Source organism: Argopecten irradians, chromosome 13 (genome assembly GCF_041381155.1).
Source record: "Argopecten irradians isolate NY chromosome 13, Ai_NY, whole genome shotgun sequence".
In the NCBI taxonomy this organism is placed as follows: domain Eukaryota; kingdom Metazoa; phylum Mollusca; class Bivalvia; order Pectinida; family Pectinidae; genus Argopecten; species Argopecten irradians.
Genome location: NC_091146.1, coordinates 27,328,549 through 27,400,637, shown reverse-complemented (window position 1 = coordinate 27,400,637; position 72,089 = coordinate 27,328,549). Strand labels below are relative to the sequence as shown.

General features: G+C 36.5%; 3 protein-coding genes and 1 long non-coding RNA gene across 4 annotated transcripts; 2 read left to right on the top strand and 2 right to left on the bottom strand.

Annotated features, from left to right (window-relative positions):
• Positions 1 to 3,603: 3,603 nt before the first annotated feature.
• LOC138305438 (zinc finger protein 235-like) lies at positions 3,604 to 9,722 on the bottom strand. Its single transcript, XM_069245663.1, is given in 3 exon segments — positions 3,604 to 4,548; positions 4,550 to 5,725; positions 9,666 to 9,722. Coding segments are annotated over 2 exon segments (1,005 nt in total). The 5' UTR covers positions 5,482 to 5,725; positions 9,666 to 9,722; the 3' UTR covers positions 3,604 to 4,475.
• LOC138305768 (zinc finger protein 888-like) lies at positions 6,229 to 24,713 on the bottom strand. Its single transcript, XM_069246038.1, has 4 exons — positions 24,487 to 24,713; positions 22,328 to 22,593; positions 19,647 to 21,566; positions 6,229 to 7,605 (listed from the first exon to the last, which is right to left on the bottom strand). The coding sequence occupies exons 1-4, from the start codon at positions 24,711 to 24,713 to the stop codon at positions 6,557 to 6,559; spliced, it is 3,462 nt and encodes a 1,153-aa protein (XP_069102139.1). The 3' UTR covers positions 6,229 to 6,556.
• LOC138305439 (uncharacterized) lies at positions 12,502 to 19,000 on the top strand. Its single transcript, XR_011205701.1, has 2 exons — positions 12,502 to 12,604; positions 16,221 to 19,000. It is a non-coding gene; the product is annotated as an uncharacterized lncRNA (long non-coding RNA).
• Positions 24,714 to 34,982: 10,269 nt separating the features above from the next.
• LOC138305766 (zinc finger protein 91-like) lies at positions 34,983 to 56,174 on the top strand. The gene is made up of 7 exons (XM_069246037.1): positions 34,983 to 35,014; positions 35,564 to 35,826; positions 37,326 to 37,606; positions 38,807 to 39,109; positions 40,371 to 40,481; positions 45,321 to 47,411; positions 53,058 to 56,174. The coding sequence occupies exons 1-7, from the start codon at positions 35,012 to 35,014 to the stop codon at positions 55,517 to 55,519; spliced, it is 5,514 nt and encodes a 1,837-aa protein (XP_069102138.1). The 5' UTR covers positions 34,983 to 35,011; the 3' UTR covers positions 55,520 to 56,174.
• Positions 56,175 to 72,089: the final 15,915 nt, after the last annotated feature.

The following is a 72,089-nucleotide window of genomic DNA, read 5'->3' as shown; positions in this document are numbered from 1 at the left end:
TGGAGAGTATCCGCTGAATAACCTTGGCCAGCAGGGAGAGTATCCTCTGAACAACCTTGGCCAGCAGGGAGGGTATCTACTGAATACTCTTGGCCAGCAGGGAGAGTATCCTCTAAATACTCTTGGCTATCAGGGAGAGTATCCTCTGAATACTCTTGGCAAGCAGGGAAGATATCATCTGAATACTTTTGACTAACATGGAGAGTATCCGCTGAATAACCTTGGCCAGCAGGGAGAGTATCTGAATACTCTCGGCCAGCAGGGAGGGTATCCTCTGAATACCCTTTGTCAGCATTTAGAGTATCCTCTGAATACTCATGGCTATCAAGAAGAGCATCCTCTGAATACTCTTGGACAGCAGGGAGAATATCTATTGAATACTCTTGGCTATCAGGGAAAGTATCCTCTGAAAACTCTTGGCTATCACGGAGAGTATCCTTTGAATACTCTTGGCCAGCAGGGAGTGTATCCTCTGAATACTTTTGACCAGCAGGGAGAGTATCCTCTGAATAACCTTGGCCAGCAGGGAGAGTATCTGAATACTCTTGGCCAGCGAGATGGTATCCTCTGAATACCCGTGGCCAGCATTTAGAGTATCCTCTGAATACTCCTGGCTAGCCGGGAGGGTATCCTCTAAATATAATTGACAAACATGGAAATTAACTTCTGAATATCCTTGGCCAGCAGGGAGAAAGTATCCCCTTAATACCCTTGGCCAGCAGGGAGGGTATCCTCTGAGTAACCTTGGAAAGCATGGAGAGTATCCTCTGAATACTCTTGGCCAACAGGAGAGTATCCTCTGCCAACAGGGAGAATATCCTCTGAATACCCTTGGCCAGCAGGGAGAGTATCCTCTGAATACTCTTGGCCAACAGGGAGAGTATCCTCTAAATATCCTTGGCCAACAGGGAAAGAGTATCCTCTGAATACCCTTGGACAGCAGGGAGAGTATCCTACCCTTGGCCAGCAGGGAGGGTATCCTCTGAATACTTTTGACTAGCAGGGAGAGTATCTACTGAATACTCATGGCCAGCAGGGAGAGTATCCTCTGAATACCCTTGGCAAGCAGGGAGAGTATCCTCTGAATACCCTTGGCAAGCAGGGAGAGTATCCTCTGAATATCCTTGGCCAGCAGGGAGAGAGTATCCTCTGAATACCCTTGGCCAGCAGGGAGAGTATCCTCTGAATACTCTTGGCCAGCAGGGAGAGTATCCTCTGAATACCCTTGGCCAAGAGGGAGAGTATCCTCTGTATATCCTTGGCCAGCAGGAAGAGTATCATCTAAATACCCTTGGCCAGCATGGAGAGTATCCTCTGAATACACTCGGCCAGCAGGGAGGGTATCCTCTAAATATTCTTGGCCAGCAGGGAGAGTATCCTCTGAATTCTCTTGGCTATCAAGGAGAATATCCTCTGAATACTCTTGGCTATCAGGGAGATTATCCTCTGAAAACTCTTGGCCAATAGGGAGAGTATCTACTGAATACTCTTGGCTATCAGGAAGAGTATCCTCTGGATACTTTTGACAAACATGGAGAGTATCCATTGAATAACCTTGGCCAGCAGGGAGAGTATCTGAATACTCTTGGCCAGCAGGGAGGGTATCCTCTGAATACCCTTTGCCAGCATTTAGAGTATCCTCTGAATACTCTTGGCTAGCAGGGATGGTATATATAGAATATACTTGACTAGCATGGAAATTAACTTCTGAATACTCTTGGCCAGCAGAGAGAGTATCCTCTGAATATCCTTGGCCAACAGGGAGAGAGTATCCTCTGAATATCCTTGGCCAACAGGGAGAGAGTATCCTCTGAATACTCTTGGCCAGCAGGGAGAGTATCCTCTGAATACCCTTGGCCAGCAGGGAGAGTATCCTCTGAATACCCTTGGCCAGCAGGGAGAGTATCCTCTGAATACCCTCGGCCAGCAGGGAGGGTATCCTCTGAATACCCTTGGCCAGCAGGGAGAGTATCCTCTGAATACCCTTGGCCATCAGGGAGAGTATCCTCTGAATACTCTTGGCTGTCAGGGAGAGTATCCAGAGTATCCTCTGAATACCCTTGGCCAGCAGTGAGAGTATCCTCTGAATACTCTTGGTTAGCAGGGAGGGTATCATCTAAATACTCTTGGCTATCAGGGAGAGTATCCTCTGAATACTATTGGCCAGCAGGGAGGGTATCCTCTGAATACTTTTGATTAACATGGAGACTATTCTCTGAATAACCTTGCCCAGCAGGGAGAGTATCTGAATACTCTTGGCCAGCAGGGAGGGTATTCTCTGAATACCCTTAGCCAGCATTTAGAGTATCCTCAGAATATGCATGGCTATCCCGAAGAGCATCCTCTGAATACTCTTGGACAGCAGGGAGAGTATCTATTGAATACTCTTGACCAGCAGGGAGAGTATCTTCTGAATACTCTTGGCCAGCAGGGAGGGTATTCTCTGAATACTCTTGGCCAGCAGGGAGAGTATCTTCTGAATACTCTTGGCCAGCAGGGAGGGTATTCTCTGAATACTCTTGGCTATCATGGAGGGTATCCTTTGAATACTCTTGGCCAGCAGGGTTAGTATCTACTGAGTACCCTTGGCTAGCAGGGAGAGTATCCTCTAGATACTTTTGGCTAGCATAGAGACTATACTCGGCATACCCTTAACGTTCGTGGAGATGATCCTCTGAATACCCTTGGCTAACATGGAGAATATATATCTACTGAATATTCTTGGCTTTCAGGGAGAGTATCCTCTGAATATCCTTTGCTAGCAGGGAGAGAGTATCCTCTGAATATCATTGGCTAGCGAAGTCGCAGTCTTGGGGTACCAGATATTTTGTCAGAAAAAATACTGTTATTGGACGGAAGCTTAATAATAATAGTGATTTGGTTTGTTTAGTTTTACATTCTATTTACAGCCAGGGTCATGGTAAAATGGCCTCTTTACAAAACATCCTAATGATCCTGGCTGTTAATAGGACGTTAATCTATTAACCAAAGTTAAATCTTAGACTGGATTACCTGCCTTAGTACCAATTCTCTCCGCTAGGCTGCGCTCATAAATACTAATTTACTATTTTCGAAGCGAAGCCTAGCGGAGAGTAGAAAAACTACGACAGGCAATCCAGTCTAACTTAAATCTTCGCTGTGTGACGTCATAATTCAAATATCCAAAACAGAAATTTTAAGAAATATTAGGGAAACAAGATGTAAATGAATGATATGATTAAAGTATGTCTGTAACAATTAGGATCATAATTATAATTTAAATAATTGTGTTTGGTTTGATTAGTTTAACGTCCTATTAACAGGCAGTATCATTTAAGGACGTGCCAGGTTTGATGGTGGAGGAAAGCCGGAGTACCCGGAGAAAAACCACCGACCAGCGGTCAGTACCTGGCAACTGCCCCACATAGGATTCGAACTCGCGACCCAGAGGTGGAGGGCATGTGGTAATATGTCGGTACATCTTAACCACTCGGCCACCGCGGCCCCTTAAACAATAAATAATTGTGACATAATATGTAAACAACAACAACAAAAACAAAGAAGATAACTGAAGAATTAGAACAAAAACAACAACAAAAATGTGATACATTTTAAGTCAAAACAGACAGATAAAATATTTTATTTGGTTGTTGGCTAGCTGATAACTAATAATGTGGTTTATTGATATGTAATTTAAATGATCAACAATTATTAATAACACTTGTTTTCACAATCGATTTTTGTTCGTTTCGTTGTAATGTTGTACGAGATACTCCACGCTTTACTTTATCACACAGGGACCTGGCACGATTTTTTTAGCCAACAGTATACATATATATATATATATCGTATAATACTGTTAGTTGAAAAAATCATGCCAAGTCCCTGTGACTTGAAGATCCTCATTCCCGGGAATGTAAAAGGGTCCTTAGTGGTAAAATCATCTTCATTATTAATTGTGTCTATATTTCTATTGTTAGCTCATCACTGACATTCTGGCGAGTTTCTGGATATTTTGACAAACACGTGTTTTCTCACATTCAGTCACATGTACTTCTGATTTCGTACGTAAGACGTTAACAGTTATTTCATCCGTTAATTGATAACGACATTTGCCACGTAACTGTTGCACACTGATTCCGTGTGTTCTGATTAATTCGTTATTACAATATGACATCCTGTATGTGTACCGAGGTGTCTGTATTAGTCCGCTAAACCCACAGGGACCTGGCACGAAATTTTTTAACCAATAGTATACATATATATACTTTTAGTTTAAAAAATCGTGCCAGGTCCCTGTGGCTAAACCTGCCTATATTAATATTATTTGGCTTTTTTCCTAATCAATTATAGACTTTATATTAGGGAAAAAAGTCTTATAATATAGGCAGGTTTAGCGGACTATGGATGTATCCCGATTGACTTCCTGCACGTGTCTGTAGGCTTCCCGACTGAATTCTTTATGCGTCCCGATCGCGTGATGTGTTCTTTTTAGGTTATATAACGAAAATGTGAGGTTTCTCTCCTGTATGTGTCCTGAGGTGTGTCTGTAGTCGCTGTGCCATACTAGATATCACATTTGTAAGGTTTCTCTCCTGTATGTGTCCTGAGGTGTCTCTGTAGGTCACCTGACTGACTAAACCCCTTACCACAAACATCACATATGTAAGGTTTCTCTCCTGTATGTGTCCTGAGGTGTATCTGTAGGTGGTGTGCCACCTTAAACCCCTTACTACAGACGTCACATTTGTAGGGCCTCTCTCCTGTATGTGTCCTAAGGTGTGTCTGTAGGTGTAGTGTCTGATTAAACCCCTTACCACAGACATCACATTTGTAAGGTTTCTCTCCTGTATGTATCCTGAGGTGATTCCGTAGATTACTTGCCCGACTAAACCCGTTACCACAGACATCGCATTTGTAAGGTTTCTCTCCTGTATGTATCCTGAGGTGATTCTGTATATTACCTGCCCGACTAAATCCCTTACCACAGACATCACATTTGTAAGGCTTCTCTCCTGTATGTTTCCTGAGGTGATTCTGTAGATTACCTGCCCGACTAAACCCTTTACCACAGACATCACATTTGCAAGGTTTCTCTCCTGTATGTGTCCTGAGGTGTTTCTGTAGATTACCTGCCTGACTAAACCCCTTACCACAGACATCACATTTGTAAGGTTTCTCTCCTGTATGTGTCCTGAGGTGTTTCTGTAGATTACCTGTCTGACTAAAACCCTTACCACAGATATCACATTTGTAAGGTTTCTCTCCTGTATGTGTCCTGAGGTGATTTTGTAGATTACCTGCCTGACTAAACCCCTTACCACAGATATCACATTTGTATCGTTTCTCTCCGGTATGTAACACGATGTGTTTTTGTAGTTCCTGAGACTGGTTGAACCGTTTACCACAAACATCGCATATGTATGGCTTCTCTCCACTTTCGTCAAAATTCTTTGATTTATCTTCCATTGTCCTGCCTGATAGATCACCTTGGAAAGACATCTCCGTTTCTTTTTGTGTTCCTGGCCGTGATTATTTTTTAGTCGTTGTAGACACAGTCAAAATATCTATAAATACAATCCAATAGACAGAGGGAAATGGTCTTTATAGCCAGGTGGTCTTTATAAACAGGTTAATTATGTACACCTTGGTTGTATGGGATATAGAAAAGTTGCTGTATTAAGCAGGTGGTCTTTATAGAGGTGGTAAATAAGACAGAGTTTTCTGTAATTCTGATTTCATGTTTCTGAAATAAAAAAAAATAAGATATATCTTATAATAAGATGAAAGTAGACTAATTTCGTTTATTAGATAAGGGTTCATGCAACATGGTCTGTATTATTCAAGGATTGGTAAAGGAAAACCAAGTAACATTGCACGTGAGTGCATTTACATTTACAAATGTTATCTTAGACTAGAAATGGTCACCATGGGTATCTAAGATAATATAAAAAAAACAGTAACATGTGGCTTGATATTTTTTTTTCTCTGTGACATGTCTGATTCAAACATTTAATTTTGAAATGATCCGTTTTCTGATTTTTATTAAGTTATAACACGTAATATGAAATGACCAGTTGTCTTACCTTAGTATATAGTTATAACATTTGTAATGAAATAACCCCATTCCAAAGGTTTTACATTCACAATGTAATTCTACTGACAATTTAGCATACATTATGTACATACGTATCTATACATACAAGTAAATGTTTAGACATTGATATTACACCTCGACCAGTTAAAAAACCTATTAAATGATCCCCCTCGCAAATTTGATTTTCGAAGAGGTGAGTACACAGGGACCTGGCACGAAATTTTTTAACCAATAGTATACATATACATACTTTTAGTTTAAAAAATCGTGCCAGGTCCCTGTGGCTAAACCTGCCTATATTAATATTATTTGGCTTTTTTCCTAATCAATTATAGACTTTATATTAGGGAAAAAAGTCTTATAATATATAGGCAGGTTTAGCGGACTATGGATGTATCCCGATTGACTTCCTGCACGTGTCTGTAGGCTTCCCGACTGAATTCTTTATGCGTCCCGATCGCGCGATATGTTCTTTTTAGGTTATATAACGAAAATGTGAGGTTTCTCTCCTGTATGTGTCCTGAGGTGTGTCTGTAGTCGCTGTGCCATACTAAACCCTTTACGACAGATATCACATTTGTAAGGTTTCTCTCCTGTATGTGTCCTGAGGTGTCTATGTAGGTCACCTGACTGACTAAACCCCTTACCACAGACATCACATATGTAAGGTTTCTCTCCTGTATGTGTCCTGAGGTGTATCTGTAGGTGGTGTGCCACCTTAAACCCCTTACTACAGACGTCACATTTGTAGGGCCTCTCTCCTGTATGTGTCCTAAGGTGTGTCTGTAGGTGTAGTGTCTGATTAAACCCCTTACCACAGACATCACATTTGTAAGGTTTCTCTCCTGTATGTATCCTGAGGTGATTCCGTAGATTACTTGCCCGACTAAACCCGTTACCACAGACATCGCATTTGTAAGGTTTCTCTCCTGTATGTATCCTGAGGTGATTCTGTGTATTACCTGCCCGACTAAATCCCTTACCACAGACATCACATTTGTAAGGCTTCTCTCCTGTATGTATCCCGAGGTGTTTCCGTAGGTCACCTGCCTGACTAAACCCTTTACCACAGACATCACATTTGCAAGGTTTCTCTCCTGTATGTGTCCTGAGGTGTTTCTGTAGATGACCTGCCTGACTAAACCCCTTACCACAGACATCACATTTGTAAGGTTTCTCTCCTGTATGTGTCCTGAGGTGTCTCTGTAGATTACCTGTCTGACTAAAACCTTTACCACAGATATCACATTTGTAAGGTTTCTCTCCTGTATGTGTCCTGAGGTGATTTTGTAGATTACATGCCTGACTAAACCCCTTACCACAGATATCACATTTGTATCGTTTCTCTCCGGTATGTAACACGATGTGTTTTTGTAGTTCCTGAGACTGGTTGAACCGTTTACCACAAACATCGTAGATGTATGGCTTCTCTCCACTTTCGTCAAAATTCTTTGATTTATCTTCCATTGTCCTGCCTGATAGATCACCTTGGAAAGACATCTCCGTTTCTTTTTGTGTTCCTGGCCGTGATTATTTTAAGTCGTTGTAGACACAGTCAAAATATCTATAAATACCATCCAATAGACAGAGGGAAATGGTCTGTATAACCAGATGGTCTTTATAAACAGGTTAATTATGTACACCTTGGTCATATGGGATGTAGAAAAGTTGCTGTATTAAGCAGGTGGTCTTTATACAGAGGTGATCGATAAGACAGAGTTTTCTGTAATTCTGATTTTATGTTTCTGAAATAAAAAAAAATAAGATATATCTTATAATAAGATGAAAGTAGACTAATTTCGTTTATTAGATAAGGGTTCATGCAACATGGTCTGTATCGTTCAAGGATTGGTAAAGGAAAACCAAGTAACATTGCACGTGAGTGCATTTACATTTACAAATGTTATCTTAGACTAGAAATGGTCACCAGTATCTAAGATATATAATAAAACCAGTAACATGTGGCTTGATATTTTTTTTTCTCTGTGACATGTCTGATTCAAACATTTAATTTTGAAATGATCCGTTTTCTGATTTTTATTAAGTTATAACACATAATATGAAATGACCAGTTGTCTTACCTAATAATACACACTGTAGCTATAACATTTGTAATGAAATAACCCCATTCCAAAGATTTCACATTCACAATGTAATTCTATTGACAATTTAGCATACATTATGTACATACGTATCTATACATACAAGTAAATGTTTAGAAATTGATATTACACCTCGACCAGTTAAAAAACCTATCAAATTTGATCCCCCTCGCAAATTTGATGTTCGAAGAGGTGAGTACACAGGGACCTGGCACGAAAATTTTTAACCAACAGTATACATATATGTATTATAGTATCTATAATATATATACATGTTTGTACATGTATACTGTTGGTTAAGGTTCATGTAATGGCTTTAACCAGTGATATTTTGCAAGCCTAAAACGCATTACTGTGCTGCTATTGAACAGAACTAATTTCATTAATTGTTGGTATATACCCTGGCTAACTGTCAGTCTTACTGTTGATAAGTAATTTGTGAAGCTGCTTGTAAATTTCAGTAAAATAAGAGAAAAATGTATATTTCTGGAGAAGACATAGAACTCGTGTGAATTGCATTGATGGCACCAAATAAACATGCTATCGTGTTCAGTAGTGACTATGCCAGGTACTCCAACAGTTTGTTTGGCAAAATCGGACCAGCGAATAGCGCAGGAGCCTATTGTTGTAAATGCAAATGGCTGCTTTAAATGGCGGATCACAAATATAGCATATAAGAAGACATTTTAATTGATACAAGTGCTCTTATATACACTATAAGATACTCTGAACATGACAAGAAGAATATTTACGAAAAAAATAGTTAAAATGTGGACTTTGAGGCTCTTTCCGGAAATTTGCATTTTTCGCCCCAAACAGATTGTTTGAACTATTTTTTTCGTGAAGAGTCTTCTTGTTATGTTCAGAGTACCTTATGGTGTCTATAAAAACATTTGTATCAATTGAGATGGCTTCTTATATGCGATATTTTTGATCCGCCATTTATAGCAGCCATTTGCATTTACTACACTATAGGCTCCTGCGCTATTTGCTGGTCCGATTTTGCCAAACAAACTGTTGGAGTACCTGGCATATTCACAACTGAACACGATGGCATGATTATTTGGTTCCATCAATGCAATTCACACGAGTTCTATGTCTTCTCCAGAAATATACATTTTTCTCATATTTTACTGTATTTTACACGCAGCTTCACAAATTACATATCAACAGTAAGACTGACAGTTAGCCAGGGTATATACCAACAATTAATGAAATTAGTTCTGTTCAATTGCAGCACAGTAATGAGTTTTAGGCTTGCAAAATATCACTGTTTAAAGCCATTACATGAACCTTCAAATTTTTCGTGCCAGGTCCCTGTGGGTGAGTAAAAATCGATGTAAACATGTACGTCGAGAAAGTCATTACATACAATGACGTCACCAAGCAGGATAAGAAAAGTTCCACATTACACCTCTTCAAAGCATTAAGTAAGTCATGATTAACATTTTTGATAGTCAATAGGCCTACCGGTCACAGCTACATACCAATAATTCCGAAGATAATTTCAAACAATACCGTCACGTCGAAACCGGAACCGGAAGTCAAATTAAATATGAAATTATCCGTTGTCTAGCCGTCCTAAAGTCATAGCATTTATTATGAAATATTATGAAATGGCTCATTGTTTTGTGAATTTACTAACATTTGCGAAGTTATGACATTTAATATAAAACTAATAGTTCTCGTACATTTGCGAAGTTATATGCCATTTCATACTGTATAAAACTACATGTATGTACATGTACTACAGAATGTAGTTTTCTTACCTTTGTGTAGTAAAACTAAAATCAGAGAGTTGTCTGATCGATGCATTTATCTGTACATTGTACATTTGAGTATATAAATTATTATGTATATTGTACGTCATTATTAAACTACTTGTTAATTCAAACTGATTATGGCATTATACTGCATCATTATATTATACTTATATCACAGTCCAGTATATGACACCAGGTCTTCACTCTATAATTAGATTTGACAGAACGGAGAATGAATTTACTAAACAATTTTCTGGTTATGTTTACTCAGTGTCACGGTCGATTTTAAAGTTGTTTTAAGTACAAATATACCCTATAATTTGTCATTGTTTGTGTAATTTCTTTGTTTGTATAGGATGTACCGTCCGTTTAATTTCGCTTTGAATCATAGTTTACTAATTAGTTTATAATTACATGTACATAATTGGTCTTATCAGGTATGATACTAGAATGAATAATCATTTCAATTTCAATTTCTTTATTAGTTTAAGGTTTACAACTTATTACTGGTATATAAAAACACAATTCAGTTATCATATTATGTAATAGTGTAACATGTAAACGCTCATACACTAATACTACATTGCACATTCACACACACATACACACACCCATTTTAACACATACGGACGTACGCACGCACACACTGACCCTCACACACACGCACGCACGCACACACGCGCACCCTTACACGCCTTCTCATACATATACAGTCTCACACTCTCTCACTCATCCATATACAGCATCATGGCTTACTCTCTCTAGTTTCTAATTCTTAATTAATAATTATCAATGTACATGTCTGAATGAATTGTCTACTACGAAAATCATTTAATTGGTAGGAGAGTGAAAAGGACTGTTCACTTAAACAATTATAACAGCAATGGCCAATTAAAATGACAAACTTTAAAGGGCCACTACCTTTCCGGAGCAAAATTTAAAGGTTTCTTAAAAACATTAATAACAAAAGAAAATATATATCGATGGCTTAAGATGAGGTTACAACACCAAACATATGCAAGATTTCCTGTCTAATGTACGATAAAAGTGGAGATGCATTTCGCTGTTTTGCCGTCTGGCGCAGTGATAGTCAACTACCGCGCGGCATTTAGGACGACGGCAGGAAACATAAAACGACCCGCGTTATGAAAATTAACATTTTATTTATTCTAATTAAACAGTTCTGAAGGTGATGATAAGTGTGCTAGTAAACGTATAGTTAATAACTTCTGCGACTCTACAAAATTATTGATCTCGTTTTACATTCCTATTTTAAAAATTAAAAACCGTTTCGGAAAGGTAGTGGCCCTTTAAGATAGTATTTAATCTAACTATAAATATTGTAATACTCACAAGTTCATAAAACCCGGCGCTTAAATGCTAAGTGTAAATATTTGCCAAGATTATGAAGTTCTTTGACATTATTCACGGATAATAATTGAACAAGTTTAAAAACACTAGATTTACGCAAGTAGTATGGTTTAATATATTTTTTCCGAATATCTGAATAAAATGGACATCTTAATATAAAATGAAACTCGTCTTCCACTTCGTTTTTGTTACAAAAAGTACATGTTCTATTTTCTCTCGGAGTGTTGATATATCTTCCGCTTTCATTTTTTAGATTATGTGATGACATTCTTATTCTAGAAATACACTTCTTATATCGTTGTTCAATAGGTTTCTTAAGATAATACTGTAGATCAAAATTATCTACTAAATGCTGATATAAAAAGCCCCTAGAGGAATTACTGATATCACTTGTCAGGTCTTGAAAATATATAAGATAAAATTTGTTTTCAATCGTCTTGTATATTGTTTTCCCATCTAAATAACTATTATAGAGGTATCCTAAGCCTAACATATCTAATTCTGATTTTATATTTACAATCCAATTGTCGTTGCTAGACTGTCTATTTTCTTACAGGCTTTCAGAATGCAGTTTTCAGTGTTTTTGACTTTAACCCAATATTTCAAAATTTTTAATTTTCTTTTATTTTGTAATGATAATCTTCCTAGTTCACAATACACCATATCATGACAAGTCTTTTTACCTACCCCTAAAATATTTTTGCACTCCGTTCCCGACAGAGTATGAATTCCGACAGAGAATTCCACCCCGTTGCATCGGGCACTTTGAGACAGATAAAAATATATTTTTCGGATAATATCTTTATGTAACTGTCTTGTTCTGACAACTAATTTATTTTAATTAAAAATCGTCAGAAGTTGATGATGAGTGCAGTATTAACGGTATGCTAATAACTTTTGCGACTCTTCAAAATAATCAACCTCGTTTTACATTTCCATTTTAAAAATTAAAAGCCGGTGGGCTTTAAAACAACGACTAGAAAGAAAATCTGGACATAATCACAGGCGTCTGCTTCTGGTTTGATAAAAAGATAATAACCTACCCCTACTATATGAACTGTAAAAACAATATAAAATCACCAGGTCCGTCTTTAATTCATAAACGAACAACTAGGTCCAACCAGTCAAAATGCATAATCGAAAACGGCCTTATAAATGATTGTTCCGGATACCTTGTAACAGTCCGTTGGTTCTGGCAGCTAGTAGACTACATGAACTTCCGGTCAACTGTTTAGTACTAAAGGCCTGATGATGTTTTATTGATAGTAAATAAAGCCTGACGATTATCATACGTAAGTACTGTACAACTTTTAATATAATTAGCAAGCTACAAATTTTACCTAAGTACCAGTTCTTCGACTGGGTTCTATGTGGTCATTAATATGTTTGTACTTAGGTAGCCCGAGATACTCTAGATCTGGCCCTGACATACTCAAACAATGTTAGACAGGTCAGAGAAATCACTATATTTGGAAATAAACACGCAATCACGTGATCACTAGTTACCCATAATACAACTTCATATTTCGACCAATGGCATGAATGAGGTATAAGCACGTGACTCGTTTTACTACGTTTTTACTACAAAAAACCACGTGTTTTGTACCATTTGGGGGAATATCCCCCGCGGATCGTGGTTTCATTTCCAAAGTTGGGAAACAGATTGAATTTCATAAATATATATTTGCATTTATCTTTTCACCGAAGCGTTTTGTATATAAAGGCATAACGAATTTTTCATTACGGTTTAAATGGCCGTGTACTATTAATATTGGTTCAATCTTTAGGATGAAAATCCTCCCGGGACGTGGTTTTACCTCCAAAGTCGGGAACCACATTGAATTTCATAAATATATATTTGCATTTATCTTTTCACCGAAGCGTTTTGTATATAAAGGCATAACGAATTTTTCATTACGGTTTAAATGGCCGTGTACTATAAATTGGTTCAATCTTTAGGATGAAAATCCTCCCGGACGTGGTTTTACCTCCAAAGTCGGGAACCACATTGAATTTCATAAATATATATTTGCATTTATCTTTTCACCGAAGCGTTTGTTATATAAAGGCCCAACGAATTTGTAATTACGGCTTTCATGTATACACATACATGTACATGTATATGAATAACAGTTACACGTGTTAATCAAGTTTGAGAAAACTACCCTCGATAGTTTTTGTTCTGAAACTGTAACAAAACTATATATTACCATATTTATTCATATGGATTTTGTAATTATCTATTATGACTGTTTAAAAAGTAAGACTTTAAAAAATTGGCACGTAACATGTGGATGATATAACTTTCATAACTGATATTGTCGATACTAAATGTTTTTATACAATTTTAAATTATATTCACGATATGTATCCCTAATAATTCAACTTTTACTGCACATGTGTTGACAAATGAACACGTACACATGTTCCTGGATTACGTTATAACACGTGTACATAATCAGAAGTCATGTTAAAACATGAAAATCGAGGTCTCACGATATCTTACGTCGCACGCGCACCAAACCTACGTGAGAAAGGTGAGTGGATTTACAGAATGAAAAGAGAGAATGTAAGGAAGGCAACGACACCACTACTCTTGTTCTTTCTTGCCGAGGTACGCGAGTATACATGTGCATACATTTACATGTAAATGTATCAAAATTTGATGATTCTAAATAAAAAGGCAATAAATGAAGGTACATATATATATGTTGATTCTTTTGTTAATGCAAAATCAAAGCAATTCTGATATCCTTCAAAGAAATAATTTACTCCGTTGATTGCTATTTAAATACAAAATCATGCTAAAAAATGGATGTGTACCCACAGAAATCCTCGATGCTAAAAAACACGTGCACTTTGAACTGTGCATGTACATTTGGTATATGTACATAATACATGAAAGCCGTAATTACAAATTCGTTAGGCCATTGCATAAAAAACGCCTCGGTGAAAAGATAGATGCAAATACAATATTTATGAAATTCAATGTGGTTCCCGACTTTCGAGATATACACGTTCTCGGGAGGATTTTCACCCAAAGATTGAAACCAATATTAATAGTACACGGCCATTTAAAACCGTAATGAAAAATCTCGTTATGTGCATCTTCAATATACAAAACGCTTTCGGTGAAAAGATAAATGCAAATATATCTTTATGAAATTCAATCTGTTTCCCAACTTTGGAAATGAAACACGATCCGCGGGGGATAAACCTCCAAATTGAACAAAACACGTGGGTTAAGGTGTTGTAGTAAAAACACGTAGTAAAACGAGTCACGTGCTTATACCTCATTCATTGCCATTGGCCGAAATATGAAGTTGTATTATGGGTAACTAGTGATCACGTGATTGCGTGTTTATTTCCAAATATAGTGATTTCACTCTGACCTGTTAGAGGTATAGCACGACGTAGACACTTTTGATCATTACGTCGTGACCTAACGAATTCACGTATTGCACATCAGAAGTTTCTCAACATCGAGATCAAATATTGTTTGGATTACCCTGACACCAGACTTTGACAGGTTGGGTACACTCCCGTATATGCAGGATAGTCCTGCAGTTGAGTAATAGTCCTGTATTTGAGGGATAAATTTGTTTCTCAAATGCAGGATTAACGTTATGTGAAATGAAAATGGATACAGTGTTTAAAAATTTGTATAAAAAGGGGCGTCATAATTGTCAGATAGCCATATAACTAATTGAAAACTTTATGTATTTTGTTTATGAACTATTGAATTCTGGTCACTGTTATCTCACTTTGTAATATAGTCCGAATGATTCTGACTATCTATCCGCTTTTTTATATACTGACGTGGGCGGATGATATCATCCGCCCACGTCAGTATATAAAAAGCGGATAGATAGTCAGAATCATTCGGACTATTTGTAATAAAGTGACAATTTAGGTGCTCTCCATAGACTACAGTGTATAGCCATCAGAGAAATTTAGTGCAAATGTCATGGTTAATTGACTTTTACCTGTGTTCTATTTTTAGCCCCATAGTAAGCAATAGAGAGGTGATTTTGTTTGTGACTTTTACAAACTTTTAGATGATGAGAATTTGTTTCCATTTGAGTAATAATGTGGAAAGTTGTATTAGTGATGATGCCATATAAAAATTATGATGCCCTTTTTTGATGACAATGTTTAAATCAACTTTATCACATTTCATTTCACAAGATCCTGCATTTGCGTAACAAAATTATCCCTCAAAACAGGACTGTTACTCAAATGCAGGACTATCCTGCATATGCGCGAGTGTCCCATATAAACTCCTCATTGAGCCAAACAAACAAATTTCAGAAATTCAACAAAGCCATCCAACAAACTAAACAGTCACTGGGCAAAATAATAACATGCTTTGATCTGATTATTATCTAGCATAATAAAACTTTATTTAAAACAGAGCTAAAAAAATTCAGATTTGAATATTGGTTTTTTTTGTCCATGTAGTGCCACTGGCCTGGGGTGCCGCTTATACAAATCCTATGATTTCGCGGCATTTGTTGATGTGAATGTGATGTCATGATTCCTTGTGCTCACCTTTTTTTGGTGCATATGTATAAGGTATATATTGACTGCATTTCATAGCGTTTAATTTTTATAAAATTTTAAGTATTATTAATAATTTAAAAAAAAAAATGTTTTATTACTCCTGTTAATCTGTGTTCTGTTAATGCCGAGAGCAGCACCGAAACAACGCATAAATCGGAACAAGTTATTACCGAATTTTTTTTTTAACCATCCATCATCCATATATGCATGCAAGTCATCAATCTCAATATGTACTTTAGTTCACATACAAATGTTACCAAAACAGGGCAACTGATAAATATATTACAGTATGTGAAGACCAATCCTTCTATTTATAATAACACTATATACATATATTTTTTTCAGAAATAGAAAAGTGAAAGGATAGCAATCAAGGAGATAATTGTCCAAAGGATACACTCAAATACAGCTGGGAGAGAGGGATTGCCATAGCAGCATTGTTTCTGATTAAAATTGCATATGAGGCAACATGATAAGCAGTATATGTATATTGGGTGAGGAGTTCAAGTTACAGCAAGCAGTTATGAAGAGTTATCTCCCCTGAGACACAGGTGACAGTTATCTCCCTTGAGGCACAGGTGACAGATAGAAAATGCAAGAACTGAGGAAAAGTTATCTCCCCTGAGACACAGGTGACATATAGTGCAAGAACTTAGGAAAGTTATCTTCCCTGAAACACATGTAACAGATATAGTAAAACAACAATCGTTAGTCTAAGCAATATGAGTAACCAAATTAAAACGCATAAGTATATATAGTGTTTGTAGAAATCTAGCAAATATAACATGTGCGACAAAGGTGTGCAAGTTTCACTGAACACAGGAGAGACACCCTACAGAAATGATATATGTGGTAAGGTGTGTAGTGAGGCAGTGAGCGAACAGAAGCTATACAAATGTAACTTCTGTGATGGGTGGTTTTGTTCGATAACCTCAGATCACCTCAAAACACATATAGGAGAGAAGCCATACAAATGTGATATTTGTAATAAGAGGTTTAGTGAAGCTAAAAAGCTACGTGCACACATCAGAACACATTCAGGAGAGAAACGTTACAAATGTGATGTCTGTGGTAAGGGATTTAGTGTAAATAGTACTCTCAAGACACACCTCAGGACACATACAGGAGAGAAACCTTACAAATGTGATGTCTGTGGTAAAGGGTTTAGTATAAATGGTTCGCTAAAGACACATCTCAGGATACATACAGGAGAGAAACCTTACAAATGTGATGTCTGTGGTAAGGGGTTTAGTGGGTCAAGTGACCTACATAAACACCTGAGGATACATACAGGAGAGAAACCTTTTAAATGTGATGTCTGTGGTAAGACCTTTGCTAAAGCAGTGAGTCTTCGAAAACACTTCAGTAGGACACATGAGACAGAAGCCATACAATTGTGATGTTTATGGTTAGGAGTTTTCTGTCATATACAAACTAGATACACCAAAAGATATGTACAGACGAAAAAAACTACATAGATGTGATGTCTGTGGTAAGGGGTTTAGAAAGTAACGTATAACCTACAGACAGAGGGATTTTATCAGAAAGAGAGGTGACCTGCAGATACATGTACACCTCAGGACACCTTAAAAATGTGATGTCTGTAGTAACTGAATTGCACCTGCAGAATCACCTTCAGGAAACATACAGGGTAAACACTTTGCAATGCTGACAATTGTAATAAATAACGTTCTACTCTCTTATCATATCAAAAGACACTCTGATATTGGAACAATGCCTTGTATATAGGTCATCTTCCCCTGCGTCACCCGACGTGCATAAAATTTTGTACATGTATTTGAAATGCTACTCCCCCTTAACCGCAGAAGCAGATTTCAACCATATTTGGTTTGAACATCATTGGCAAATTACATTCATATCTTATATAAATGAGCCTGCTCCGACCTCCAGGGGCAGAAGGGTATGGGGCCCTAAAAGGAGAAATGTTCTTAATTTTAGATTTAAAATCATTCTCTTCTTTAACGCCTGGATAGATGGCAATAAAATTTGGTTTGAAGCATTGAACAATCATATTTCATATAAATGAGCCTGGTCCAACCCCTAGGGACAGAAGGGTGGGCCATTAAAACTAAAAGGGAAATTTTCTATATTATACCACGCTTTCACCGAAACGGGGGATATTAAATTGGGTCTGTTTGTCTGTCTGTCCATCCGTCCGTCTGTCTGTAACGCTAGGTTTTGGAGCAATAACTGCCACAAATCTAAAGCGATTTTGAGATTATATCTGACCTTAAGGGTTTAAGTTACACATCAAATGTCAACGTTACACCTCATATGTCGAAGTTATAGCCCAAATGTCAAAGTTACAGCCCAGATGTCTTAGTTAAATATCAAATGTCAAAGTTACAATTCAAATGTCAAGGATACAGCCCAGATGTCTTAGTTACACATGAAATGTCAAGGTTACAATAAATTATACAAATGTCAAGGTTACACATCAAATGTCAAATTTAAAGTTACAGCCCAAATGTCAAGGTTTCAGCTGAAATGTGAAGGTTACAGATCAAATGTTAAAGTTACAGCTCAAATTAGTCTGGTTAAAGAAATTTAAAAGAGATATAATGTTATTCATAATTTTTATTCAACATTTCCATTGTACAAAATCAAAAATATACGGTATGTAAATGCTGATGACTTTTTACGAGAAATATAAAATGCACAATAAAAAAATATTATATTTGACAGATGTTTTCTGTTTGCCTCATCAATAAAACAAAACAGAAGTCGAGCTTATTACAATACATGTCATGGATAAAATATCAAAGGGAACATACTTATTGTCTGTATCATACATGTACAAGTGTCATAGAAAATGTACTATAGTCTGTATCATGCAAGTGTCATAGATAGTATGATTATATTGCAAATTGGTAAATAAGATTATGGTGATGATGATGAAGATTATGATCATGAATAGCGATTATGATCATGAAAGTGTTGGTGATGATGATGATGATGAGAGTGGTGATAATGACGATGATGATATATACCGGTATGAAAAGGATCTTGAGAATGATAGTGATATTGAAAGTGAATATAAGAATGAACATATTTCATATTTTGGTTTGTTGCAATTGAAAAGAAATAAATATGCACTTGATCAACTTTTGTTTGTTTGAGTATATGAATAGGGCACACATTAAGAAAATTGTTTACATATTGGGTTCACGGTAAATATGTTGTATTTGTATTAGGTTCTGTATCCAAGTCACTTATCCCCTCATTCAGCATATCACCAGAGTCCTATCTTCTTGAGGTTCTGTAAACATATTTCTCTCATTCGTACATACATAATATGTCCAACATTCTTGAGGTTCTGTATGTAAATATTTTATCTTTAATCATCTCATTCGGCTTATCCCATGCACTGTCCTATCTTGATATACACATAATATGTCATAATTCTTGAGGTTCTGTTATTCTAAATCACTTATCCTCTCATTGGGCGATCACCACTGTCCTATCTTGTACATACACATAATATGTCATCAATCTTGAAGTTCTGTCTAAATCACTTAATCCACTCATTCAGCTTATCACCACTGTCCTATCTTGCACTGTCCTATCTTGTACATACATAATATGTCATCAATCTTGAAGTTCTGCTCTAAATCATTAATCCACTCATTCATCTTATCACCACGTCCTATCACTGTCCTATCTTGTATATACATAATATGTAATCATTCTTTGGGTTCTGTATCTAAATCACTTAATCGCTCATTAGCTCCGATACTGGCGTGTGATTTCATATGTCTTTCATACCAGACCAGACTGGGTTGGAGTACTTTTTCTGACAAATTTCACAAGAAAACGAGCCACGTGGTTTAGGCTTTATATTATGCATCTTCAGGGCGTGGGAGTTAACATAGTCCTGCGACCTAAACTTTTTACCACAAATGTTACAATCATAAACTTTCTCTTCCACATGAATTTTGGCGTGTCGGGATAAATATCGTTGTTTGTCAAATATTTTGTTACACACATCGCATTTATAAACTTCTTTCACCTTTGGAAGCTTTCGAAAGTTACTCTTGACTTTATCGGACAAATGTTTTCTCATGTGATTGTTCAGATACTCTTGTGTGCGAAATGTTTTATCACAGCTAGTACACTGAAAAAGATTATCTTTGACATGAGTTCTCACATGTTTAACTAAATACCGGCGGACATCAAACCTCTTGTCGCACACCGGACATTTGAACTGCTTTGTAGCCTTATGTAATTTGCTGTGATGCACCAGGGCTGCTGCTTGGCGAAATGACATCCCACACAAGTGACAGACGAATTGTTTTTCTGAATTGTGGATCTGAAGATGTTTCCATAAATACACACGTCGGTCAAAACATTTCCCACAGATATGGCACAGTGAAAATTGGTTATTGCAGAGCTCACTGCCATCAAGTCTTGTCTTCTGCTTATTCAATGGAGGCTTATAAGGCGGTTTCAGCGGATGGCATAAAGCGACATGAATGCCCATATCACTGACAGTTTCATTACAGTACAAACATTTCTTGTTAGAGACACTCAAAGCTTCATTAGGACCACTTTCATCCGTTTCTTGCTTTTCTGAAGTAATGCTATTCACATCAGTCTTGGAGTCATCGACATCTTCATTACATGGTTTCTTCAAATTGTTTTCAGAACAATTCTCTGGCATTTTGATATTTTCGCCTGTGACATCATTTTCATTCATTGTTTTACCTGATATGATTTCCATATGAGTATCGCTGTTTTTAGGTGATATTGATGTATGGCCATCAGTTACAGGTTCCTTTATAACTCCAGATAGGGCGAGGACGTCAGTGTTATTGTGACCGTTTAGACGTGTGCAACTGACCTGAAGGTTTAATAGATCAGGTTTCGACTGACCGAACATTGCTGTAGAAGACTTAAGGCACTTTCCTGAAGATTTGTGTTCAGATCTCTCTGGTACTACTCTGACAGACCGGGGGCCTTGTTTGAAGGATTTTTTCATGATGTTCGGAGTTTTCAAAACTGTTAGAATTGGTTGATTGCACTTGCTTGAAGACTTTTTTATCACAGTAAAATCATGGAGGACAGCCGGTTTACGCTTTCGACCTCGTTTTGCAGTCACTTTTGGACGTTGGAAGACTGACGGAATCGGTTGTATATAAAACTGATCAGAAAGTGTTTCAATATGTTTTGAACCACCTTGTGTTTTCGGTATTTGTTGAATGCCTTCTCTCATAGACTTCCCAATCATGTGATTTTCGATCGTTGATGGAAAGTAAGGAACAGGCCTCTCTGTAGAATTCTGTTTAATGTTGTGGTTTTCAAGATCTGAAGTAAAATGTGGAATCCCCTCATTGTTAGGTCTTTCAATTGCAGCACAGGAATCATTGAGATCTGGTGAAATTTGACGAATATCTGTAGACTTGTGCATCGCTATGGGAACATTATAATGCATTTCAGGACTACACTGAATTCTCTCCGTTGTGGATTCCTCGCTCACATTGGGGTTTTCTAACATTGTAGCTTTTTCAATCGCTTTGTGATAATCTATCATTGGCGGAATGAAATTAAGGTTATCTTCTGATACAATAGGTTCAAGACACTTCTGTGTTGAATTCTCTTTCGCACACAGATTTGGGGGAGATGCTGTATTTCCCTGAACATATTTTCCAATTTTTGACATTTCCAGATTGACTGAAATAAAAAAGAAAACGTTGCAGTCACCTTTAGTATCAATAACTAAACAAAATGTAGATATTATGATTTAAAGATGCTCCACCGCCAACAAATGGTATTTTTTCACTATCAAAAACAGGAGCAGGCAATTTAGTATTTTTCTTCTGTTACAAAAGTTATTTACTTTACACCATTACCACCATTGAAAAGTTTGAGCTTCTAATTTTATTTCAAGTTAAAAATATGAAAAATAATTAATTGCATCCCGAAAAAATTACGTGGCACTATATTCTATATGAAATGAAGTACTGATTGCGCATGCACCAAAGGCGAAATAAATTATTTTATATTATTTTATGTGTTAATTAGGCATATATACACAATTAAACACAAATTATTGTTCGAATGATGAATATCACTTATGCTCTGTCGGCGGTGGAGCATCTTTAATTAAGTCCCTCAATGTTTTTGACAGCATTAAGGAACATTCTACACACCAAACATATATTTATATTTAGGCTCTTCCATATCAAAGACTAGACTAGTTCATTATAAAATTTCAGGGGTAAATGCCTGAGTTAATATTTCTATTTCAATTGTCATTTTATGTTAACAATAGTTAAGGGATGTTTATCTTCACTGTAAAGGACAATTGAAATAGAAATATTAACTCAGGCATTTACCCCTGAAATTTTATAATGAACTAGTCTAGTCTTTGATATGGAAGAGCCTAATTGTGTTTTCAGGGGTGAACGAGTACATAAAGTATTACACTCTACCTGTTGGTAAACTTAGATTCTGGTTCAACAAGAACCGTTCCTCCTCAGATTCTACAGTTGTACTTGCGTTTGCGTCAATGTCCTCCTCAAGTGGGTCTGGTTGTCTGGGAGTTTGGACAAACATGACGGTGTCCTGAGAGGCAAAGTTCTCCTTCAGGAACGTCTCGCACTTCCTCACCAGGTGATTCACACAGTACTGCCGGGCTAGTTGTAGTACAGATGTCGCCAAATCAACAGTTAAATCAATCTCATCTGTATAGAGATATCTGAAACAAACACAATTATAAAGTCAATAGTTAAATCAATCACATCTGTAAAGAGATATCTGAAACAAACACAATTATAAAGTCTATAGTTAAATCAATCACATCTGTATAGAGATATCTGAAACAAATACAATTATAAAGTCAATAGTTAAATCAATCACATCTGTAAAGAGATATCTGAAACAAACACAATTATAAAGTCTATAGTTAAATCAATCACATCTGTAAAGAGATATCTGAAACAAATACAATTATAAAGTCAATAGCTTAAATCAATCTCATCTGTATAGAGATATCTGAAACAAATACAATTATAAAGTCAATAGTTAAATCAATCTCATCTGTAAAGAGATATCTGAAACAAACACAATTATAAAGTCTATAGTTAAATCAATCACATCTGTATAGAGATATCTGAAACAAACACAATTATAAAGTCAATAGCTTAAATCAATCTCATCTGTAAAAAAGATATCTGAAACAAACACAATTATAAAGTCAATAGTTAAATCAATCTCATCTGTAAAGAGATATCTGAAACAAATACAATTATAAAGTCAATAGTTAAATCAATCTCATCTGTAAAGAGATATCTGAAACAAATACAATTATAAAGTCAATAGCTTAAATCAATCTCATCTGTATAGAGATATCTGAAACAAATACAATTATAAAGTCAATAGTTAAATCAATCACATCTGTATAGAGATATCTGAAACAAACACAATTATAAAGTCTATAGTTAAATCAATCACATCTGTAAAGAGATATCTGAAACAAATACAATTATAAAGTCAATAGCTTAAATCAATCTCATCTGTATAGAGATATCTGAAACAAATACAATTATAAAGTCAATAGTTAAATCAATCTCATCTGTAAAGAGATATCTGAAACAAATACAATTATAAAGTCAATAGCTTAAATCCATCTCATCTGTATAGAGATATCTGAAACAAATACAATTATAAAGTCAATAGTTAAATCAATCTCATCTGTAAAGAGATATCTGAAACAAATACAATTATAAAGTCTATAGTTAAATCAATCTCATCTGTAAAGAGATATCTGAAACAAATACAATTATAAAGTCAATAGCTTAAATCAATCTCATCTGTAAAGAGATATCTGAAACAAATACAATTATAAAGTCAATAGCTTAAATCAATCTCATCTGTATAGAGATATCTGAAACAAATACAATTATAAAGTCAATTTGCATAACAGGGTTGCATCATCAAAATAATACAAAATTAACACTATGTAATTAATCCAAAAGCTTTGAGCTAACTAGAGGCTGGATTCCTGGATATAATGTGTTATAATGGAAAGGTTAAAGGAAAATAATAAAACACAATTACATCAAATCTAATTAAAATCAGACTTGTAATTGCGCTCCACTACTAAAATCTATGTAATATGCTCCAATACAAGATCTAACAACACCCGTTCTGGGTCACCTCAGCAAGAATTACAAGTCTAATTTTAATTAGATTGACAGACATCATTCCATTAATTATTGCCCTTTTTCTGTACATTTCATATACAGTTGTTCAGAAATCATTATCAATGACCAAATTACAAGGAAGTAAATAATGTGCAGTACAGCTGATAAAAAGTAACTAGCTGGGGCAAAAGAATATCAAGTATGTGTGTAGAAGTGTAAAAAATATATTTCTGTGTGTTATCTCCCCTTAACTTTATCAAAAGCCGACTTGATTTGTCCTCTTCTTATTCTAGAATCTAACTTTTGATCACTTCATCAGAAAATCTTTTACTTTTGGAAGCTCGATCTCTCATTTCTTGAGCTTGAAGATCTTGAATAAGGACTTTCCTTCCAATCTATGAAGAGAGCAAATCAAGTTGGCCTCGGTGCAAAAGATAATCAAGTACCTTAGAAAATGTGACAAAATATGTTTCTGTGTATCTAGGAGAGTAATCTCCCATTTACTGATGGTGGGGTCCTCCAGCATTGTACAAAACACGGAACTCCGAGACACCAGAATGGCTTTATGGGCCAGGATTTGTTCTTTGCCGCCATTTGTCACAAAGGCCGAACGATCGCTGCCAATACAGTATGTAAAAACAGGTTGACTGAGGCAGTTCGCAGGCGAGGACATTTTTCTCTTCGTCATTCATCACCTGCACCGCCCTCCTGTGCCTAGTTATGTGGTTTAAGAAATTTCATATTCACCCTACCCTCACCTACAATTGATACCAATTCTGAAACAAATAAACAGATTGATATATCTGTTAATTAACATGCTCCATTCTATAAGTGTCACTACCATCTCGTATAGATGTTCACACGATAAAGTAGGTAGGACACACTTATTTCATCCTGCCCAGTCTTAGTGGTTATAACGAATATTGTGTTTACAATTTGCTACTTTAAGATTTAAAACTTACATGATGGAATAACTCACTATTTCACAGCGGACAAATAAAAATTTTTCCCCAGTATATCACGCCCCCAATAATAGTCCCAAGGGGCGATTATAAAAAATATGAAAACACACGGGGGGGGGGGTTTTTTGGGGGGGGGGACGACTGGGCCCGCGTGATTCGCATCACCTGCCTAACTGCTTTATCAATGTCTAGGTAACATTCTTTTACTGACAATCTTAGTGTGAGATGAATAAGAACATATAATCATGCCTATAAGGCTCATTCAGAGGCCCACATGGTGCCATAATGTGGTTATTAATAGAATAATTTATCATTAGAAAGATTTAGGAGCCTTCATATGACCCCTGTGAATCTTAATGAAAGTGACAAGGTTCATTGAGTATGGAACATAGGCTTGGTAGTATCCTGTCATGCCCATAGCAGTGGGTCACTATTGCCAAATAACAGCGCGTCTCTATGCCATCTTGGTTATAAAGCAAAATCTTAAAAAAGATATTTCAGCCTATTTATTGACCCCTGTGACCTTGAATGAAGATCAAGGTGATTCCTTTGAACAAACTTGGTTGTTGTTCATTCCAGCATGTCCCAAGGACCAATATCAGGTTTCTAGGCCTCTTGGTTATTAAGAAGAATTCATTGAAAGATTTTAGCTTATTTGACCCCAGTGACCTTGAATGAAAGTCAAGGTCATTCATTTGAACAAGCTTGGTAGCCCTTTATCCCAGCATGCCACAGGCCCAATATCAGGTCCCTAGGCCTCTTGGTTATTAAGAAGAAGTCGTTCAAAAATTTAAGCCTATTTGACCCCTGTGACCTTGAATGAAGGTCAAGGTCATTCATTTGAACAAACTTGGTAGTTCCTTCATCCAAGCATGTCACATGCCAAATATCAGGTCTCTAGGCCTCTTGGTTATGAAGCAAAATCTTAACAAAATATTTCAGCCTATTTATTTGACCCCTGTGACCTTGAATGAAGATCAAGGTCATTCCTTTGAACAAACTTGGTTGTTGTTTATTCCAGCATACCACAGGACCAATATCAGGTCCCTAGGCCTCTTGGTTATTAAGAAGAATTCATTGAAAGATTTTAGCCTATTTGACCCCAGTGACCTTGAATGAAAGTCAAGGTCATTCATTTGAACAAGCTTGGTAGCCCTTTATCCAGCATGTCTCAAGCCCAATATTAGGTCCCCTAGGCCTCTTGGTTATCAAAAAGAAGTTATTTAAAGATAATATGACCCTTTTGACCTTGCATATGAAAGTCAAGGTAATTCATTTGAACAAACTTTGTAGCGCTTCATTCCAATATGTCCCAAGCCAATTATCAGATTTCTAGGCCTCTTGGTTATCAAGAAGAATTCATTGAAAGATTTCAGCCTATTTGACCCCTGTGACCTTGAATCAAGGTCAAGGTCATTCCTTTGAACAAACTTGGTAGCCTTTAGCTGGGGTTTCATTATCTTTAAGGAGAGGCGGGGTACAATTGCCATTTCAGGGGGTACTTTTCTATACCATCTGTATGCTATCTAATGTAATTTAGCCTAAATTAGGCAGTACCACAGCTAAGTTTAACCGGCAAAAAGCACCAGGTTACCACCTGATAATGAAACCACTGCTTAGTTTTCCCAGCATGTCACATGCCAAATATCAAGTCTCTAGGCCTCTTGGTTATTAAGAAGAAGTTGTTTAAAGATTTCAGCCTATTTAACCCCTGTGACCTTGAATGAAGATCAAGGTCATTCCTTTGAACAAATTCGGTTGTTGTTTATTCCAGCATAACACAGGACCAATATCAGGTCCCTAGGCCTCTTTGTTATTAAGAAGAATTCGTTGAAAGATTTTAGCCTATTTGACCCCAGTGACCTTGAATGAAAGTCAAGGTCATTCATTTGAACAAGCTTGGTAGCCCTTTATCCCAGCATGCCACAGGCCCAATATCAGGTCCCTAGGCCTCTTGGTTGTTAAGAAGAAGTCGTTCAAAAATTTAAGCCTATTTGACCCCTGTGACCTTGAATGAAGGTCAAGGTCATTCATTTGAACAAACTTGGTAGTTCCTTCATCCAAGCATGTCACATGCCAAATATCACGTCTCTAGGCCAAATTGGTTATGAAGCCTGCTTGGTTATTGAATTGCACAATCTTAACAAGATATTTCAGCCTATTTATTTGAACCCCTCTGACCTTGAATAATGATCAAGGTCATTCTTTTCAACAAAATTAGTAGCCCTCCATCCCAGCATGTCACAGGCTCAATTTCAGGTCTCTAGGCCTCTTTGTTAAATAAAAAAAGTCTATTAAAGATTTTCACCTATTTGACCCCTGTGTCACTTGAATGGAAGGTCAAGGTTCATTCATTTGAACAAAATTGTTGCCTTTATTCCCCCCTGTGTTTTCTCCCCAGGCTTTCCGGCTTAAACGTACCGTTAAGTGGAGAATTTTTTAGCCGTGGCCACAGTGAATTTCTTCCGTAGCGCACTTTCGGCACATCACCGTTGCACATCAATAAAACAGACCCCATTTTTCTCTAAGTAAGTCTACTGAATTTTATCCTCTTATTATTCCCTCCTGCCTACCTGTACAAGTAGTAATTCTTACTAAATTTTACGGTGTCTCGTCTGTCAAGCTGATATGCCATGGGATTGGGTCCATTTTTACGTAGTGGACCCGTGTTGATTATTGTGTTCCGCAGGGGTGTCCTGCCAGATTGTACTGTGAATTGCATTGTAAGGACTACAAAAGAGGTGTGACTAGGGTTCCTACCAAGACCTCTCTTTTTCGATTTGCAGTTTGGGGATAATAGGTCAGCTACGAGAAGAGGAGAAAAACTGATCAAATCACTTTCAATCATGTGAGCTACGGCGACGTAACTGAAGTGCAGCTACATCGGCAGTTTAGGAAACTAAACTGGACACCTTTTCAACAGATGTTTTGATTATAGCTAGTGAGCATCATCCCAAAAACAAACACTGCCTGCAATTGTAAATGATTGTTTACTCCGTTTTTAATGTAATATACTGCTGAAAGATACCACAAACTTTGGTCAACCGAAATGGCCGCCATTTTGGTGTTAGTGTAATTGTAATCAATAAAGCCAGCTGGGTTAAAGAAATCCGGTTTTGAATAATAATTTCCACTTATTTTTGTAAAATTTTAAGCATAATTGGATGATAATAAACATGTCATACTAAGTGTACAGATATGTGTAGTTAGTTGTTAAGACGGAAAATTTTAAAACAATGTTTTTTTTTATCTCTTACAAAAGGTTACATTTACATGTACCATACAGTAACTACAGTCTGTTTTTTAAATTATTTTAAATTCACAATTCAGTGATTGGTGATAATATCCCATAATAATCTAGAATTGTGCCCCCTCGGGCAGGTGAGCTAAAAATGAAAAATGTTCTTTTCCATAGATGTTACTTACCTTTGAACATGATTGACATCTGTAGCCCTTTGCTAAAATCTTGCACGCAGTCTGATGATTGGTGGATGAGTTGCACCCACAGTGTTACAATTGGTGGAGGAGTTGCACGCAGTGTTACGATTGGTGGAGGAGTTGCACGCAGTGTTACAATTGGTGGAGGAGTTGCACGCAGTGTTACGATTGGTGGAGGAGTTGCACGCAGTGTTACGATTGGTGGAGGAGTTGCACGCAGTGTTACGATTGGTGGAGGAGTTGCACGCAGTGTTACAATTGGTGGAGGAGTTGCACGCAGTGTTACGATTGGTGGAGGGACACGATTGGTGGAGGAGTTGCACGCATGTTCATGTGGATGACGATTGGTGGAGGAGTTGCACGCAGTGTTACGATTGGTGGAGGAGTTGCACCAGTGTTACAATTGGTGGAGGAGTTGCACGCAGTGTACATGATACGATTGGTGGAGGAGTTGCACGCAGTGTTACAATTGGTGGAGGAGTTGCACGCAGTGTTACGATTGGTGGAGGAGTTGCACGCAGTGTTACGATTGGTGGAGGAGTTGCACGCAGTGTTACGATTGGTAGAGAAGTATGTGATTTGATCGTCCTCCTTCTCCACTTTAATGTCTCCTTCTCTGTACCCTGATGTATTTCCAAAGTTTATCAGCCTTCCACTTTCTACCAAACTTTGAAAGCAATCATCCGGACTTCCTAAACAAACTGTATAGCTCTTCAGTTTTTCCAAAATAGCATGTACTTTCATTGGTGTATCAAACACATCCGGTAGTCCATTCCAAAAATCATGATCTCTGGTTATTTCCATCTGATGAACGAAAAGTCTTGCCCTTAAATCTCTGTCTATCGTCACTGACAACTTCACTGTAGGCTGACTCACTTGGTCCGCTGAAGGGTATAGTTCAACTATTTGAATATTCTCCGAACTGGAATTTAACTCATTCACCCCTGAAAATTCATAATGAGCTGTCCCAGACTTTGAAGTAGAAGGATTCAAATGTGTCTCCAGGGGCGAAGGGGTTAAATGGTATGGGAAGGTCACAACACTTGATATTGCTGATCGGAAGCTGTCATAAAATGATGTTGCACAAACATCCTCCGAAATGTCTGATTTAATTTCAAGACAACCAGTTCCAGAGCACTGCAGATTATCTTCTGAAACGTTTTCCCCATATGAAGAACTAGTGTACTCTTCCTCGATACAGGAGTTACCACACGAACTTGATTCATTTTGCTGGAATAGTCGGTACTTCGATTTCTTTCGGCGAAAGCCAATACGCTTTCTGCGTGAAATTCCGCGCATGTTTGCTGAAAAAAAAGATGATTAAAAAAAAATTGTAAATTATGTTCAAAAATGATAAGGGGTATGGCAAACCGTTTTGATAAGTTAAAACCACCAACAGAGCAAAAAATACACTGATCATTTGAACAGTAATTGGTGTCAAATTGTGTATATAATATATATGTCTAATCAACACAAAAAATAATACATAATTATTCATTTTGCTTTTGGTGCATGCGCAATCAGTATTTCATTCCATATAGGATATAGTGCCATGGAATTTTTTCGGGATGCAATTAATTATTATTTAGTATTTTTTATCTTGACGTAAAATTAGAAGCTCAAATTTTTCAATGCTAGTAATGGTGTAAAGTAAGTAACTTTTGTAACCGAAGAAAATTACTCAATCGTCTACTGCTGTTTTTGATAGAGGAAAAATACCATTTGTTAGCGGTGGAGCATCTTTAAAGGCCAATTACCTTTCCGGAGCAAACTATAAAGGTTTCTTAAAAATATTAATAACATCAGAAAATGCATACCGATGACCTAAAATAAGGTTACGACACCAAACATATGCAAGATTTCCTGCGTAATATATGAAAACAGTGGAGAGTAAATTCGCTGTTTTGCCGTCTGGAGCAGTGATAGTCAACTACCGCGCGGTATTTAGGACGACGGCGGGAACATATAATACGACCCGCGTTATGAAAATAAACATTTTATTTATTTTAAACAAATCGTTCAGAAGGTGATGAATATGTAGTATTAACGGTAAGTTAATAATTTTTGCGACTCTACAAAATTATCAATCTTGTTTTACATTCCTATTTTAAAAATTAAAAGCCGTTTCGGAAAGGTAGTGGGCCTTTAAAAAGTTTAAGTTAAAAAGATTTTAGTTTTTTTAATAGTCTATGGCCATGGGATGGTCTATGGTCATGGGCAATATTCTAAAATATAAATACAAAAATACAACTTTAATTAATTCTCAGATCCCTCAGTCACACAATCAATGCCAATTGAATATACCAAACCAGATCCCTGTGTCAAAGTAGGCTACTCTGCAAAGTCCTTAAGCTTCCTAAGTTTCTATTAGAAAATTACTTCATGGCAGTAAATACATGTACTAAATAGAAGAAAACAAAATCGTTATTTGATTTGTTACTTACCCTTTTGATGAAAATTCAGCACTGCATTATTCTTGTTTACTTGTTTAAGAACATTTTTTGTAACATCAGCCTTCAAGTTTCAGTATAAACCGGATGTTGATTAAAAGCGGCGTAGTTCTAATAGCTATCGATATAACAACAAGCTTTAGCAACCTTGTACCATTTCCCTTGTACTGCATGTAGATTTCAATCGGAGGCAGAGTGAAAAGTGGCCTCGACGTCAATTTCATTAGATATTTGTAGCATTGCGAATAAAAACAAGATTTTCTTTTTTAAGAAATTCGTTTATTAATTATGTATAACGTACTTTAATGATAATTATGTTCAAGGGGAGATAATTGTAACTGAGCTCGCCGACTGCGGTAAAATTTTACGGCGATGGCTTTAAAACTTGGTTTAAACTAATTACTTAACTATCTATTGTGACTTATAACATTGGGATATAGGCCTATGGACGAATAATTAATTTGGATGGTTGATCACTTCCAGATCTAGACGCTTTATTTCCGTAAAATATTGTCATTCACGGTAATTAGCAGATTTAAATCGACGACACTTCCGGTCTGCGCGCACCTGCTCCATGACCTGGAATATTACCGATATTTAACAATGAGGCGAATACCAAAGCAAACGTAAAATAGCGTTGAATTTACTACGAAGAGGTGAGATAATCAACAAATAACGATCTCGTGAGCTTCTGATTTACTGTCAAATTTCCAAAACATGTTAAAAAGCGTATGAATAAGGGTAAAAACACAGGGGCTTGGTGTGTTGTTGCAAGGTAAAGGATGTTTAACTTTCTGCTCGACATTTTTCGTTGTCCCGATCTGAACCACACATAGTTTATAATATCAATACGGTTATCTGATGCGGAACACGAGAGTACTTTTAAGATACAGGCGTTAACGTTGGAGGGATTTTGGTCGTTTGACTTAAATTTAGGGTTGTGTGGGCAGATACGTGTAAGCCAAGCTTTAGTATAGGAGATTTCAGAAAAGATGGCGTGACGTCACAGAAAGTTTACATCCGGGTCCTCAAAGGTACAAACACGGTATGGCGACTAATAAAAACAATAACAGATACGTACATCCCTGATACACAATCGATACTTTGACAAAAGTATACACATTCATACTTGCAAATTCCGATTTTAAAATTGTTTCTTATTGTTTCAGATGTTACAGACATTTATATTTACAATTGTTTATTGCTAAATATATTTGTTTAGATTTAGTGTTGAAGCCAGCTTGCGAAGCGGTGCCGGGCCGTCACACGTACCCGCTTATTGTTCACACGTAGAAATCCATGTTGTGAAAAAGTTATGAATAGATAATTGATTTCAATCATATTTCTGTTATACACGAAAAATCTGTTCATAACACTATTTAATATAAATATAACGAAATGTGAACCACCTGGCCAGACCACGGCCGCTCGTGCATGGCTTCGCTGGTAGATCACCTCGGGCAACAGCCGATAGTTGGGAAATTAATAATATTTATACGTAATTACCAACACATATCTCAATAAGTACTTGTAAAATATATATATATCGTTATTTCCCATGTATATATTATTTTAAATGAATGGCATAAACCACCGTTACACATAAATGAAGATATACATGTACAATGTATGTGTACGTAGACGTACAGTATGGCTGCCGATATCTCGAAAAAATAACATAGTGAAATCGTTCAATTTCATGAGTTTATTTTTTTATTTTTTTAATCACTTTTATTCCATGTGCCGTTATGTGAAGTCCCGAATTGAGGTGATATTACTTTTAAATAATTTGAATACATGTTATATAGACTACATTTAGATTTATGAATATAGCTACAATGTAAATCGTAATTACTATAAATGCCGACCAGGACACATTGCGCACGGCTTTGAGAATTCTAAAATACTCGAAGTTTTGTTTAAAAATATGATAAAAAGTAACTATAAAATGACTCATTTGAATATTATAAACTAAATTCCAAAATTTCTAACGAAAAAGTTAACCAGAATACATAATTTTGAGACTATGAAAAATGACGAAATTCGGGATCTCGGCAGTACTGTACGTAATGGCTGCAGTGCGCTTGGGGTATCTACGAAGGCAAATTTTAAGCACAAAAATGGTCATAATCACACATCGTAAGGTGTTTTACCAAGTAATACTTAGAAAACAGTAATTGCTTATTAAAATATCAGTATAATATTTGGGGAAACTTGGAATTTAATTTGTAGTTTCTGTCAATTTTGTAACTTCTGTCAATGTTTATACGTGGGTCTAATGGCGACCGTGTTTTTTTCTCGTGGCGGTAGAAAATGGAGTGTAAACGGAGTAAAATATATAAATACCAGATGTTTATATCTAAATATTATTGTTAAATATTTTTATTTACCCTTTTTATAATTAAAATAACGCAATAGTTCTCGGATTGTCGTACTATTTATTACAATAAAATGTAAACAAACATCGCAAGCGGCTGTTTTCCCTCTATGTTTATGTGTAGATATACGGAGTTGTACCTTTGAGCGCCCGGATGTACCTTTGTGTGACGTCATCGCCATCTTTCGTGTAAGCCAAGCTTTATAGCTTTCCCCAGACAACTGGGCCATTACGATCACGTGACATGGTATACATGAATATTCATTATTGTACGTTGCAGCTTGCAATGCAAAGTGTTTGGTGTGTTAAAGTTGTATGGTATATCACTTTCGCTCTTTTTGTCATAATAAAAACTGTTTAAGTGTTATACATATTTTTCTCCGTTTGTCTGAGTTTTAAACTTTCAAATTTTACCAATTTTTATAAAGTTGCAGCACTGGAAGTATTATTAATTATAAAAGTAAAAAATCTTTTTAACGTGTACACGTCAAAAATAGGCTCGAAAGAGGCCGAATCATTCCGAATTCTTCCGAACATCGTCGCGACAATCTCGAAGTAACACGCGAGTTGTGAAACCAAGAGAAATGTCAACTATTTTTCGTAAATAAAACATGTGGTCGACCTCAGCAGACTGGATCTACAAAGAAATTAATGCTAGCACATTACAATATTTGATACACACAATACTGAATTACGGCTATGTGTGAATTAGATGTTTCAAATACTCGCTCTGTGGACATATACCAGCACGATTTGCTCATATTAGCCAGAAGGAAAACGTAAACAAACACATGTGCGCTTACGCTAGTTACCTGGATCACCACGTGCAGGACGTGTGGACGTCAGTCACGTGATACGATTCGGAATTCCGACAAAACCCGAAGGTACTGAACATGGCGATGATTGAAGGCGTTTTGTTCAAAACCAGGAATATATTATCCCTAAATTTCGGCTCTCTTATAGGCTGACATATGGTTTTGGGGAGCTAAATCATCAAGATACGTGTCCATGTTCAAATATCAAATGTTAAAACGACATGTCGTTTCAGTGAAATTACAAGAAATACAACTTTAAAGACGATACTAATCATTTGAATAATAATTGGTCCTTAATCTTGTGTATAGATATATATAAATATATATGTCTAATTATATGCTTTCTACATGCACAACCAGTACAGTACTCCATTCCAGGACTAGGCCTAGTGTGATGGACTTTTTTTATGGACGCAATTAATTATTTTTAACATTTTTATCTTGAAGTAAAATTAAAAACTCAAACTTTTCAATGGTCGATGGTATAACTTTTGTAACTGAAGACAAATACAAATTTGTCTGCTCCTGTTTTTGATAGAGAAAAAAATACCATTCTTGATTCTTCAGTGATGGAGCATCTTTAAATTAGAATATAGGCCTATATCCCATAACGCAGATCATCTTTCGGGTGTCATATTTTACTGAAGTAAAGTTACATCACCAAAAAAATGTGTAATCTATTTTAACATTGAAGATTCATTTCACTGCTTTACTGTCTGGTGCAGTTATACATGTATTTATCTCACATTTTCCCAAATTCAAAACAGAAGTGGGAAAAACAATATTGCTTTTTGTGTTTTGTAATTTAATTTCATCTACACTATGTATGGCCATTAATGAAGATATTCTGAACGCTTCATTGTTATTGCTAAACTAAATATTTTTGATTTGCAGAGACGTAGCGGTCCTAGATGCTCCACCACTGATAAATGGTACGTTTTCTCTATGAAAAACAGAAGCAGACAATTTAGTATTTTCTTCAGTTGCAAAAGTTACTTACTTTACACTATTACCATCATTGAAAAGTTTGAGCTTCTATAAATTTTACTTATTAAATATTAAAAATAATTAATTGTATCCCGAAAAAATTCTGTGGCAGTATGTCCTAAATATGGAATAAATCAAATACTGATTGTGCATGCATCGAAAGCAAAATAAGTCATTTTATATCATTTCTGTGTTAATTAGACATGTATACATGTGTATATATACACAATTAAACACCAATAATTGTTCAAAAGTTTTTTTTTGTCAAAACAATGGGTTAACAATACCTCCCCCTGTATACCGCTGTGAAAATAAATTATCAGCAGCTGAAGTCATTATTTCATACGAGTCAGACTCAGTGATCTCAATATAAACAGGCCAAATTGTTTTGAAATGGAACGCCGAAAATAGTCACTTAAAGCAGGTGATCTTCATGCAGAGGTGATCACTATAATACAGATTTTACTGAATATAGCCTGAAATATGTTTTTCAGATGGACAAAGGTGATGAAAATCTTAAACCCAACTGGCAGGGTGAGAAATGTCTCCTGGACTGTCTCAGTCATCTGTTTACATCCGGGATTGCCAGCGATGTGGCCTTTGTGACAAATGGCGGCAAAGAACAAATCCTGGCGCATAAAGCCATTCTGGTGTCTCGGAGTTCCGTGTTTTGTACAATGCTGGAGGACCCCACCATCAGTAAATGGGAGATAACTCTCCTAGATACACAGAAAAACATTTTCTCACATTTTCTAAGGTACTTGATTATCTTTTGCACCGAGGCCAACTTGATTTGCTCTCTTCATAGATTGGAAGGAAAGTCCTTATTCAAGATCTTCAAGCTCAAGAATGAAAGATCGAGCTTCCACAAGTAAAAGATTTTCTAATGAAGTGATCAGAAGTTAGATTCTAGAATAAGAAGAGGACAAATCAAGTCGGCTTTTGATAAAGTTAAAGGGAGATAACTCACAGAAGTACATTTTTACACTTCTACACACATACTTGATTTCCTTTTGTCCATGTTAACTATTCCCAGCCATACTGTACATTATTTACTTCCTTGTAATTTGGTCATTGATAATGATTTCAGAAAAATTACAATTATTAATGAAATGAACTTTGATTGATATCTGTCAATCTAATTAAAACGAAGACTTGTAATTCCGCTACTCTACGATACATTCCAATACAAGATCTAACAGCAACCTGTTCAGGTCACCTCAGCATGGTCGCTGGCCTAGAATTGGAACATTTCAGAACTTCTGAACGAATTATCCACACAGAAGATTTTGTAGGCAACACACTGATTGGCTACTAACCAGGGGTCATGCTGAACCTGGAGTTGTCAGATCTAGTATTGGAGCGGAGATCATCGTAGTGGAGCGGGATTACAAGTCTATATAATTTTAATTACTTGGCAGATTGAATGTCTGTTACCCACATTTTGTGATTTGTTCTTGACGGCCTTTCCATAAAAATATTCCATACTGGCTCTAATTAGCACAAATCTATTGGATTATTTAATTACATAGTGTTACTATTGTATTATTTCAATGACGCAACCCTGTTATGTATATAGACTTTATAATTGTACTTGTTTCAGATATCTGTATACAGATGAGATTGATTTAAGCTATTGACTTTATAATTGTATTTGTTTCAGATATCTCTATACAGATGAGATTGATTTAAGCTATTGACTTTATAATTGTATTTGTTTCAGATATCTCTATACAGATGAGATTGATTTAACTATTGACTTTATAATTGTATTTGTTTCAGATATCTCTATACAGATGAGATTGATTTAACTATTGACTTTATAATTGTATTTGTTTCAGATATCTCTATACAGATGAGATTGATTTAACTATTGACTTTATAATTGTATTTGTTTCAGATATCTCTATACAGATGAGATTGATTTAACTATTGACTTTATAATTGTATTTGTTTCAGATATCTCTATACAGATGTGATTGATTTAAGCTATTGACTTTATAATTGTATTTGTTTCAGATATCTCTATACAGATGAGATTGATTTAACTATTGACTTTATAATTGTATTTGTTTCAGATATCTCTATACAGATGTGATTGATTTAACTATTGACTTTATAATTGTATTTGTTTCAGATATCTCTTTACAGATGAGATTGATTTAACTATTGACTTTATAATTGTATTTGTTTCAGATATCTCTATACAGATGAGATTGATTTAAGCTATTGACTTTATAATTGTGTTTGTTTCAGATATCTCTATACAGATGAGATTGATTTAACTGTTGATTTGGCGACATCTGTACTACAACTAGCCCGGCAGTACTGTGTGAATCACCTGGTGAGGAAGTGCGAGACGTTCCTGAAGGAGAACTTTGCCTCTCAGGACACCGTCATGTTTGTCCAAACCCCCAGACAACCAGATGTACATGAGGACATGAACGCAGACATGAACGCGGACATAGATGCAGACGCAGCTGTAGAAGCTGAGGAAGAGCAGCCTCCATTTGACCAGAAGAAAACTTTACCAACAGGTAGAGTGTAACACTTTACAATCTGATTGAAATACAGATCCTTATAACCACTTCATTCAATAGAGGATCTGAGAAAATCCGATTAAGTTCATGTTTGGATGACCTTTATACCACGTGTAATTCAGATCAAATGCATTTTCTGCACGTTGCTCTGTCAATTGACAACGCCATTTCGCCCCAACATATAAATACGATTAGCTTTATTGTGCTCTTTGGACGAGATGACTACGTACACGGAAATAATTCTGACAGATTTTCAAACTATTTCGTCCCCTGAAATTCACTGTCAAAATTTTGCCAGCGGCAATTTGATTGGCCATTTACAAAGGTCACCTGGACATGACCCCTAATGGGATTTTCTCAGATCCTCTTATCTAACGTAGTGATAATAAGGATCTGTATTTTAATCAGATTGTAACACTTTATTAACTCATTCACCCCTTGAAGACACATTTAGACTCTCCTGAATCAAAAGCTAGACCAGTCCATTATGGAATTTCAGGGGTGAATGAGTTAAATGATGTATGAATGCAACTAATTTTTGTGTGCATTTAAATTTTGTGGGTCAGTATGATTTACACCAGGGTTTTATATTCAACATTGGTGTAATTCACCAAAAAATCGGACAGATAGGATATTGGGACTTTAAATAGAATATGGTTGTCTCCCTTGACCAATTTTATCAAGTTTGACAAATTGATCATTGAAATTGGTGTAAGATAACCATATACTGAATCAATGTTTCAGAACAACAATGCAAGTGTATATATCAGTTTACATATTTATTGATAATTTTATCAGTACATTAATTTACGCCACATGAAATTCATGAATATCACAATAAAATATCTATACATATACCAATACAGTCATGTGGGTTAATACCATATAGCCCTTTATTTTTGAGGTGTGAATATTTCCGCAAGGCATTGCTATTAATTTGATCTGTGAAATGTTGATAAATGGGTGAAATATAGCCTGAATCCAGAAGTATAATATACTAAAATTTAACATTATCATTGAAGGATATATCTGCAGAAGTTTTAATTGACTCATTAAAGTAACACTGTAGAGTATATCTAAAAACAGTTTGAAAAATAGTTATTATACCTAATTGATTGCATGGAGATCATATGGTAAAAACACTGTTTCATTTCAAACAAAACCAAAAATTTGTAAATCAAATAATCTATTTCACAGATATGGGTGACGGTATTCAATCTAGAGTGCCAGGTAGAGACAAACATTTCAATGATGGGGAGGAAGATGCTGACAAACATTTGGTTGATACAGATGATGAAAGTGGCAAACTTTCAAATGAGGCTGATGATAGATGTATGGATACTGGTGACACAGATACCGGCCAACATTCAGGAGGTGATGCAGACTATAATGTCAAGCTCTTGGCTGACAAAGACACTGCAAAACATTTGAGTGATCAAGAAGAAAACCTAGATATTCATCATGACATTCCATTGAAGACGGCTTCTGTACCAAGTGAATGTAAGTGGTTTGTATTTAGGCTAGTGTCTTTTCTAATCAGGTCAAAAAGATGATCCAAATTGTTACTTACCGTATTGATGGGATTAAGGACCCCTCCCACTGTAAAGGCCCCTCCCCTTTTCTGAAGAGGGAGTATATAGAAGCCCCATTCCATAGATTTGATGTGTGATGTTGATAACATCGACATTGTATCTCATATTTCACATATGAATTATGACATAATAATGCATCTCCAAGAATGAAAGTCATAAAACATTAATGTGCCAAGAACACAATTTTTCTTTGAAACAATTAAAATATGGCTGACCTTTTTCGTCCACAACTTTCATTTGGTTCACCATTAAGTATTTACATTTTCAATGCAGTCTGATTATGTAACCTTATCAAGCGCAGTTGGCATTCATGTAGTTTATGAACTTCAAGCGCTTATCATGACATCATTGTCATTGTGATATCACAATTGTTGTGCCAGCGATCATGGAAAGCAGCTGTTCAAACGGCTGTTTCATCCTTGATGATAACAAAGGATTAATTCATTAAAGCTGATCCAAAATCACTGAGAATTCACCATAAAATTGTTATCAAATGTTAATATAAGCACACTTCATGCAATTTGCTGCTGTCCAGTTGGCATTCATATCGGCCATGAATGCCAGCTGAAAGACGTTCAATGTTTCAGTGTCCCCTTTGCTAATTGTATCTGTATTTTCTGCACATGTTTGATTTCTATAATCCTTAAAAGACACTTAGATGTTCTGGTAAACTTGTGTATTGGGTGATGTAATGGATAAACCATTTGCCTTTGACCGAGTTTCGATTTGTTGCACCAACATGGAAACATGGTGGGCACACAGACCTTGAAAAGTCCTTGAATTTGAAAGAAATATATATATAATGATAAATGTAGCTATGCTAAATAGCATACCATATATACAAATCAATAAGATCCAGGACAGCTATATAATACAGTATTTTTGCCTGTCTTTACGTCTTTCTGTCTGTAGACACAAAAATCGACTGACTACTCCTCCTAAACTACTGGAGGAGTTTCAACAAAACTTGGTGGCAACAAACCTTACACAATATAGATGTGTTGGGGTGGATGGTATAGCAAGGATGACAAGGATTTTGTCACCTGTACGACCTTTCTAGTTGTTTGATGTCTTTGACCTAATCATTTGTAATTTCACAATTGATAAATAAATTGCGGATTTTGTTTCTAGGTGTTAGCTAATTGATTTGATTCAACATTTTGTTCTAGCATTAGCATCGCCTTCTGAAACACAGCACAAAGCATTAGTCATGGGTTTGTCAATGGAAGTGTCTAATGTTCAGCCTGAGAAACCACTCCAACAAAACCTGTATCCTCAAGGTAAGAGTCCGTCTAAACCTCTCCAATGTGATTAAAATACAGATCCTTTTTATCACTTCGTTGATAATAGGATCTGACAACATCCCATTAGGGGTCACGTTCTGGTGACCTTTGGAAATGGCCAATCGTTGATAATAGGATCTGACAACATCCCATTAGGGGTCACGTTCTGGTGACCTTTGGAAATGGCCAATCAAATTGCTGCTGCCAGAATCTTGACTGTGGACGAAATAGTTTGGAAAAGCCGTCAGAATTATTTTTGTGTATATAGTCATCTCGTCCAAAGAGCACAACAAAGCTAATTGTATATGTATACTGGGACGAAATGGCATTATCGTTCATCCGAACATGACCCCTTATGGGATGTTGTCAGATCCTCTATTGAACGGAGTGGTTAAATGGATCTGTATTTTAATCAGATTGATATACAGGCAATATTTCTTCACATAAAAATCACATAATTTTTTTTTTACCTGAAATTCGTGTGAAGAAATATTGCCTATGTACTAGGTCTTCTTCAGATCAAATGCATTTGATGCACCTAAAGCTACAACAATTAAAAACAATATTTCGTCCCAGTAGCTTCTGCTGTGCTCTTTGGGACGAAAATAATTCTGACATACCTTGCAAACTATTTTGTCCCCTGAAATTCACTTCCAAGATTCTGGAAGTACAGAACAAGTTGAAAGGTCATCAGAACTAACCCCTAACGGGATGTTGTCAGATCCTTTATCAAACCGAGCGATAATAAGGATCTGTATTTTAATCTGATGCTGACAGCAGGGTTGTCCCTAGCCCAATATAACAATGGTTGTTGATTTCATAGAATAAAATGATGGGGGCTCCAAAGAGTCTGTGCGAGATGTATAAAAAATTGATATAATTGATTACTTAACAAAAAGGTCTTTTTTGGGATTTCAGGTAAAAACAGTAAAATTAAATTGTGAATTTTTCGTAATTTGGCTTTCAGCGTATAAATGAAGCTTTATTGAAATGATATCAGTATGTATATAAAACTGGGATAAAGAGCGATGAAATACATTTATTCAGAAATATACCTTTATCAGTATTATATAAATCTTGAGATAAAGAGTGATAAAATACCTATATTCAGAAATAAGCCATATTTTCAATCTTAAATCTGTGTTTCTGAATTGCTCCATCTATATACAAACATATAAAAAAGATATGGGTTGTTATAAACAAAGTTAAGGGAGTGGGGTATACTGGAATCAGGTTGTCCATCTGTCTTTCTGTCGACACATTTTTGTCCAGCAAACACCTCCTAAACTATTTGACAGATTTTGATAAAATTTTGTGCTCAGAATTCTGATATAAAGGGGAGTTGAGTAAACTATATATATAATCGTTTGTTGAGTAACCCTATATATAAGGTTTTGCATTGTCCCCTATTAATGGAGTTTTTACAAAATTTGTGCAGTTTGCTTTGGAAAAGTGATTATCAATGATTTCTGTAGTCAATTTTAAAATGACTGAATGCAATACGGGAGTTTTGAGATCCTCAAATCGTGGTTAAAGTATAATTAACCGTCGATTAGTCCCACCTTCCAGTGATTATGACATCACGAAACTCATAATCACCGGATGGTGGGACTAATCGACGGTAAATTGTACTTTACCCACATCGTTTTGGGATTTCAAAACCCCCCTATTGTAATGTCATGATAGATTTGTTGATACCCCTGAAGACACGTTTGAATTCTTTCAATTCAAGTGCTGGAATAGTTCATTATGAGTTTTTTGGGGTGAATTTTCTTGTGTGCTTTGATTCTGTAGACAATTTGTAAGACAGATTCATGGATAATTATGTGATTCCAACACTAGAGTTTATAACTAAAAGCTGGAGGATTGGGTTTTTTTTTTGATGCTGTGAAACAGCATTCTTAGGTACGCTCGGCGAGCCTTTGCACATCAAAACAATGAAACCACTCCGCGATGAAAATTAAGTTTTTTTGTTCATTTCACGTATTATTTGATGGTATAAAAAAATAAAACATCAATATTCAAAACCATAGACATTGAATTTGTATGTACATGTACACCATGCATGAATGGAGTGTTTTAAATGTTCAGTTGGGACCTTATGACATTTGTATCACTTCAAGATCAGTCAAGTCTCCCGAAAATCACAAACAACACCTTCCTCGCTGTCTTCCTCCACGGCAGAATTTTTGACTGTGTATGTTTATTTAAACTTTACGTATACGTAATTCATACTACTGATCGATTATTGTAATTAAATGTTAGAAAGGTAACTGCAAAAGAAAGTTCTTAAAACGCTTATAAAGTTTTTTGTGTTGGTTGTATTGACGAACTATATCTGATGATATATTACGCAGTAAAAGTTTTAGTTTTGGGTGTGCACAAGTTTCCTCCCTTGTTCTGTCACTGGGAGTTGTGTCTTTTGTTTATCGACAACTGCGTTATATTGAAATGGAAAAAGTACAAAATTTATCTACATAAACTTACAAAATATAATGATGATATAGATCTATGAATGTACGAGCAACTTTAAGAGACAAATGAACTTAAACTGCTGTGTAATGTACGGTAGCCTTATGAAGACTTGCTAAAGTCCGATGCAGTGCACGAATGTTAGCATTCTTATGAATTTAAAAGAAATTTGAGTATTATAAGTAACCAAACAATGTACCTTTTATTTGGCATGATTTATTATGAGTCAAAAGTCGGCAAAGCAAAAATCACGATAAAATGTTCTTCACGATAGGCTTATATGTCGCCAACCAGTTAGGCTTACGAAGACTTGCAAAAGTCTGATACATTACATGAAGTTTTCTTGATGTTAACGACTAGCGTTCTTGTGAATTTAAAAGAAATCTGAGTGATGTACGTAATGAAATAATGTACTTTTTATTTGGCAAAAGTATCTGACCATGAATTATTAGTCAAAAGTCATCAAAGCAACCCATGTAAGTTTTCTGAAAAGGAAATCAAAACATATCTGGAAATGGTAATATTTTCAATGTTATATTTTTCCGAAAATATTCTTAAATGTAAAGTGGAAATTAAGATATGGATATGTTAACTTATTATTTTATTTGTCTTTAAAGGGACATTGATGAAATTGATAATTTAGTAATTAATAAAGAATTATGAAAAATGATACTCAAATTCTGAACGGTTTCATTGGTGTTGAAATTGTAATTTCAGAAAGAATTTTTATATATATAATTAATTTCAGTTATTTCAGGAAAATGAATTATTCATCTTATTGTTCTTGAAACAACTTTGAATATCATAAAATAAATACGGTATACTGTAAATATATTTTCTTAAAATCCAAAATTCAACGCTGCACACTAAGAATACTAAATTCAATATTTAAATGAAATACCAATTTCTCCATCCCTTTGTTTGAGTCCTTCATTCACAGCATCTATGAGTGGCATTGTCACTTTGATTTTGTTGCCAATCAGCCGGGGTCGAAAAAAGGCCCCTTCCCCTTGAGAAATCTTGCTGTATTTTCCCAATTTTATGTAAATATTTTCCCAAAATAAATAAGAACAGTGCAATGTATTGTTTTCCCAATTTAAAAGGTACAGGCTCCTAAAATTATTGAGTAAGAAAATCACTGCCAATATAATGGTGAGGTGGGCTGTTAAGTATCTTTATCAGTATGCTACAGTGAGATAGCACTATAAAATTTAGGGGTAGAAATAAGGATTGATTTTAGCTTGACCAAAGGGCCTGCCTGAAAGAAAATATACTGGCCCTTCAGTTATTTAAGTGGCCCTGATATTATGGACCTTGAGCGAAGCGACAGGTCCGCCCACCACAGGCGGTGCATTCTAGAGTGTTATAAACCTAAAAATCAGCATTTGAAATCGACTTTTTTTTTTAACTTTTTTTTTTGAAAATACACAACAAGCCAAGCATCTACAAGCAATTAGTTACAATAGCTAGGGTTTGATCAAGATTTTTAAGGACACTCTTTTGGTTTAAATATCAACAAGCCCGACAGACCAGCTCATTAAATAACCAATTTGCCCTTCATTAAATTTAATAGCCCCGGGCTGACGAGCTTGCGGTTATTTCTACCCCTTTAAAAAGGAATGTTTTCGACACTAACAAGGAGACATAACATATAACACAAATGTATTACAGAAACTGATTTCTCACACTGCGTATAGGGGATACTGTCCATCAATGACTATTGATATGTCTCCCTTTTTCGACGCCTCACTTTTGGCCTACTGTTGAACGCTTGCCCATGTGAGATAGGCTTTGGGTTCTGTCCCCTGGCCGAGACACATCATAGTCTATAAAAGTAGTAGTTCCTGCTCCTACTTAGCACTCAGCAGTAAGGGAGTAGGGACGACTGGTTCACCCATTGTCAGTATAGTGTGATAAGGTGGGGTTTGTTCTTCTTTTGTCTTCGGCGCCATGCTTCTGTGATATACCACTATAAAAAGGGCAAGAGTTCCACTATATAGGAAGACATCACATGAATATACTGCAGTCTCCCAAAACAGTGAAACACTCACCACACACTTCATACACAAAACACACCGCATACACGGGAGGCCGTTCTTTCATGACCCTAGCTGTTAATAGGACGTTAATTAATCAACCAAACAAACAAATTAACCTTAAAATACAGCTTAGTTTCAGTCTGGATATACAAAATTAATGCAGTTTTCATGGACAAAATATAATTTCATCCTTACGCATTTAAGGTTGTAACATATGTTTCTGGAGACGCTGTGCGTGTAAACGGACCAGTATATAGAAATGTGATATAATGAAGATGCTCCCTGCCTTGGCCTATTCACTCAACTTGTTCCTGTTTTTCTGCAGATGAGGAGATGCCAGATATCGCAGACCAAACTGCTGAGGTGCCGGAGGGGCCATCGTACATCGTAGCCAGTATGGTACGACGACTAAAACCAAAACGTCTTCAGATAGACTCTGACTGGCAACCCCACAGCTGTGATATATGTGGAAAGATGTTCTGCGATATTAATGCTTTACGGGATCATGAAATCATTCACAAAGTGAAGCAGGAGCCGCTATCGGAAGAGGAATCTGATCACGGTGAATATGAGCACAGTGCTGTGTCGGACCAGAACTTACAAGAGATGAATCTTATATTCGCTGATGCTAATAATGTGAAAAATTCCAATCATCAGTTTGTGGAGAATGTCTATAAGGTCAATGGTCAATCGGGACCTTCTGATGTGGCAAATGATTCCACGTCAAGTTTTGATAATGAATCTGCTATTCCTCCATTATGGACTGTCCCTACAAAGTTAAGTTCCTCCCCTCAAGCTACAATTGGATCTTCCCAGCAAAATAAACACCTGAGAATCAAAATGTCAAGCACATTATTTAGCTGTCACGGCTGTGGTCAAGTATTTCAGTTGAAGACTGAATTGGAGGAACATTACAAAAAATATGGTGGGAAAAAATCTTTGAAATGCGTTCAGAACGTAATGGGAAATCAAAAGAGCGATACCAAGGATCCAGTACCTGTGTCCATAGCAAATTACAACTGTCGGAAATGTGGGTCGAATTTTAGAAATGAGAACTTGTACAAGGAGCATTACCTGAGAGAACATGGTGGGGGGAATCCATTCCAGTGTGACTTGTGTGATCGTGATTTTAAGTCTCGTTTGGGATTGAAGCTCCACATGATGGGCCACACGGGTGAAAAGCCACATGCCTGCACGGTGTGTGACAAACGTTTCCGACAGAAGATATCACTGATGACGCACATGAAGAAACACAACATTACTCCTGAAGTTGTTCTGTCCTGTAATGTCTGTAATGCAGAATTTGACACCGCGGTATCGCTTCGTGGACATCTCCAGACCCATACACGTCAGAAGCTTGACAGAATAATTCCTTGCGCACGCTGCGGTAAGCAGTTCAAGGATGAAAAGTTCTATTTGAAGCATCTAGAGGCTCATGGTGTCAGTATGACATTGACCTGCGAGCATTGTGAAAAGGAGTTCGAGGAGGATGAGTCGTACTCTGTTCACTGTGTTCAGGAACACGAGGGCATGGCGTTCGAAGAACCGGGAAACTTCTGCTGTGGACAATGCACCAAAACTTTCAAATCGGATAAAGCTTTTAATAATCATCAGAGGATGCACATGAAAATGAATGAAGATCGACAGAAATGTGAAGTGTGCAGCCTTGTGTTCGCATCTCAAGAGCTTCTACAAAATCACAGTCGGGTACATGACAAAGAAAAAAGTTTCCAGTGTGAAATTTGTGGTAAACAGTACAAGTCGAAATGTGCTCTTGTCCGCCACGTAATGTTCCACACTGGTGACTGGAAATATACCTGTCAGTACTGCGGACGAGGTTTAAGCTCTAATGCGGAACTAAAGAAACATATGTTGGCACATTCATCGGTGAAATCACACATGTGTGACATATGTGGTAACAGGTACAAAAACCAGGTGACTTTGGATAGGCACCTCATGAGTCACCGCGGTGACCGGCCGCATGTTTGCGAAGTTTGCGGAAAAGGATACACCGACAAGTACCAGCTGAAGATGCATTTAAGGGCGCACGCTAAAGAGAAGCCATTCAAGTGTGACATTTGCCGGAAAGGTTTTGACGACGGAGATTCTCTACTTGCACATACGATGGAACACATGGGCAAGAAGCTATTCAAGTGCGACATCTGTTCAAAGTTCTACAGTAGAGACTCTGCTCTGAAAGTCCATCTTAGGATACACACTGGGGAAAAACCATACAAATGTGAAATGTGCGGTAAAAAATTCACCAATTTGGGAGACAAACAGCGTCATATTAAAATACACACAGGAGAGAAACCTTTTATCTGTGATGTCTGTGGCAAGGGCTTCTCGGACAAAAAATACTTAAAGAAACACACTCTTAGTAATGCCCATAAACCTGATCTGTTAGTTGTCGATTGATCATACTCAAGTCTTATGATTATTGTCATACTTTAAAAGTGTAACGGTGTTTCTGACTGGTGGGTTTTGGGAGAATGTACTGTAGACCTTACCTTTTTTCTGGCGACTTTACTTCACGTTTTTATGAGCAAACACATTTTCATGATTCAATTTCGCGATTTTCAGGTATAAACACAACTCCACTTACAGTTGAACCTTTTTCGCAAAGATTTTATATTCACTAATTCTATTCCCGCGTGAAATATGCGACAATAAATGGATTTACAGTATTCTACCTGTCACAAGCAGATACGGCCACATCCATAAAGGGCCCGAGTTAACGTCTCATTTTTGATTGTCAGGAAAGACCTCCAGTGGCCCATGTGTTTTACTCTGTTTTTTCATATTACAGAGTTACCTTTTTGGGGGTAGGTATATAATATAATGTATCCATTTTGACTTCATAATACAGTAACTATATTTTTATTTTCACTGCAGTCCCACTATGTAAACTTACTAAGCGCAGTTGGCATTCATATAGTCTATGAACTTCAAGCGCTTATTATGATGTCATTATTATTGTAATGTCACAATTATCATGCCAGCAATTATGAAAAACGGCTGCTCAAATTGCTGTTTCATCCTCGACGATAATGAATGATTAATATCATCACAGATGCAAGTTCCCTTGGGATTTCATCATAAAATTGTAATTAAATGTAAATATAAGCGTTGAACGTCTTTCAGAAGGCATTCATAACCAATATGAATGCCAACTGGTCAGAGGGAAATTTCATGAAGGGCTAGCAATGAGCAAAAATCATGTTGTTTTCTCAGAAATGTATGACGTTTCACTGGCAAACACATGACATTACAATCAATACCCACCCTCAAGGGCACACAAATCTAGATCTGTAATATCCAAATAACAAATTGTGTGTGTACATTAGAATATTTATTATAACAAATACAGTTCTATTGGTTGATATAAGATGTCCTCCAATTTTCTGCTATATTTTCTTATAAATTCCCAAGTAGTTGTATGGAGGACAATTTACAGTGTACATGAATTACTTCTGTGATATTATGACAAGATCAATATTGTGCGTGTGGAAATAAATTATGTTTTATCATTCATATCTAATATTGATACTGACATCTTTAATCTAAAAGTAAATCCTGTAATATATGTTGACCTTGTTTCTGGTTAGAATATAAAATAATGACCTCTGGGTACTCAACGGTATAATTGATAAAATTATTATGTGAGATGAAAAAAATAGAAATCTAAATTATAATTTTAATTAGCTTATCAAGATGCTCCAACGCTGACAAATTAGTATTTTTTTCCAGTTACAAAAGTTACTTACTTTACACCATTGAAACGGGGCTTGGTGATTTTTAGCCCACCATCATCAGATGGTGGGCTATTCAAATCGCCCTGCGTCCGTGGTCCGTCGTCCGCCGTCCGTCGTCCATCCGTAAACAATGCTTGTTATCACTATTTCTTAAAAACTGCCGCAGGGATTTTGTTCAAACTTCACATGGAGGGTCTCCTTGGTCCATATTTGTGCCATACAGATTTTGAGGCTGATCGGAAAAACAAGATGCCGCCAGGCAGCCATCTTTGATTTTGGCAGTTGAAGTTTGCTATCGATATTTCTTGAGAACTACTGAAGGGATTTTGTTCAAACTTCACATGGAGGTTACCCTTGGTCCCTATTTGTGCCATACAGATTTTGAGGCTGATCGGAAAAACAAGATGGCCGCCATCTTGGATTTTGATAGTTAAGGTTTGATATCCCTATTTCTCAAAAAGTGCTGAAGGGATCTTTCTCAAATTTAATATGTAGGTTCCCCTAGGGCCCTTGTTGTGCATTTTGCATTTTTGGACCAATCGGTGAACAAGATGGCCGCCAGGCCGCCATCTTGGATTTCGATAGTTAAAGTTTGTTATGGCTATTTCTCAGATAGTACTGAAGGGATCTGTCTCAAATTTCATATGTAGGTTCCCCTAGGGACCTAGTTGTGCATATTGCATTTTGGGACCGATCGGTCAACAAGATGGCCGCCAGGCAGCCATCTTGGATTTTGTTATTCAAAGTTTGTTATCGCTATTTCTCAGAAAGTACTGAAGGGATCTGTCTCAAAATTCATATGTAGGTTCCCCTAGGGCCCTAGTTGTGCATATTGTGATTTGGGACCGATCGGTCAACAAAATTGCTGCCAGGCAGCCATCTTGGATTTTTATATTCAAAGTTTGTTATCGCTATTTCTCAGAAAGTATTGAATGGATCTTTCTCAAATTTCACATGTAGGTTCCCCTAGGGCCCTAGTTGTGCATATTGTGATTTGGGACCGATTGATCAACAAGATGGCCGCCAAGGAATCATCTTGGATTTTGATAGTTGAAGTTTGTTACCGCTATTTCTCAAAAGGTACTGAAGCGATCTGTATCAAAATTTACAAGTAGTATGTTTGAAAAAGTTTAAAAAGTAGAGAAAAGATCCATTTTTCCTTTGTCAGAAATAGATCATTCTTTGGTGGGCGCCAAGATCCCTCTGGGATCTCTTGTTTTTTATAAATATGGCTTTACATATTTACACAATTTGGCCAGAAACATCCTACGGGTAAGGGGAACAGAGTTTGTATAAATTTTAGCTTTGACACTCCCCACCCAACCCCCACCCCCCACCCCCCCTCCCCCCTCCCCCCAAGAGATGGCAGGGCTTTTAATCGCTACTTGTCATTGAGTTATGCATGTATCCATAAATGACTATGTACATGTTAATAGTGCAGTGCTGCAGAGATAATTAAACCAAGCTAAACCATCATATTTCATGGTGGCATTTCACTGTTTTGACCTTGCACAGTTCAAACCAAATTGATTGACTTACCAATATGCTTGAATGCAGAATTGACAAAACCATTGTTATGTTTAAAAAAGTAATACTTTGACACAATCAGCTCATTTTATTGCTGCTGTTCTCAGCAAATGAAATGGGCTGATTATGTATATCATTTATTCCTAAGTAATATCAAACTTCGACATGTTTTTTCAAAATTTATGTAAACAACTGGGTTGGGATTTATACCATTCATAATCTTAGATTTAACATAAAGTTCATATTACATGAAACAAATATTACAGTATTTCTTTTATTTTTTACATGTTCTGCATTGTGTTACAGTACTATTAGTACTTTGATTTATTTCTAAACTTGTGCATGATAAATTACTCTAATGCCTTAAGTCACTCAATTAATTACATACTATATTAATTCAACTTCAAGTTGGCCATGTAAAAAGAAATAAATGCTTGACTTTAAGCATAAGGTGTTATGGATTGTGTTTTTGACCCCAGTAATTGAGGTGTTCCTTTGCTTCAAAATAGATTTTAGTTACATGACAATGTTTGCAAGAAAGTACGACTATAGATTTTAGTTACATGACAATGTTTGCAGGAAAGTACGACTATAGATGCAAAAATAAGATGTCTTGAAACTTTTTACATAGGAATAGTTCATTTCAAAGATGTATATATTCAAGTGGTTTCCTTTTCTTCTATTATGTCTAATAGTCTGAATGCCTTCAAATTAACTTTTATTACTTGCCTTAAGCTTTCAGTACTTTGATTGTAGATGTAGGTAATTAGTTGTATCCCTTTACCATTTTCTTGGACATGTACAACATTCATCAATGCATAATTTTAATGTAAACAAGATTGATGCGTCTTTTTATTCCTGTTCATAATGTATTGAAAGTGTGATTTTTTTTCAATAAATGCACTAGATCATCCTCGGTACTCAAGGAGTTACTATCACTAACGTAATATCCACCCCTAGACTTCTCAAAGTAAAACCGAAGGCAGTTCAAAACCCTGAACAACAACAAGTCTGCAGGACTTCTTTTGAAGATTACAGAGTAAGAGATACCCAAATTCAAAGCTACAGTTGTTTACTGTTATTTAATTATTTTGATGAACACCAAAAGACAAAACTACACATGTCTGCTGTTGCCTTCAGTTTTGCATTGACATATTCCAGGGGTGGATATATTACCAGTGAAAGTAACCCCTGGAGTATTTAGTGATAGTGTTAAATCTCATGAAAAAAAACCAGTTGTCCGACTGCATATAAATCTTATCTATCTACAATTACTAGACCATTCCATTATGGAATTTCAGGGGTGGCATCGTCTTGTTCAAAGAATGTTTCATATTCCAATATAACATCACTGTGGCCTTGGTGATGAAACAGCTGAACACTATCTTATACAATGAACCAAGATCATCATTCAAAACCAAAATACACAATCCTAATAACCTCTATTACGTGGCTATGGCCATTGTGGTGAAGAAATATATTGCAATGTATATCAGACTACATATATGAAACTAAAAAATGTTTTCCATGGTGATAGGTTGGGGAGATACAATAACATAATGTTCTTTCAAGATGTAATCTTAAATGTTAAAATATTTTGTTGATTATTGCACCATACCGTATTAGTTTAGAGATGGGTAATATAGGCTTTGCAATTGAATTTGTTGAAATTAAATATTTAAAAAGGGAAGAAGAAGAAAAAATTACATCACTGTTTCCAGTATTTGTTTTTCACACACAAATTTTCTGACATTCCCACTGTAAGTTCATATTTTGCTGTAGGTGACACAGTTAAACACTAAGTCCATTAAGACAATGAGACCTGTCTGTATTTGACCCAACCACTTTTTATTTAGCAGTTCAATGAGTTGTCTCTAATCACCCAGACCATTATGCACACATGTTAACTGTTCAATAAGTTACACGTGGTAATAAGTTTCTGGCGGTCATGCGTAAAGCCTTCTTTGACCGGCAATTGAGTTCCATTCTCCGTAATTGCCCAAATGTTCTGGTAAATTGCAGACCAATATGAATTCCAAGTAGATAAACATCAAATAATAAGTGCCCACAGAAATAAGTTCACTGTAGGTGTATGTGTAGTAAGTTACAAGTAGCAATCAAATAAGCTGTGAGGATAACTTGTACTCCGTAAGGTATCTTGATTGATTGATGTCCAATAAGCTAACATTGGATAAATAAGCTCTGGTTCTCCATGCATGAGTTATCTGTTGATTTAATGTTAAGTTACCTACTGATCTCCAATAAGCTAGTGTTCAATTATATCTTGTTCTCAATAATTTATAAAATGCTGTCAAATAATCCTGGCTCCACCATATATGACTATAAAAAGGACGTAATACCAATCGAACTAAACCAGTTACCGTATCTTACGTTAAATAGGGTATCAGGCTTTGCAATAAATTTCATAGGTTGCTGTTGAATAAGTTACTTGTAATTGAAATATATTGCTGTCGTATTTAAGCTTTTTATCTGTGGATGCATAAAAAATTGTTTAATTATTATGTTGTCACATAAACTAGTTCAGTCGCTCAGTGAGGAATCGTTATTTTTGATAAGTGACAATGCAAAAATCGTTGAATATATTAACTCATTCACCCCTGAACTTTCATAATGGACTGTTCTAGTCTTTGATTTAGAAGTGTCTTAATGTGTCTTAAGGGGTGAAAAGGTTAAAAACAACCTTTCTTTTGATAATCTTGTTGTCGGCTCTTACATACCATGTTTTTTTTTGACAACTAAACACTGCACGTCTTTTTCAGTGGAGACTGTTATCGGTACACCCTATACCTCGATCAAAACGGCAACATCAAAGGAGAGAGGATGTATCCAAAAGGACCAGGGACGGGAAGCCGAACCATATATTACGATCCCTGAGGGTAAAGATTATATCAAAACGGAACAGGGAGGTCTGGTGGAGGTATATATAGACCACAGACCAGGTGATGGGAGGTCAGACTGTCGAAACAGAGAGAGAGAGAGTACAATGAAGGAGGATGTTGGCAATTTTGCCTTTGAAGGTGTCAAAGGTCGCGTCGATGAAAATTCTGACGACGATAGAGATTTTCACAGTGACTTTGAAACGGGCAATGATGATGAGTTTTCGAAAAATAAAACTTTAGAGAGTCTTGGTGATAGATATTCTCAGTCGGAGATTATCCCGCAAGAAGGTCAAGGGTATGACCTCACTGGGTCTGTCCAAGGCCGAGGACAGAGATTAGTCATTGCTAGTTCAGCTCATCAGTTTTCCGATCAGGATATTCGCAAGAAAGAGTTCTTCGAACACATCTCTCTAGATGAGGCTGTGAAATCAGGAGAGAGGCTTTCCGTGCATGACGAAGACAGTTCTTTTTCTTCTAGTTTTCATGAATTCAAGATAGTTCCACACATCGAAACGACTGATGAGGATGCATCGAAGACTCAAGTAAATAAAAGTCTGAAAATTGATTTGATGGTCAAGTTTACCTGTGACATCTGTGATCGCAGTTTCCAAGATAAAGCTACTCTGAAGAGGCATACAAAATACCACATCGGAAAGAGGTTACATGGAAGGAAATTTGATAACCGTCAGAAAACTGAAACTCTTATGGGTCTGTCTGAAACAGAAACTCACATAGCAAAGAAGCAAAAAACTAAAAGGAAAACCAAGTTTCGAGAACAATTTGATTGCAAAGACTGTGGAGATATATTCCGATCGGAGACTACCTGGAAGGAGCATATGCAAAATGACCACACTGGGTATAATCTATATCGATGCGATTTGTGTTCCAAAGAATTCGTTACTCGTCAAAAATTGAAAGTACATAAGTTCACGCACACAAACGAAAAACCTCTTGAGTGCAGTGTATGTGGGAAAGGATTTCGTCTTAAGACTTCACTACAGAAGCATGAAATCGAAAGTCACGGGCGATCGCCTTACATTTGCTCCGTTTGTGGGGAAGGATTTAATACACAAACTTCTTTGACTAGACACCGGAAATCCCATCAAAAGATGGGCGTTCTTTTTCGGTGTGACAACTGCCAGAAGGAGTTCAAATATGAAAAGAATTACAAGAACCACATTGAAAGTGTTCAATGTATGTCTCAAGACGAGCAGTCGCCGTATACGTGTGACGTATGTGGGAAAGTGAAACCTACTCTTCAAGCAATCAGAAAACATCGAAATCAGCACTCCGAAGAATTGTGTGATTTCTGCGGTCGGCAGTTCAAATCCCAGGAAGGACTAAGACGCCATATGATGTTTCACACCGGTCGATGGCCGTACAAGTGTGAGGTATGTGGTCTTGGTCTATCAACAAACAAGGTGTTGAAGGTGCACATGCTGAAGCATTCGGATGAGAAGTCCCACATGTGTGACGTATGTGGAGCGGCATATAAGACAAAGTACTCGCTTGAACGGCACATGTTCACTCACCAGGAATCTAAACCACATGTGTGTGATATTTGCGGAAAGGGTTTTGTCGAGAAACATCAACTAGGCGATCACCTGAAAGCACATGCAAAAGAAAAGCCGTTCACCTGTAATATATGTCGTAAGGGATTCGATGATTCAGTCTCGCTTCTCACACATACTATAGAACATGTAGGACAGAAACAACACAAATGTGATATATGTGGGAAATTCTATAGTAGAGATTCCGCACTGAAAGTACATCACCGAATTCACACGGGAGAGAAGCCGTATAAATGTGAAATTTGTGCGAAAAGTTTCACCAATTTGTGCGACAAACAGCGACATGTAAAGATACACACAGGAGAGAAACCATTTGTTTGTGATGTCTGTGGAAAGGGTTTCTCTGATAAGAAATATCTGGCTCGGCATAAACGTTCTGGGGCACATAATAAGGATAGTGTTGTATTTAGAAGAGAAGGCTATACAATCAGCGGTACGAACGACACGTCTGGTGAATCATCACTGGACCACACCCAGTTAGGAAGTACACCTGACGGAAACAGATATACAAACGAACCGTCTAAGGAAGAATCTCTGGGTCACACCCAGTTTGGAAGTAATATTTATGTCACCAATAGCACAAACGAACCCTCTCCGGAGTTAGCTTCGGGCGGCCGGACCCAGTTTATCAGTGATAGTTTTGTTTCCAGAAATACAAACGAACCCCTCGGCGAGCTACTTTCTGGACAGACGCAGTTTGGAATTAGCCATGATAGTGGTATATCAAACGAACATTGTGGAGGAATCATCAATAGGCCAGACCAAAATTGAAAGTTTGCATTAGAGTTCTAGTTGTATTAGTTTAATAAAAGTTTAATCTACTAAAGGAACGTCTTTTTAATCAGTTCCTGCATAGAAGATATATTTTGACACAACTTGTGCAAATGTACTATCTGGGGAAGAGACTTCAGGAAGAGTGAATAGTGGTCCATGACTTTACGTCATAAAAATATGTTACAAAAAAAAACAGGATGTTGGAACAAATATGTAGATACTGATGAGTAAGGTTGCTATGTTTGGTTTATCAGCTCCGGCCGACTCTATAATCGTCCGCATCCTTTACGTAGTCCCCTTCATTGAATTTAAATTATCAAATGCAGATTGAAGATCTGAATGCCGTACAGTTGTCTCTATTTTATCTCTATTGTAAACTACTTTGTTTTTCTTTTCGCAAAATTTCTGTGAAATTTTGTCCCAAAAAGCTACCCTCATTTTTGAGGTTTATATCCATGTACAATGTTGTAGCCTATGTGGTTAACTATGATTTCTGGTGTATTCTTCTTTGAAGTCGATGTAAAAAAAAAAAAATCATAGTTTTCGTAGATCAACATACTATTAACAAAATTTCTTTCGTGGTTGTTAAATTTCGCGATTTCCTTTTCAAAACAAGTTCGCGAAGATTAAAATCGCGGATTTAACAATTAAATGACAAGTTCGCGAAGATTAAAATCGCGGATTTAACAATTAAATGATAATTACTATCATATAGATGAAGTGTATAATAATTTACGGAGGTAAACTTTCGCGAATTTACTTGGATCGCGAAAGTAAATCGCACGCGAAAGAAAGTTTGTTTACAGTATCTATGGGGATTTTTGAGTTATTGGGAAATAACATGTGACAAATATTTGCTTGGTATATGGTGATTAGAAATAAATTACAGATACACGTACGTTATGTAATTATTGAAATATATGTTTGATCTGAATGTTGCTAAGTAGCAGAAGATACAATTATTGAAATACTTTATCTCTTTTATCGCCTTTTCATTTCCAATATGATTGTTATTTGTTCTTACTAAAACAACTGCTTTTCACATCCTTTTAAACGCCCATATAAAAAGCATAATGTTACAAAGTTATACCTTTGCTGTTTTAAATAATATTGAATTTTGACCTTAAGTAAAGGACATCAGCTGTCGAAACGCCATACAAAATACATATACAAACAGGTACATCGATGGTCAAATGCTAAAGTTGGGTAAATATCAGTATTGATACGGTAATTTGAAATGTTCGATAGGCTACGACTGTGAAGGGTCTCTGCTAATTCATAAATAAGTTTGCCATGGTCCTTCGTTTTGTATATTCGATATTTAGCATTGTTTAATACAAAATAATACCCTGGTTGGATTTTGATAATAAAATATTGTTATCACTTTGTTTTCAGTCGCTATTAAAAGACTATTTCTCAGGTTGTATTCATCTGCTCTTTCTCCTCAGTTGTACATACTTCATTAAGTGGATAATAACAAATTTTTAGACTTAGTCTGCATTTTCGATAACGTTGATAAGCATTTAGGTTCCACATATTGCTAAATATTTCGATCAAAACGTGTTTCTAACAAAATGTGTTATAACTATACGATGCATGTTCAGAAATCGAAGCAGCGTGTGTCATTTTGATATGTCAATTGATAAAATGTTAAACCATAGAGAAGATTGAAAAAATGTTGACTAGTGTTTCTTTGTTGATATGTTCATTTCCTTTTTGATATTGCCTTTACATGTATATACATCTATTGTATATGTGTATGAAAAATAAAGTACAATTCGTAGTTAGTGCTAAATTGAACTGTAAGCTAAAACTACTATAACGATCTATATACTAGAAACACATTTTAATGCTGTTATGTTCTTTGCTGAAGAATTTACACGATTCGAAGTTACATTATATAGTGTTTTATGTTGTATTCAATTTTGTGTCGTGTGTTGACTTCATTCTTTGAAATAAATGTGATAAGTCACCTCTTAACTCGGATATCTGTAATATATCTTCAGTTAAATTATAGTTGTGATGTCATCTATTGTTGTTTCTGTACTTTAACTCCCAGATTATGGGACCATTACCTGTAACTGTCCTATATGTTACCTTTTACTGCCTTATATATGACTCTAATATAATTTACCTGAGCTCATAGACAAAGGCAAAAAACACTTGCTTATATTAGAAATAAAAGTGAACGTTATTAACACAAAGACTTGCTATGTTTTAAGTTAGAAATGAGCCGAAAATTGTACAATAGGTGTTAGAGAGAACATATCTCGCCTATTACGGGCCTTGATACAGTTCTCTCTCCTACGATATTGTACAGTTTTCGGCTTATCTCCATAACAGACAATAGTTCATGAAGGACCATGATTGAGTCATTCCTGTACTTAACTTCAGTTTACAATACTCGCTATCATACAATGTACAATGAAAATGCACATACAACGGAAAATATCTACAATGAAGATGTACATCCAAAAATGGAAATGTACATCCATACAATGAAAATTCACATTCATATAAAGGAAAAGTATAACCTTACAAAGAATCTATGCAATGAAATATTAATATAAGTTTGTGAGTAATGTAGAGTCATACATTGGTAAAATATAACAATAAATTCAAATCAAATAATGACGAAATCAAATAATGACGAAATCAAATAATGCAAATGAAATAATGACGAAATCAAATAATGCAACCATAAACGCAAATGATATAAAGATAACACCAAATAAAACAATGATATATGTAAATATAATATATATGTCACCAAATCAAATAATGGTGAAATCGAGTGATATAATGATAAGAAAACAATACTATGACAAATAATAATAAAATAATGATACATATATGTATATTGGTCAAATTAGAATATATATATTCATAAAATGATACCATATAAAACATGTAATGATTAAACCATATGATATAATGAAAACACAAATTCATATATTTAAGGATTAACTTAAATAGATTTTTTATGTTATGGAGATATAACACAAAAATCTGAGTGTACTCTAAATAAACCGCGAAGCGGTTTAGGATGAGAGTACACTCAGATTTTTGTGTTATATCTCCATAACATAAAAATATATTCAAATTAATCCTTATAATTCAATTTACTAAAGATAATCTCTTCAATATTCAAAATTCATTATGGGACTCTTTTGTCTATGAAATCATTACGCCGTCATCTCAGCCAATCAGAGGCAACGTTGTAAACGGCGACGCCATTTTTTCCTTTATGGGATGATGAAGTAAATTTTTAAGCCAATGAAGATGCTCGTAACAAGCAAAATTGAATTATTAGATAGGAACCACACGAGACAGCTATGGCGTTCCATGTATTACTACATATTTACTACATTAGCCTACATCATGTCCTTGCATAACAGACGGGGTATTGCGTTAAAGATGAATATATTCTATGTTTCGTTATTCTTAGTGATAGCATAAGCTACAAGAAAATACTTACATATATGAAAGACTTGATATTGCTATAGTAAATTAAAACTTGTTGACTCAGATTTTCGTTTAAAACTTTATCACATTCCTTAAGCTTTCAGTACATAAACTACTAGAATATACTTACACGTATGAAGGAAGTTATTTTGCAATACAAAGCTATCGCACATATCATACAAAGTTATTTATCTGCGCTTTTCAATATACTGTCAACATGGATATTTTTGCGGGTGCTTGCTTTCACGATTGTCATGCATTACATTTTCGCAGTGTTGTTATTTTCGCGTATAGATACACTTTTATACATTTAACAACAATGTTTATAAATCTACAAAATATTACGCGCGGGGGATATTTTCGCGATCAAGCGGCCTTCGCGTAATTAACGCAAATTTCCCCCTCACGAAAATTTCCACATTTACAGTAATTTATTGGGCTTTCTTTTCATCACTACACCCCTGGACTATCTCATAGTAAAACTGAAGGCAGCTCAGGGGAGCAAATCTGAACCAATCACGGACCTGCAAAAATGTTCTTTGAACACAACAGAAAGAGCGACGCCCTACTTCAAAGCAACCGATTCAACCACAGTGTACCGTTATACGGCTCTTTTGATGTACATCAAAGGACTAAATTATCTGTTCTGTTACCTCCAGTTTGACTATGAGGTAGTCCAGAGTTTAGATATCGTATGTGATCGGAACCCCTGGAGTATCAAGGGTGAAGCTTATCTGACTGAACACATTCTGGTATTTTTAGCCCACCATCATCAGATGGTGGGCTATTCAAATCGCCTTTCGTCCGTGGTCCGTCGTCCGTCCGTCCGTCCTTCCGTCCGTCCGTCCTTCCGTCCGTCCGTCCGTCCGTCCGTTAACAATTCTTGTTACCGCTAATTCTCAGAAAGTGCTGAAGGGATCTTTCTCAAATTTCATATGTAGGTTCCCCTAGGACTCTAGTTGTGCATATTGCATTTTGGGACCGATCGGTCAACAAGATGGCCGACAGGCGGCCATCTTGGATTTTGATAGTTAAAGTCTGTTACCGCTATTTCTCAAAAAGTGCTGAAGGGATCTTTCTCTAATTTTATGTACAGGTTTCCCTAGGACTCTAGTTGTGCATATTACATTTTGGGACTCATCGGTCAACAAGATGGCCGACAGGCAGCCATCTTGGATTTTGATAGTTAAAGTTTGTTACCGCTATTTCTCAAAAAGTACTGCAGGGATCTTTCTCAAATTTCATATATAGGTTCCCCTAGGGCCCTAGTTGTGCATATTGCATTTTGGGACCGATCGGTCAACAAGATGGCCGACAGGCAGCCATCTTGGATTTTGATAGTTAAAGTTTGTTACCGCTATTTCTCAGAAAGTACTGAAGGGATCTTTCTCAAATTTCATATGTAGGTTCCCCTAGTACCCTTGTTGTGCATATTGCATTTTGGGACTGATCGGTCAACAAGATGGCCGACAGGCAGCCATCTTGGATTTTGATAGTTAAAGTTTGTTACCGCTATTTCTCAAAAAGTACTGCAGGGTTCTATCTCAAATTTCATATATAGGTTCCCCTAGGGCCCTAGTTGTGCATATTGCATTTTGGGACCGATCGGTCAACAAGATGGCCGACAGGCAGCCATCTTGGATTTTGATAGTTAAAGTTTGTTACCGCTATTTCTCAGAAAAGGCTGAAGGGATCTTTCTCAAATTTCATATGTAGGTTCCCCTAGGACCCTTGTTGTGCATATTGCATTTTGGGACCGATCGGTGAACAAGATGGCCGACAGGTGGCCATCTTGGATTTTGATAGTTAAAGTTTGTTACCGCTATTTCTCAAAAAGTACTGCAGGGTTCTTTCTCAAATTTCATATATAGGTTCCCCTAGGGCTCTAGTTGTGCATATTGCATTTTGGGACCGATCGGTCAACAAGATGGCCGACAGGCAGCCATCTTGGATTTTGATAGTTAAAGTTTGTTACCGCTATTTCTCAGAAAGTACTGAAGGGATCTTTCTCAAATTTCATATGTAGGTTCCCCTAGGACCCTTGTTGTGCATATTGCATTTTGGGACCGATCGGTGAACAAGATGGCCGACAGGTGGCCATCTTGGATTTTGATAGTTAAAGTTTGTAACCGCTATTTCCCAAAAAGTGCTGCAGGGATCTTTCTCAAATTTCATATATAGGTTCCCCTAGGGCTCTAGTTGTGCATATTGCATTTTGGGACCGATCGGTGAACAAGATGGCTGACAGGTGGCCATCTTGGATTTTTAGCCCACCATCATCAGATGGTGGGCTATTCAAATCGCTTTTTGTCCGTGGTCCGTCGTCCGTCCTTCCGTCCGTCCGTCCTTCCGTCCGTTAACATTTCTTGTTACCGCTATTTCTCAGAAAGGGCTGAAGGGATCTTTCTCAAATTTCATATGTAGGTTCCCCTAGGGCCCTAGTTGTGCATATTGCATTTTAGGACCGATCGGATAACAAGATGGCCGCCAGGCCGCCATCTTGGATTTTGATAGTTAAAGTTTGTTACCGCTATTTCTCGGAAAGTACTGAAGGGATCTCTCTCAAATTTCACATGTAGGTTCCCCTAGGGCCCTAGTTGTGCATATTGCATTTTGGGACGGATCGGTTAACAAGATGGCCGCCAGGCCGCCATCTTGGATTTTGGTAGGTAAAGTTTGTTACCGCTATTTATCAGAAAGTACTGAAGGGATCTATCTCAAATTTCACATGTAGGTTTCCCTAGGGCCCTAGTTGTGCATATTGCATTTTGGGACCGAACGGTCAACAAGATGGCCGCCAGGCCGCCATCTTGGATTTTGATATTTAAAGATTGTTACCGCTATTTCTCAGAAAGTACTGAAGGGATCTCTCTCAAATTTCACATGTAGGTTTCCCTAGGGCCCTAGTTGTGCATATTGCATTTTGGGACGGATCGGTCAACAAGATGGCCGCAAGGCCGCCATCTTGGATTTTGATAGGTAAAGTTTGTTACCGCTATTTCTCAGAAAGTACTGAAGGGATCTCTCTCAAATTTCACATGTAGGTTTCCCTAGGGCCCTAATTGTGCATATTGCATTTTGGGACGGATCGGTCAACAAGATGGCCGCAAGGCCGCCATCTTGGATTTTGATATTTTAAAATTTGTAAAATTTGTTACCGCTATTTCTCAGAAAGTACTGAAGGGATATGTCTCAAATTTCATGTGCAGGTTCCCTTAGGTCCCTAGTTATGCATGTCACATTTTGGGACCGATCGGTCAACAAGATGGCCGACAGGCCACCATTTTGAATTTTGATAATTGAAGTTTGTTAACGCTTAGAAAGTACTGAAGTGATCGGTCTCAAATTTTATATGTAGGTTCTCCTAGGACCTGCATATTGCATTTTGGGACCGATCGGTCAACAAGATGGCCAACTGCAGGTAGCCATCTTGGATTTTGATAATTGAAGTTTGTTAGTGCTATATATCTCAGAAAGTACTGAAAAGATCTTTCTCAAATTTCATATGTAGTAAAAGTTTGAAAGCAGAGAAAAGATCCCTCTTTCTATTGTCAGACGTAGATCATTCTTTGGTGGGCGCCAAGATCCCTCTGGGATCTCTTGTTTTCCAGTTGACAATGCAACCTGCACAGCCAAAGTCCTCCCCACCCAAACAACACTAAGGAACTTATTATACATGTATCCCAACCATTGATAAGATCAGGTCTGGAGAAAATGCCTCGTGACAGTAAGGTCCTTTGGGACAACTTTAGCTTGAAGGTTTTGAGAGATACTAACGGTAGAAAGTCAGATGGAAGAATAGTTAAGACGTGTGGAGAGGAGGGTTTGAGTGGTCCATTAGAAAATGGTCGTGAACAGGTTAAAAGTGATCCGAAAACTAAATACAGACATTGCGGTGAAAACTGCAGTGATATGATAATACACATGGCACTACGTCATGCTCTCGAAGGGCCCTACCGGCCCCCGTTGATACAAAGGAAGAAAAGAATAACCGGCGACAAAGAACTATTTATGTATCAATTTCATCTATGTCACTTCTGTGGAAAGGGATTTGATCAGCCCTTATACTTAAAAAAAACATTTTCAGACGTATTTTAAGGAGAAGAAGTGTGTGTGTGTGTGTGTGTGTGTGTGAACGATACGAAAAGGCATTTCAATACTCCACGGGTGTCCAGCGACATATGAAAATACATCAAGGGACCAAACAACACAAATGCCCTATATTTGGCAAAGGATTCGATCTCCACGATTATCTATACTACCACATCAAAAGACATGTGAAGGAAACGCTGTTCTCGTGTAACCGTGGGAAAACATTCACATCGGTATTCCGTCTTTGCACATTACAGAGTTACTTCCCTTGCGGGTAGGTATTGATTATGACGTCATTATTTTGTGAGCGCAATTCACGTCGTTTTCTGCGAAACTTATGACGTTACGCTGCCAACCACATGATGTCACAACCAATACCTACCCGCAAGTGCAGATAACTCTGTAATATGCAAATTTGGAATTGGACCGAACTATTCACAGAAATACACACGTGAAGAGATATGGTGCAACGGTCACTCCTCTGAACAAGTCGGATGCAGAGAACGTTGAGAATCATCAAGTAAAAAAATCAAAACGAGGAAGGTGTCAGGCAGAAGTACTGATTCAAAAGAACAATATCCCTGTGAAATTTATGGGAAAATTTACAATAGACAGAAATGGTATGACAGACACATTAAAATACACGATAGGTCTGAATGAAGATAATCAACCAATAGATGAAAGAAATGCGAATAAATGCAAAGTAAACTGTGAATGTCAGGATATTTTGAGCATGATGCCAGCATTTTTTCTATGCCATGTTGCGTATAGTCTATATGGTGAGGTAAAGGATTTACCAATAATTTAACTGTAAACGTACGTAATCGATGAGAATTCTATTTGAAATTAGCACTGATTTTTTTTTATTACCACACATATGATTATCATCATAACGAATGCGCGACTTTTCGTTTTTCGTTTTCCTAACCTGTAAAACAATCGAACTGTCAAAGAATACAAATAAATACTTGCATTGTTAGCTGGAAGTTTAATTTTTTTCTTTTGCATTCTAGACTGTGTTAAGAAAACCGCTATTTTTCTAGGTTGCTTCAAGCATGTCTTTCAATAAAAGTCTTGTACAATTGACTTAGCGTTGTAATTTTAATAAATTATTACAAATGAGGTATCAATATAATATGTTATATCATCAGAAAGAGCTAAAGTTGCGTAAAGTTATATGTACATCTATCTAAACATATGTAGAACATCAGAAAGAGCCACTAATAAAGTTGCGTAATGTTAATATCTGTATTGGTACTTAAGGTTATAAAGCATCAAATATTTTCTTCTTAATTTATTTATTTCTTCTTCTGATTTCATTACGTTTTTTTCAACGTATCAATTGCATATTTAGGGTTTCGACAGATATTTGTAGGAAAAACAACAAGATATTTTTAACAAGTGGTTGTCGGATACGCTTTTAATAAAAACAATTGATTTGTTTTTATATACATGTATATTCTGACTACATGGTGGCCCTCCACCTCTGGTTCGCGAGTTTGAAACTTATGTGGGGCAGTTGCCAGGTACTGACCGCTGTCGATGTTTTTTTTTTAAGTTTTCCTCTAACACCAAACCTGGTACGCCCTTACATGGCCCTGGCTGTTAATAGGACATAAATATTATATCATTATACATAATTTTACGTTTATTGATAATTGGAATTAAACAAAATAATGATATTTGTTTTTGTTACAGTTCATAAGGAAATGCCGAAAGGTGGGGAACATATTCTGCGAAATACAGCAACTCTGGAAAATCCCACTGTCATACAGAATTCAACAAGAAAATGTCCTCAATCTGAAAACAGCCTTCAGTCATCGATGATAGATAACGCCAAAGTGGTTGAAAGCACCATAGAAGCGATTCCAAAGTTCCAAGATAATTCCAAAAAATCTACGGGAATGTGCCTTCAGTCTATTCCAGCCATACCCAATGATTCTTACAAGTGCATTCAACCAGCTTCATTAGCTATCGCTGGTCCCGGCGTCACCGGGAAAACTCCTTTGATGCCAAAAAACTCCTTTGCGACTGAACAAACCACTGGAAAATGTCTTCAACTGGCTCCGGTAGAAATGGAGTGTTCCGAGGAGATCGCAGAAAATACACAGGATTGTCAACAGCCGATTCCAGAAACACAAAAGTATTCCAAAGTGACCACATTATCTACAGAACTATCTCCCCACACAATAATAGCAGATCTCAATGATTGTGGAAGCTCTTCTGGCATTCTTCCCAATTCGTCAGATCACAAAAATGATAAAGATGATTCTAGGGATGAGAGCCCTCAGTGCATTCCACAAGTGACAGAAAATAACGTAATGATAGAATCCACAGGAAAAAGCCTTCAATGCATTCCACAAATGACAGAAAACAACGTTATGATAGAATCCACAGGAAAAAGCCTTCAATGCATACCACAAGTGACAGAAAACACCATAATGCTCGGATCTTCAGTAGAAAGTCTGAAGGAAATACAGGAAGCACAAGGCGATTCAACACCAATTGAAACACATTCAGATAAGTATAATCAACCGATTCCACTAGTCTTCCAAAGTCCAAAAGTGATTGAAAAACAAGGTCGGCAGCATAAACCGGCTGTCCTTCATGATTTTACTGTGATAAAAAAGTCTTCAAACAAGTGCAATCAACCAATTCTAACAGTTTTGAAAAGCCCGCAAATTATGAAAACATCCTTCAAACAAGGCCCCCAGTCTGTCAGAGTAGTACCAGAAAGATCTGAAGACAAATCTTCAGAAAAGTGCCTTAAGTCTTCTACAGCGATGTTCGGTCCATCGAAACCTGATCTATTGAACTTTCAGGTCAGCTGCACGCGCCCAAACTGTCACGATAGCACCGGCGTCCTGGCCCTGCCTGGAGTAGTAATGTCGTACAGAAACCAAACATCGACCGACACAAAGGTGGGTATAACCTCCTCGTCCGAGCCGTACAAACAACCTGTTATTCTGATCGCTTACAACAAAGACAATAAGAATGGAATCGCATCGAGGAAAACGCTGAATTCAAAGAAATTTAGAGAGAAATCCGACAAAGAGATTCAAAACAAACCTAAAGGCAACTTTCCGAATAACAATTTGAAGAAGCCATGCAATGTCGATGACTCAGACCAGGGGAATTCATTTAAAAGTAGTAAAGCTTTGAGTGTCTCTGACAAGAAATGTTTGTACTGTAATGAAACTGTTAGTGATATGGGCATCCACGTCGTTTTATCACATCCGCTGAAAGCGCCTTATAAGCCTCCATTGAAAAAGCAGAAAACAAAACGAGACGGCAGCCAGCTTTTAAGTAACCAATTTTCTCTTTGTCACGTATGTGGGAAAGGCTTCGATAGGCGTCTCCATTTATGGAAGCATCTACAGGTCCACAGTACTGAAAAACAATTCGTTTGTCACGTGTGTGGGATGTCGTTTCGCCTTGAGGGAACACTGAGGCATCACAGCCTGACACATACGGAGAAGAGACAGTTCAAGTGTCCAGTATGTAACAAAACGTTTAACGCACGTCGATATTTAATCAAACATGTCAGAACTCACGTGAAAGAAAAACTGTTCGAGTGCAAAGGCTGCAGTAAACGTTTCACCACACAAGAATATCTTAACACTCACATGAGAAAGCATATTTCTGGGAAGCTTAAAAAGTTTTCCGCTTTTAAGCTTCCAGCGTCTCGAAAGCAGAATGTACAGATAACGCACAAGTGCGATGTATGTGACAAAGCGTTTGAAAAACGTCGGTATTTAACAAGACATGCCAAAATTCACGCGGAAGCGAAACGTTTCAATTGTAACATTTGTGGTAAACAGTTTAGGACACAGGAATATGTCGACTCACACGCCCTGAAGATGCATAATATAAAGCCTAAACCACGTGGCTCGTTTTCTTGTGAAATTTGTCAGAAAAAGTACTCCAACCCAGTCTGGTATGAAAGACATAGGACATCACACGACACCAACACTGAACCAACTGAGAGGATAAGTGATTCAGAGGCAGAGCCTCAAGAATGATGACATATTATGTATGTACAAGATAGGACAGTAGTGATAAGCTGAATGAGAGGATAGGTGATTCAGAGGCAGAGCCTCAAGAATGATGACATATTATGTATGTACAAGATAGGACAGTGGTGATAAGCTGAATGAGAGGATAGGTGATTCAGAGGCAGAGCCTCAAGAATGATGACATATTATGTATGTACAAGATAGGACAGCAGTGATAAGCTGACTGAGAGGATAGGTGATTCAGAGGCAGAGCCTCAAGGATGATGACATATTATGTATGTACAAGATAGGACAGCAGTGATAAGCTGAATGAGAGGATAAGTGATTCAGAGGCAGAGCCTCAAGGATGATGACATATTATGTATGTACAAGATAGGACAGCAGTGATAAGCTGACTGAGAGGATAGGTGATTCAGAGGCAGAGCCTCAAGAATGATGACATATTATGTATGTACAAGATAGGACAGCAGTGATAAGCTGACTGAGAGGATAGGTGATTCAGAGGCAGAGCCTCAAGAATGATGACATATTGTGTATGTACAAGATAGGACAGCATTGATAAGTAATTTAGATACAGAACATCCAGAATGATGAAATATTGTGTATGTACAAGATAGGACAATGGAGTGAAGCTGAATGAGAGGATAAGTGATTTAGAGAAAGAGCCTCAATCGGTAGATCTTAAGAATTAACCTTTGAAAAACATATTATTTGTGAACCAACATTTTAACAATTTACGAAATGTGAACCCTGCTATAGCGACTGTTATGACCCATGCATTGGCATCTTGTTTTAAAGTACTGTCAGACTGTTGTGTTATAAAAGATGAAAATATTCAAGTAAATCTTTTATACAGTTTTGCATATTCACATTTTATTCATGACCTCACAAATGTTACATTTACATTACGTTTATTCCAGTAATAAAGTCCGGAAACTTTTGATGTTTTTCGTTTTTGTTTTGTTTTATAAAAAGTTATTGCGTGATAATTTTGCCATAACTTTTTTGTTCTGAATCCGTTAAACCTTATTTGTAATAATTCGTTCAACCAAGCTATGTGAACCGTAACTGGGAGGAAACTTTGACCTATTATTTTTTTTCTCGAGTCGTACTTATCGAAACCTACCAGCAAACGGTGATGAATGTTGAAGCCAGATGCATTCAAAAGCAAAAACATTTATGATAGTTTATCGACATCGATTCCAAAACTACATACGTATTTATTAATAATAATTATTATATTTTTATTGTGAAATTACATATATATTGTATCAAATTGTGGAAAGGGTGTTTTATACATGTAAGTTGTAATTCCTTGTGCTTGATCCATTTCTCAGTTATATACAATACATTAGGATATGTCTAAACTAAACCAACAACAATGAAATTAATAAATAAACTGCCATTTTTTTTTTATTTTGACATTATATGTAGGATGAGAAGAAAACCTAACTTAGAAATCACGGTGTAAAGTTAGTAACATTTGTAACTAAAGAAAAATACTAACTCTTCTGCTCCTGTTTTTGATAAAGAAAAAAATACAATTTGTCAGCGGTGAAGCATCTTTAAAATATGTACTAACACTGTGTTATTCTAACATATGAGCAAATAATATTTTCCGCAGTATAAGTCGCGAAGTTTTTCCTTGAAAATCGGGAGTGTGACATTCAATGCGACTTATACGTGTACGAAAAATGTAAAAAAAAAACACGTCATAGTCTAAAATCTAAAATTCTAAACGCTCTTGGCATATCTAATCATTGAACTCGTTTAATAAATTTCATATTCAATAATATAATAATACAATATTCTTTAAAAACAGTTATCTATTATCATTCTATCCCACTGAATAATCCATATATATCTGCATATATCCATACCTGGTTGGTAACGAGCCTTGCGCACCACGTCGAGAAACGTTAACACAAATCAATACCACAGTACATAAACTTGATAGTCAAGAAAATAGTTATACAATTCACACCAGTAAATGATATGTGCCGTAATTTTCAAACTGACGAATCAAGAAGAGTGTTTTCATATTTTACTCACCACTATATGACTAACATATTAAGAATTTCAATACTTTGAATGCATAGGCTAGAGCTCAAAATGAATTTTGACAGTGCAGTCAAAACCGATATTTGATAAATACCTCTACAGTGCAGTGAAATGAATACTGCAGTCAAAACCGATATTTGATAAATACCTCTACAGTGCAGTGAAATGAATACTGCAGTCAAAACCGATATTTGATAAATACCTCTACAGTGCAGTGAAATGAATACTGCAGTCAAAATCGGTATTTGATAAATACCTCTACTGTGCAGTGAAATGAATACTGCAGTCAAAACCGATATTTGATAAATACCTCTACTGTGCAGTGAAATTAATACTGCAGTCAAAACCGATATTTAATAAATACCTCTACTGTGCAGTGAAATGAATACTAGTCAAAACCGATATTTGATAAATACCTCCACTGTGCAGTGAAATGAATCAAATCTACTGTGCAGTGAAATGAATACTTCAGTCAAAACCTATATTTACTAAATACCTCTACTGTGCAGTGAAATTAATACTGCAGACAAAACCGATATTTGATAAATACCTCTACTGTGCAGTGAAATGAATACTGCAGTCAAAACCTATATTTGATAAATACCTCTACTGTGCAGTGAAATGAATACTGCAGTCAAAACCTATATTTAATAAATACCTCTACTGTGCAGTGAAATGAATACTGCAGTCAAAACCTATATTTGATAAATACCTCTACTGTGCAGTGAAATGAATACTGCAGTCAAAACCGATATTTGATAAATACCTCTACAGTGCAGTGAAATGAATACTGCAGTCAAAACCGATATTTGATAAATACCTCTACAGTGCAGTGAAATGAATACTGCAGTCAAAATCGGTATTTGATAAATACCTCTACTGTGCAGTGAAATGAATACTGCAGTCAAAACCGATATTTGATAAATACCTCTACAGTGCAGTGAAATGAATACTGCAGTCAAAACCGATATTTGATAAATACCTCTACAGTGCAGTGAAATGAATACTGCAGTCAAAACCGATATTTGATAAATACCTCTACAGTGCAGTGAAATGAATACTGCAGTCAAAACCGATATTTGATAAATACCTCTACAGTGCAGTGAAATGAATACTGCAGTCAAAATCGGTATTTGATAAATACCTCTACTGTGCAGTGAAATGAATACTGCAGTCAAAACCGATATTTGATAAATACCTCTACTGTGCAGTGAAATGAATACTGCAGTCAAAACCGATATTTAATAAATACCTCTACTGTGCAGTGAAATGAATACTAGTCAAAACTGATATTTGATAAATACCTCCACTGTGCAGTGAAATGAATCAAATCTACTGTGCAGTGAAATGAATACTTCAGTCAAAACCTATATTTACTAAATACCTCTACTGTGCAGTGAAATTAATACTGCAGACAAAACCGATATTTAATAAATACCTCTACTGTGCAGTGAAATGAATACTGCAGTCAAAACCTATATTTGATAAATACCTCTACTGTGCAGTGAAATGAATACTGCAGTCAAAACCTATATTTAATAAATACCTCTACTGTGCAGTGAAATGAATACTGCAGTCAAAACCTATATTTGATAAATACCTCTACTGTGCAGTGAAATGAATACTGCAGTCAAAACCGATATTTGATAAATACCTCTACAGTGCAGTGAAATGAATACTGCAGTCAAAACCGATATTTGATAAATACCTCTACAGTGCAGTGAAATGAATACTGCAGTCAAAATCGGTATTTGATAAATACCTCTACTGTGCAGTGAAATGAATACTGCAGTCAAAACCGATATTTGATAAATACCTCTACTGTGCAGTGAAATGAATACTGCAGTCAAAACCGATATTTAATAAATACCTCTACTGTGCAGTGAAATGAATACTAGTCAAAACCGATATTTGATAAATACCTCCACTGTGCAGTGAAATGAATACTAGTCAAAACCGATATTTGATAAATACCTCCACTGTGCAGTGAAATGAATCAAATCTACTGTGCAGTGAAATGAATACTGCAGTCAAAACCGATATTTAATAAAAACCTCTACAGTGCAGTGAAATGAATACTGCAGTCAAAATCGGTATTTAATAAATACCTCTACAGTGCAGTGAAATGAATACTGCAGTCAAAACCGATATTTAATAAATACCTCTACAGTGCAGTGAAATGAATACTGCAGTCAAAACCGATATTTAATAAATACCTCTACAGTGCAGTGAAATGAATACTGCAGTCAAAACCGATATTTGATAAATACCTCTACAGTGCAGTGAAATGAATACTGCAGTCAAAACCGATATTTGATAAATACCTCTACAGTGCAGTGAAATGAATACTGCAGTCAAAACCGATATTTGATAAATACCTCTACTGTGCAGTAAAATTAATACTGCAGTCAAAACCGATATTTAATAAATACCTCTACTGTGCAGTGAAATGAATACTAGTCAAAACCGATATTTGATAAATACCTCCACTGTGTAGTGAAATGAATCAAATCTACTGTGCAGTGAAATGAATACTTCAGTCAAAACCTATATTTACTAAATACCTCTACTGTGCAGTGAAATTAATACTGCAGACAAAACCGATATTTAATAAATACCTCTACTGTGCAGTGAAATGAATACTGCAGTCAAAACCTATATTTGATAAATACCTCTACTGTGCAGTGAAATGAATACTGCAGTCAAAACCGATATTTAATAAATACCTCTACTGTGCAGTGAAATGAATACTGCAGTCAAAACCTTTATTTGATAAATACCTCCTCTAAAGTGCAGTGAAATGAATACTGCAGTCAAAACCGATATTTGATAAATACCTCTACAGTGCAGTGAAATGAATACTGCAGTCAAAACCGATATTTGATAAATACCTCTACTGTGCAGTGAAATGAATACTGCAGTCAAAACCGATA

Bases quoted from the DNA above. Each gene is read 5' to 3' on its own strand.
- LOC138305766 (XM_069246037.1), top strand. The intron at 39,110-40,370 runs GTAAGTGGTTTG...ATTTTGTTCTAG, and splicing joins GGCTTCTGTACCAAGTGAAT to CATTAGCATCGCCTTCTGAA. The intron at 47,412-53,057 runs GATCATACTCAA...CGTCTTTTTCAG, and splicing joins TGATCTGTTAGTTGTCGATT to TGGAGACTGTTATCGGTACA.
- LOC138305768 (XM_069246038.1), bottom strand. From the start codon at position 24,713: ATGTCCTCGCCTGCGAACTGCCTCAGTCAACCTGTTTTTACATACTGT. The intron at 22,594-24,486 runs GTACTTGATTAT...TGTTTGTTTCAG, and splicing joins ATTTTGTCACATTTTCTAAG to ATATCTCTATACAGATGAGA. The intron at 7,606-19,646 runs GAAATCACACGC...ACTTAAAATAAT, and splicing joins GTCTGGTATGAAAGACATAT to CACGGCCAGGAACACAAAAA.